Source organism: Gekko japonicus, unplaced genomic scaffold, assembly GCF_001447785.1.
Source record: "Gekko japonicus isolate JY-2015 unplaced genomic scaffold, Gekko_japonicus_V1.1 scaffold1303, whole genome shotgun sequence".
Lineage (NCBI taxonomy): Eukaryota > Metazoa > Chordata > Lepidosauria > Squamata > Gekkonidae > Gekko > Gekko japonicus.
Window position 1 is genome coordinate 52 of NW_015161436.1, and position 72,089 is coordinate 72,140.

Genomic DNA, 72,089 nt, shown 5'->3' on the forward strand with positions numbered 1-72,089 from the left:
TGTGCACTGAAAAGGAAGAGTACCTCAAAGCACACACTGTCCCTCTGGTGCAACTGTGCACTGAAAGGGAAGATGAACCGTGATGACAAACTGACATTTGGGGGTGTTTGCTATTACTGATCTTCAGAAATCACCTGTTAAGCTGTCAAGATCACAATATTCCCTACAACACAGTTTGAAAATGCCTGGCCTAGATCTAGGACATCAGATGAGAGATTAATAAAGAACTGAAGTAAATCAATTCCTTACCATCCACTGTGGTTAGAGGAGTCTTCAGATTGCTCTGAGCAGCACCAGGTACTACCAGTGCAAACCCAGGCCTTTGTTGGAATGATGGTCTCATCTCAAAATCTCCTGTTTTCTCCTTTGGCAATGTCCCATCAAGACGGTCCATTTGAGGAGGTTTGAGCATACTGTTATAGGAGGAAGCTCCTTTAGTCCTGCTAAGAGAAAAACTTCCATCTAGATTGTTAGCTGCCACCTTTTGAGCGATGTATGCATTTAATGCTGCCAAGAGAGTCTTTCTATCAAACTGTTCTTCTGACTTTACTGGAAATACATATTTCTGAGGTTGGTTGAAGGTTCTCATTGGAAGGTTTTCAGTATATTTCGAATGGGCTGCTGCTGAATGTGTCAAAGCAGATGCTCTTCCTTTAGAATTCTGTACCACATAGTTAATTATAGAGTCAGGAGGGATGGTATCAACCTAGAAAGAAAAAGGTAAGTTGAATTTTTCATATGCTAACCATTTCTAATTAGTCAACATGGGAACTCCATAAGAATACATATCACTGATGTTCCTGTTTTAACTACCAATTTAGGCAATGCCTAGTTACATCAATTTCAGTGCAAAATAAAGCTAGATCCTGCAACCTATCAATTATGCACATTTACGGAGTTTGTCTTAATTTGTGGTGGATCACAGATTTTTCCCCTGCTCTTCTTCTACAAAGGGAGGAGTAAGAGCTTATAAGGACATCTTCCCTACTCTCTAGTAAAGGTAAAGGTTCCCTTGCTCGAAAGCCAGTCGAATCCGACTCTAGGGTTGTGGTGCTCATCTCCGTTTCAAAGCCGAAGAGCCAGCGCTGTCCGAAGACATTTCCGTGGTCATGTGGCCGGCATGACTAAACACTAAGGTGCACGGAACGCTGTTACCTTCCCACCAAAGTGGTACCTATTTATCTACTTGCAATTTCTTGCTTTCGAACTGCTAGGTTGGCAGGAGCTGGAACTAGAGATGGGAGCTCACTCCGTCATGCGGCACCCAGGTCTCAAACTGCTGAACTACTGACCTTCCACAGCCTGCAGTTCAGCATCTTAACCACTTGAGCCACCGCTCTCTACTACTTTCTAGCCACTAAACATTTTATTCAGTCATTCCTTTGATATCTTGAGATACCATCAGTTTTTTTACATAAATTTCTAAGCCTCCCTTGGTATCCATCAGACTAATGAGTTGCTTTAGAAATAATGAAAGATAAGCTTTGCAATGGTCATGGCCACTTCCCTTAGCACTGAAAAACACAGCTGTAAAATGCAACCACAGGAGAAGAAGGAAAGCATCGCTATCCTGGCTGAGTCCCAGTGCTGAGGACATATAATCCCTGTGCACCAATAGTGCAAGGATCCTTACATTAAGCTCTACGATCACTGCTTTACTATTTTCAGGAATTTGCCAAGAAACCAGAAGTTCAAGCAAAACATCCCAATAGCTATTACTGTGATAAATAATACATGATTTATAATGATAAACAATTTCTCAGTGTTTTAAGAGTACAAAGCATTTTCTTATCTCTTTCATCTCTATTCTCAAATGTTGTTTTCATCTGTCAGTTGGGTAAGGCAAAGGAGAACTAGACTGAATGGGATATCCAGTATGCACTGTACATTATAAACTGTTGGGGGACTATGGCAATGAAAACACATCACTGTAACACTTTCAAGCTGAAGATCCAAAGATTATATGCATTGGAAAACAATTCTAGAAGTGTAAAAAGTAAAGATGTCTAATAGGGAACCAAGGGACTGCATGTAGAGTTCCACATGTACAACAAAGCATCTCTAATCCCCTTCCCATTGTTGCTCCACCCTTTCTAAATGTTCAGCATGAAGGTCAAGAGAACTTCCAGAAGGGCATTCAGTGACAACTGGAAAGGAAAACTGGCCAGTGCTTTTTACTCACCCACGAGCCTTTTTGGATCCTCTCAACATTCTGAATGCACAACAAACAGCTAGCACAAGATGTAGAGACAGTATCTTAGCAGAGACATTATGAAAGATATATACTAGTTCTCAAATGATGGATTTTAAGCAAGTCTTTTTTATATATAAAAAAAGTCTGAATGCTCTCAAAGATGGGGGGATTGGTGATTTCTCTGCCTCTCTAGTAAACAAACAAGTCCATCAAGAAGAAGAACAACACAGTCACACAAATTGGGTACATGTGTCAATCACAGCCCAGATCACTATCAAGAGAGAACCAGCAGTCTCAGCAGCTTGACAAGTGACAACTGATGTTCTTTTTAAAAATCCTAATTAAAAATATGGCAACCAGATCAGTAACCCTAGTTTGAAAGCATCACCGTTTTTAGTAGCCAATTAAAAGTCGCAGAGGTAGAAAGAGTCTACAGTCATATACAACTGGAACCTGCAGTATTAAATTTAAGTTGTCAGTAGCCATGATGCTCTGTGGATAGAGTCACATTGCTCTGTTCCTTCTGTGATAAAAGCTCTAAACATTCTGAATTGGAAAACAAAGTAGAAATCCAGTTCAGTTGAATTCAAATATGTCCCCAAATGCCTTAACTGGATCATACCACCTCATCTAAAGTTAGCCAACCCTGACTTATTAGGATTGCCAGCTTTGGGTTGGGAAATACCTGGAGATTTTGTGGGTAGAGCCTGGGGAGGGTTGGGTTTGGAGAGGGGAGGGAAACCCTCTAAAGCAGCCATTTTCTTCAGGGAAACTGATCTTGGTTGTCCAGAGATTACTTGCAATAGTGGGAGGTCTCCAGGTGATACCTGGAGGTTGGCAACCCTATGACTTATCTAAATCAGAACAGTCTTTGTTTCACAGCAAACCTCTTCAAAGAAATGCCTAGAATAAAAGGAGAAGATACCCATAGGATGTATAAAATAGAGGTATGAGCTGAAATCACAGTTGAAACACAGCACAGGTAATTGATGCAGTACTGGAGTACTGTGTCCTTAGAACTGTAAGAACAATTATGCAACATGTTACATTAACGAGCATTTATTACAACTTAGAATCACATTTCAGGCCAAGAGGATGGTGAGTGGGAACCACTTTATGGAACCCAGTGTCATCTTCCAAACACTGTTATTTGTGTTAGGGCCATTTCAGTGGTAGCTTTATGGTAGTTGAATACTTCTGGACATTATTATTCTCCCTTACTTCAAAGTTAAAGGGTTTTCACACGATAACCCTGCAGCAGCCTTTTTTTTTTTAGTTCTGAACTGCCATGGAGGACAGAGATTTTTAAATTCCTTTTGCTGGCAACTCTGGTTGCATGACAATGGCAATAGCTAACCCTACCAGATAAGGAAGCAAAGACAGGCTGGGGGGAGGGAGGGAGGGGGGAAGCAAAGATATACTCAGTGAGTAGGCATCAAAAGAGTTTTGATTTTTGAGCCAGAGAGCAAAGATAACTGACAACAGAGGGAAAAAAGTAAAATAGTTCCAGGCCTTCAAGTGACACTGAAGCTATTCCATAAGCGATTGCATCTGAACAGAAACAACATGCAGGCTCTTGTTAAAGGAAGATATTTTTTTGCAGGAAGAGCTGCTATTCAATCACATTTTGCCACCATCGTAATATTTTTAAACAATTTATTAGTTTCCAGTTCTTTGTTGTCTTTACCAAGGATAAATTTTACAACTTACATTCTAAAGAATGGTTCATTTGGCTCTTCTGCAGTTTGGTTAAGTAACTGACCTTCAGAATGATAATGTATTGAAGTGCACATTATTTTAACCCTTGCAGACTATTGGATATTAAAATAGCCACATCTAAGTAGGAAAAATGGATTTCCCCCCCAAACTCTGATAGGCCATTACCTATCAACTAAAATTACAGTTCACCAGACAAAAGCTGTTATTAACAACAGTTTAGCCATCTGAAGTCTCTACAGACCACAGAAGCCAATACACTTCCATTTTAAAATGGTATGAGTTAAAATCATAAGCATGCCTGAAATCAGTAGTAAGCAAATGAAATCAATGCAACTTCTGAAAAATCACAGTTAAGATAATCCTGTGGTCATGAACCAAAAGATTAATCCAGACCCACAAATGTGGACTTTCCATTAGTTCCTATGAAGATTCACTCAGAGTGCTTCACCACAGAAAAAGGAGTCCAGAAGAAGAGGAGGAGGAGGAGGAGGATATTGGATTTCTACCCCACCCTTCACTACCCAAAGGAGAGCGGCTTACAATCTCCTTTCCCTTCCCCTCCCCACAATAGACACCATGTGAGGTTGGTGGAACTGAGAGAGCTCTGATAGAAACTGCTCTTTTTTAAGAACAGCTGTGCCAGAACTATGGCTTGCCCAAGGTCATCCAGCCAGGTTCGTGGAGGAGTGGGGAATCAAACTTGGTTCTCCCAGATTAGAGTCCGCACACTTAACCACTACACCAAAGGCCATATTCAGATATCATGCACAAATCAGAGATTATTTGTTAGGCTTGCATGTGCCTTGTGCCTTCTCTTCTGTTTCTGCATGGCATAGCACAGTTGAAGACAGAACACATTTTTGTGAAGTCCAAATGGTTTACCTTAACAAAGTGAGGCTTTTTTTTCTTTCCCACTATATGGGATCCTGGTTAGGAATCTTGGTTACCAGTGGAAGAAAACAAGCCTCAATTTGTTAAGGCACCTACATTCAGATGTTATGACCAACTGGAGGCAGATTGAAGACTTCCACTTTCAGTCATGGTGCACTATGCAGGAGGAACAGGAATGGGAGTACACAAACCCCACAATAAATCAATGTGTGCTTGTCTCAAACTGTAACAGTTGACTTCAGGAAGACATCAGCCTCCGTCCCAAGTGACTAGCTCTGCCTATGCAATGGGAAATGCTGAGTAATTTCCCTGTTTCCTCAGTACACTACAAACTGCCTGGCCATTACCTTCAATGGGGGACAAGGATTGTGGATAAAAGGATTGTTCTGCTGGTTTTCAGATCTGAACCACAACTAGCATTTTGCAATTTCAAGAACTATGCATGGATTACTGTGTTCTGTAAATGAATAAATGCAGTTTTTACCACATGTGTGAACTTTTATGTTTCATATCCACATGTCCACACTGGCAATTACTGCAGCCTTGTAAATCTTATATAGCATACAATTATTGATGCCTCATTCAAAGTTTCCTTCTGAAGAACTAGACAAGAGAGTATAAATTGCATTCTTCCATATGTGATTCTGAGAATTGTACCTTACATGGTTCATAACTCTTATCTCAAATTCATGGGTACATACAAAATTGCTGATTGCATAAACTAGTCTCAACTAAATTTTAATTAAGAAGGTTTCTTACTATCTCTAATTGTTTCATGCAAACTTCAGGGAGTAGTATAATGTTAAACAATGAACAGTCATATTGAGCGATGGCAGCAGGGAGATCATTAATATACGAAGAAACCACTAGTGGCTTAGGAGAGAAGACAGATCATCATGCTAAGAATCTTGCATAACCTTTTCTGTCTAAGATGTACTGGAGCTTTGAAATATTTTAAAATCTACTTCAGAGAAGCCTGCATGATGAAGGTTGTTAATTAACACCCTCAAGTTAAAAGTGTCGCAAAGCATATAGATGATCAAGCAAAAAATGGGTCTAAAGACTCTCTTTTGATCAAAACTAGTAATGGTTTTGCTTCTGAAGCCTGATTGTGCCAATTGCTATATAATGGGATGGACTGGAGGCTGATTGCTCATCACTTGGTAATCCACTCTGCTATAAAATGCAGTTAATCTAAGATTCAACTGGGAACCACTTGTTCTATCAGGAAAGGAAAGCACACAAATACAGCCTGCTTCCTATGGCACACCCTCTACATTCTTGAACTGAAAAGCCAATATATCAAAATGGCTCTTCATACTATTCTTTCAGCATTCTGGAACATTTGATGCAATTAAATTCTTCTGGGTTGTCAGGTATTCACCTCTGGAAGTCTGGAATATTGCTACTGCCCACCCCCCACATGGCCACCATTTCCTACTGGGAAATAAGTTTACTGCATGGAGGATTCACTGCCCATATTCTTGACCCAGCACTAGACAGACAACTTATATAGGACTGCTCTAAACATCACTAGAGAACTGGGAGGTGGTTTTTGTCCTTTTCAGGTTAGTCTCTCACCAAGTTCTCCAAGTAACTTACCATATCTGCTAAGTTCACATTACTGCTAAGTTCACATCACTCATCTTTGCATGCAGTATCACCTCATCATATGTATGTCTTTAAAAAAATCATATGTATGTCTGATTAAGATTAAGCTCTTCAGATGAAGGGCAGGTAAAAATGCATGCGTACTGATAGATTGTATTTTACCATCAACCTTCCTTTCCATTAAAAGTAGACAAGAGCTGTTTGTCTTCCCTTACCTATTCAGCAACTGCAGATAATGCCCAGTTTATGGTTGTTGCTGGGAAAGAATTGGAGAGGAGCTGCTGGCTAATTGCACATTTCAGTTGTTTATCAACTCTTAGGACCCTACTCCTAATTGAGCTAGGTTTAGACACCTAGGTAGAGAATAAAGCAAGTCATTACAGATGAATATTATCCTGGGATATACTGATCATTAATTAGATGGCACTTTTAATCAGTGCCCTAAGCTACTACTTAGCACTTATCATACTTAAGACTGTGCATAACACTATGTCTTTAAAACACTTTACAAACTGCACTTCATGAATTCCCTGTGTGCCAAGGTATGTTATCACCCCTCCTTTATGTCTACATAAAGATTATCTTGTACTATGTGTATCATTAGTGCCAATTAACTCCCAGAAAATGAATTTTTGAAAAATGTATATTGAAAACAGAACCAGCGCTCAGTCTGGACAGAGCTCTTCTGATGGCAGGAGAAAAAATCTTGATGCTTGATAACTTGTACACAACCACCCCAGGAGATGTCAATCCTATATTAGGCTAAGACTTCTCTTCTGCATGCCTCTCAAAGGAGCTTTCCATGTCAAATGCTAGGATTTCAACAGTCCCTGTATGCATATGCAAGGCCTTGCATATATTTACCAGGACATCTCACTTTTTCAACTCACCGATAGCAGTTCCTTGTATTGAGTTAGAAGATGCTTATAAGACTGCCCCAAGTTCTGAGGGTGGCTTATTATTTATTATTTGAATCATTTCAGTTCCACCCTCTGCACCAAAGGTCCTAAAGTGGGCTTACAGACAATTTAAATAACACAAAAAAATTAAAACACCAGCATAAATTAGTCACATATTAAAATAACATTTAAAAAAATCATATTGGGATTCAATGTCAAGTGGAGGGGTCTTCAAAGTATATGCAGAACTGAGTGCAGTTCTTTGAATCTTAGCCAAAAGGTATATACCATAAAGACACTTCCTTGACACATTTTGCATCAGCTGTCCAAAAGTGGCAAGAGTCACAGGAGGTACTTGGATAAGGAAGGGGGAGGTATTGTGTTATGACATCATTGCTAGGTGCTGGGACAGTCATGGCTGCCTCCTTTACTAGATTCACATGGGAAGGGTAAATAGGAACTGGGCAGGAGGGGGTAGGAAGGGGGCAGGATAAAAGAAGAGGAAAAACCAGGAAACAGGAGAAAGAAACAGACAGACGATGTTAAGATGCATACAGGTTACCTTCTATTTCAATGTATCCAGGAGAGAAACCAAGCGTTCAGGAACAATTAAACAAACACAAGGAGAATGTCTGTACACTCTCCAGGCTTTACCGGTAGTCTGACACCAGGATCTCTCGTTAACCTGTCCCACGCCACAGCTCAGGAGCAGAGATCCCAAACTCCTTCTTGCTTTATTGGACTGGCCCACTTTACTAGCTCTGCACCAGGGCGGCAAACAATTAAGTACCACAGTGGTAGCCTCCTTAGGCAAATGCTTTAGACACAAGCTCCAGTCTTAGAGATCAGGTTGCAACAGAGGAAACAGGTCCAGATAATATTGAGTTTATATTATCTTTATTCAGTGCACAAGCATGCATATAACATGAGACTAGCAAAAGATAACAAAAGATATCTATAGCTTGTTCAGCTCTAGCTATACGATAGAGGTAGGTCATAGTTACCAGGCTGGTGTGCAAATAGTCCAATGTCTCACCAGGGAATCTTGAAGAGAAACCCCATGGTTTTGTGGGCAGCTAGTCCAGCTTGGCTGCCTAACAGTCTCACTCCATGTTAACAGCAAACAGTCAGTCCAAAAGAACTCTTTGCTTACAGAGAGGAATTCCTTTAACTCTCCTCTAACTCCCTGTTACCCATATGGATCATTCCTGATATACCCCTCCTCCGTCACCACCGGGTATGGCCATTTACCCAATAGTGAGAGAGTGGGAAGGCATTCCAATCTCTGGTTACCATGCGTTGTCAGGCAAGGTATGTTTTGATTGGCTAGGAGTTGTGCATCCCACTCCAGCCTCTTCTATTGACCATGTGTCATGTCAGGGAATGCTTTTGATGTGCTAATGTACTGGACATAGCTCGTCCCATGCTTGGGAAGGCGCCGGCAAGTCGCTCTCTCCTGGCAGAGGTGTCAAAGTGTCTTGTATATGGAGATGCGGCCTGGCCATCTGGCAAGCCATTTGCACAGGTGACAGGAATCATGCAGGAGTGTTACCAGCTAGGGCCATCTGGCCCAAGCAGGGAGGATTTTAGAAAAGCCTTTTTCTATACAGTTATGACATCATTGCTAGGTGCTGGGACAGTCATGGCTGCCTCCTTTACTAGATTCACATGGGAAGAGTAAATAGGAACTGGGCAGGAGGGGGTAGGAAGGGGGCAGGATAAAAGAAGAGGAAAAACCAGGAAACAGGAAAAAGAAACAGACAGACGATGTTAAGTTGCATACAGGTTACCTTCTATTTCAATGTATCCAGGGGTCATTTCCTGAGGGAGCGCACAGGAGCGGAGCTCCGGCAGTAAAGAGTCCAGGGGGCGGGCACATGCAACAAGCCCCACCTCCTGCTCCTAGAAGCCCTAAGTCAGAGCAAGAAGCAGCCAGGTAAGTTGCAGACCTCCCCCCGTCCCCCTAGTCCAAAACAGTCCAGTGGCACCTTTAAGACCAAGTTTTATTCAGGTACAAGCTCTCCCTCCTCTGCAAGGACAGATCTGCACCTTCCCCCCCCCCAATAGCTAGCAATCCAAAACAGTCCAGTGGAGCCTGAGCGGTGGGTGTTGCCTTCTGACACACTTCCGGTGATGTCAGGGTGTGTGGCATATGCACATAAGTTATGCTAATAAGTTATGCTAATGAGCTCCTGCACCTATTTTTCTACGAAATGACCCCTGAATGTATCTGAGGAAGTGTGTGTGTTCACACAAAATGTCATACCTTGAATAAAAATTTGTTGGTCTTAAAGGTGCCACTGAACTCAAACTTTGTTGTTCTGTCTGTGTTTGCTTATGCTAACCTTCCTTTTTTGTTCCTGCCACTATGGACCACAGTTGAAATTATAATCTCCATGTGAGAAAAACATGCACTCTATCACTTGTAAGTGCAAAGTAGGTATTTATTTTGCAGCCAGTCCACAGGTAAGGAAGCTTCAAGACAAGCAGCAAGAGGTAAAAGGTTTTCTGTTACAATTGGGAGGGGGGACCTCAGCTGTTGCTCCGGCTTGCCAGATCTGATGATTAACACAGAACGTTCCCATTACATCCAGGCAGCATGCCCAGCTTTATCTTTTTTGCAAAGCAAAAGCCAAAGTGGTAGATACGATATTTGTGTAGCCTTGGGGAAATTCTCCTCTGCAATTTGGGCCAATAATATTTCTCATTCCCATATTTATTTTATGCAGAGTTTTCATTCATTAGTACCCCTAAGCAACTGCAAGCAGAAATTGATATATTTGATAAATAAGAACCTCTGGTTTTGAAGATACCTGATGCAGGCATTTACCAGGGGACAATCAACCTCCAGCACTATCCAGATTTGGTACCAGTTCTGTTTCTGTGATCAGTATTAGATCAAGTAGAATAATGCTGCTTTACCTTGGCATTCTGGATTTTAAATTAGCAAGAGTTTCTATTCCCTGTTGTTCCTTTTATTAACATATCAGGATAAACATCACTTAGAAATAATACATTCAGAGTGCATTTCAAACTAGCATAAAAGCAAATTTGCTACAATAGAATAATAGCACCTAGTAGTGGTAGTCTACAGATACATCCAACAGCCATAGAAAACTGTCTCTGTAATGTTAGTAATTAAGGTCAGTACAGTAGTAAGTTTAAAAACAAACATTAAATAACGTTAAGGTTATTAGGCTATTAACGTTATTGTGATGGCTACCGGGGTCAAGGATAGACCAGCTTGTCATGTTTTTGCCATTTAAATTGTTATAACCTTAAGTCTTAACTCTGCATTAAGCCAAGTTCTGTGCACTAAAGATTCCAAGAAATGGTTCATTCTCTTATATTTTACAGTTTTAGTTTAACCACTACACCAAACAAGAGGTGTCAGTTATCAGAGACTGTTAAATAGACAAAATATTGCAAGAGTGCTAGTGTTTTAAGCTTGTTTTATTCAAAGTTTAATTGTGTTTGTGTCCTTTATAAAGTTTATATCTCTGCTACCTGGCATTACATTTTATGACACACATGGCCTGGCCCAACAAGGTCTCATTTATGTCAGATCTGACCCTCATAACAAATGAGTTTGACACCCCTGCATTACAGATTTGTAGTCGCTTCTCACAAAGTCTCCTGCTGGCCATGGAGAAAAATAAGACTTTCACTTCCCTGGCAGATGGTATGAAGAAGAAGAAGAAGAAACTGGATTTATACCCCGCCCTTCACTCGGAGTCTCAGAGCGGCTTGCAATCTCCATTCCCTTCCCCTCCACACAACAGACACCCTGTGAGGTAGGTGGGGCTGAGAGAGCTCTTTCAAGGACTGCCCTTTCAAGGACAGATCTTGTCAGAACTATGGCTTGCCCAAGGTCATCCAGCAGCTATAAATGGAGGAGTGGGTTCTTCCAGATTAGTCCACACACTTAACCACTACACCAAACTGGCATAGTCCATGAGATCAAGGATTAATAGCATCAATAAGGGGGAAGAGAAATCTCTGGGAGGGTTAAACAGATGCACAGGAACTTAGAATGATAATATGGCAAAGCTTTCCTGAGAAGAGATCTGAAAGTCAGCAATGTTTTGGTAAAATCTCAAACCCTGTGAGCTTTTTGTACCTCTAAATTAAGTTATGTGAAAAGAGAAAAATTAACACATGAAGGTTGGACAAGTAATAGAAACAGTCTGATTTTCTACTATACAGTGCTATTTTCAAAAGAGTCTTTATTTTTTTCTTCCAAGTGTTTGTGTCCCAGCTACAGCTTCCCAGTTATCCATGTTTGAGGGAATTTTGCCCAAAGGCTTTCCAAAAAAATTGCAGCAATGAGATTCATTAGCTGTGTCAGAATACCACAGTGACACATCAGGATGGCTGTTGTGTACAGCAAAACAACAGCATGAATTTTGTCCTTTAATATCAAAAATAGCTTTAACATCTAACCCAGCAAAATGAATATCCTGTCTATGATTCCAAAGGAAGCTCATTTCAAGACACGGGCAAAGCTTTCATACTGATTTTGAAAGTATGGCAGCATCTTCAATCTGACCTGAGATACCATCCAGTGCTTTCAAATGCTTCCCATAACTACACTATAATGGCCCCAGATAGCCTAGGCTTTAGGGTCAGCCAGAGGCAACAGAATAATATTTTCAATTCAGGTCCTGCTACAAATCCTCCAAGTCCTTCCTTTACATTTATAAATGTCAGTCTGCAGACAGATATGGGAAAAGAGGGAACCAACACCAATATAATGATCTGCAGTGTCCAAGGCCAAAACTCACCTAATCACAGTGTGGGCAACCAACAGGATGCAGAAGAGCAAGTCCTCCTCTGCCTGTGCATTCCTGTACTCCAGATGAGGCCACCCCAGCTTTGAGTCCTGAGTTGTCAAGTTGTAAACTGCCTAGGCTCCTCCTTGCCAAGCCATTACTGGTGCATAAGTACCATGTCCTTTCTCCAAAATCACAAGGTCTTTGGGTCAAGGATAATAGCACACCAGTTTCATGAAGGGAAGTTTCTGGTCTGAGGAATTACCCTTTCAATTGATGCCTCAGCATGCTCACACACTTACACATGCCACTTGACCCACTTTTCCCTAACTGATGTTGCCATAAGATAAAATCAATACCTAAGGCAACTACCCTAAGGCTCTGGTGGGTCCACTCTCATAACCATTAGAGTAGAATAGGTGAGAAAAAAACCCTGGCTAACAGCTAACTGGGCAAATGAGGCAAAAAAAAAAAATCCCCACTCAAAAAATTCCACACTCAAAATGTTGGGAGAGAGGGAGAGTACCTTATTTACTTTAATTCTCTGCTCTTATGACAACAGTCTTGAGCATTAACAATTCAGCATAACAACAATAGAACAGCGATAATAATAATTATAACGGTAAGCACACCTATAACAGGTAAAACATAAGATTACCCGGCTCTAACTATATTTTAGATTTAGTTACATAGAAAGAAAGAAAAAACCTTAGCAACGCACCCAGGGAAATGCTGATCGCCACATTGGGGTCAGGAAGCAATTTTTCTCCAGGTCAATTTGGCTGGAGATACTGGAATTTTTTTGTCGTCTTCTAGGCATGGAACAGTGGTCACTGCAGGTGTGGGGGGGAGGTATTTGTGAATTTCCTGCATGGTGCAGGGGGTTGGACTAGATGACCCTGGAGGTCCCTTCCAACTCTATAATTCTTTGAACAGCCAGAGTAGTATCATGGTCACTTCCAGTCAAGAGGGTCTCTAACTTGCACTGGTGAGGGTGGGTACCATGCTAGAGGTGGGTCAAAGAAGCAAAGAGCATGCAGGTGCTCTAAATAAGGCTTTGCCTACATGAACCTCATGTCAGACACTTGTCTGCACTGGTGTCCGTTAGTCCATAGGCTTGCAGCTAGAGGTGAGATGGAGGAATAAGCTGGTAAATGATCGTTTCTGAAGAAATGTGCACGCACACAAAAGCTTATACCGTGAATAAAACTTAGTTGGTCTTAAAGGTGCCACTCGACTCAAACTTTGTTCTGCTGCTTCAGACCAACACAGCTACCCACCTGAATCCAGTAAATAACAGTATACTTCAGACCTAGGGATGAGCAGATCCACAAGATGCTACTCTGAAAAATAACTGGTAGACCTAGGAATGGACCACCAAAACTCCGGAGAGATTATGAGGTCTGAAATAGATCAAGCAATCCACTCTGTATATCTCGACTGCATAGAGGACCGGTGTAGTTAGGAGGGTTTGCTTGTGTATATACACCAAAGACATGGGCAAAGCAAAGAATCAAAGAAATCCTCAATTATGCCTCACGGGAGATAATTATAAATGCAAAGTTTGGCATTTCCATAGGCAACCCCAGTTCTCTACCAAATACTATTTTTATAATTAATCCAGAGTTTGCTGGATTGTGGAATGTTCTGGTTCTATCCCAGAAGCAGTTCCATCGGTATCAGAGGACAGACTTCTATTACTTCCTCTGTTGAAGTCCAATTTTAATTCAACACATTTGGAACCTTAAGGGAGATGACAGATGTAACATGTACAGAAAGGCAGAATTGATCTGGAAAAGTGTCCATACTGACTTGAGTTCAAATGTTCGTATTCCTCTCAAAGGCCAAGCTCTGGAAAAATTAGTGCCACATTTTTGCAACAGAAGCTAGCTATGCAGAGCACTTATTGCTGATCCCCTCTTGAAATTTTCAAGAAAACTGTCCCTCCTCCCTCTCATTTTTTAAAGTTTTTAACTGTTAAAAATGTTAAAAGACAATAATATTTTAATTAGTAAGGTGATGAATATATGGGTAAATGTGTGAACCAGCTTAGCATAATAGTTAAGACTGTCAACTTGGGCCTTGAGAAATTCAGATTCAACTTGTTGCACACCTTGAAGCAGACCTGTCATTTTCTTTCAGTTTAACCTACCTCACAGTGGGCTTTTCTGCACTGGGTATTCATTCCAGCTTGGCTTCTTTAACAACATTGTTTTTCTTCTCTCTTACAAGCATATAAAGGGGGTGGGGCAGCCACCTTGAAACACAGGGAGGGGCAAGTGGCAGCTCAGCTTTAGGTCCAGTGATGTGTACATCTGTCATTTCAGTTGCACAGTCAAGTTCATCCTATGGCTAACAGTAGTGCTATAATGCTGCGAGCTCTCTCTCTCTCTCTCTCTCTCAACTTCACCCTAAATGTAGTGTCCAATTAATTAATGATTTCCTTGGCTTTCATTATCTCATTGAAAAGCCCCAGAGTTTGGTGAGAGCAAGAGTTTCACAGGAGCTTATCCTTTACACTGTTTTATGCTTTAATTCCACTCTTACCCATTTTGTTTTTAAAACTGTTTTCACATCCACATGATATAAATTAGAAAGCAAGAAACCAAAAATCAGCCTGAAAAAGAAAGATGATTTTTGCATTATGGGATTAAAATCTAGCAAATTCCTTATGAATCCACCATTTAGAACATTTTTTTTAAATCTTTCAAACTGTGGTGGGGGAAAATGCAGATGATCCAGTTCTCAGAGATTGCTTTATTCAAAGCATGATAAGTAGTATTAATTTCGAACATATTTTCTCTTTTGTTTTTATTTATGTTATTATTACTTTCACTAGTGTAAAAATTCTGGGCATCACATTGTCCATATATTTTAAAATGGTCATCCAACAGGGAAAAAAACACACATACATTTTGCTTCTATGTGTGTCGATTCCAGTTTTTTTGCTCTTTATTCTCAAGCCTTCATGCTTCTGGGAGCTTGTCTCCACGGCAACACACAATAATGCTGGTGAGTGGTGCCATCGCGGCACTCTTCCCCACCAAAGACCTCAGTTGTATAGATTATTTATGAATTCATATGACATCCCCAGCATCATTGAAATACCTTTTGGACAAATTCTCACTTTCCAATTGCTTCAAAAGAATGACATTCTTAGTCAGTGCCTCTCTACTGAAAACCTGCGTTTCCACACACACCAAAAAAAGCTAAGCAAAAAGCACTAGAGGCAAATGGCACCATTAATTAATTCCTTTAAAAAAAAAAAGACTCCAGTATTTCTCGTTTCTTTAAGTATGGTAAGCACACCTGTTGTCTTGTTCCAAAGCTGCCTTTGCAAGCTCCTAGAACCTTTATTTTACCTAGCAAAAACTGCTTGTTATGCCTAACCTGTTTGTAGGGACATTTGCACATAGTAATACCCTAACAAACAAAAAATATGAATATGCCCTCTCTCTATAAACCAGATCCAGACCCTCTGTGTTCCAGTTCATTCATTCATTCATTTGGCCTAGCCCTTTTCTCTCCCCACTGCGTACTGCATTCCTTTAGTTTATTTAGCACCCAACCAGTGTTCCCTTTAAGCTGAGTTAGTGTGAGCTAGCTCACAGGTTTTTAGCCTCTGGCTCACACATTTTTGTCTTAGCTCAGGAATGATGGCTCCAGAGCAAACTAATGTATGCAGTAGCCAAATTGCTCGCTCATAACTTTAATGCCACTAGCTCACAAAGTAGAATTGTTGCTCACAAGACTCCACAGCTTAGACGGAACACAGTACCCAACTATCACCTCTCCCCTCATCCCTGCTGTGATGCGAAAACAGCACAAACAACAGATTCTTCAGTATTTAACTGGGTATTACTTATTTATTAAAAGCTACCTGGAAGCTCTAGGTCAAAATTCAGAATGCGAAAGAAATTATAAAACACTCATTTATTTACAGATTTACCTTTGGGCCCCGCTCAGTCCTGAGACCTTAAAATGAAGCTAACAGCTAGCTACTGACAGGAAAGCAACGCTACCCTTACTGGCTTGCAATGCTGCAAAACTGCTGTAAAGTAGCCATAAAGAACTCTGTTGGATCATAGAGCATACTTCCGAATGGATCTTGGCAGAATGCAACAGCTCATGTAAGCTTCCCTCAAGCAGTAAAAGAAAATAGGGTTGCCAACCCTCCGGTGGCACCTGGAGATCTCCCCCTATTATAATTGATCTCCTGGTATGGTTGCCAGGTCTTATCTGGCGGCCAGTGGGGGGTCCCAGGCCTGAAGATCTTCAGTGCACATGCTTTGCGCACATGCCACAATGACGTCACCCGGAAGTGACGCCATCAAGCAGGGCACATTGTGGGTGGGGTCTCTGTCATTCGAGGAAAAACCACAGAGTTTTTCCTCAAACGATAGAGCGTCCTCCTGCAACATGCTCAGGTGATGTCATTGTGCTAGGCACGTTGGCCTGAACACGGCACTTCAGGGGCAGGTTTCCCTCCACCAGCTGGATTGGGGTCGGCAGATCAGGGGCCCTAAAAGTGGGCAAACTTCCACACACCCCAGGGGAATGGCAAACCTATCTCCTGGAGAAAATGGCTCCTTTGGAGGGTGGACTTTATGCTTTATACACCTGCTGAGGTCCCTCCCCTCCCCATGCCCCCCCAGGCTCCACCCCCAAAATCTTTAGGTATTTCCCAACCCAGAGTTGGCAAACCTAGAAAGAAAGAATGGCTTAAAGGTCAGTAATATGTAGCCATCAACTACTGAGGGCAGGGAAATAAATAATCCTGGGAAAGAGTAGTGAGAAACATAACTAAAATGGTGACACTAAAGTCCCATTTTCTTACTCCAGTATTTGCAATTTTATTAGACATCACTTACATGCTATCCAGCTTTTCTCTGTAGCCTTTATAACTACACATTATGCTCTTCACAAATGAATGAAAACTAAAATATGAAAGGTACCAAAATGTAACAGTATTTATAAAGCATTTTTCATGTGTGCTTAGAGCACTTTATCTACTTAATCTCCATAATTCTTCGAACAACTGTTTTTTCCTCTGCGCAGCTTATTCAAGTTTATTTTGATAATTGCAGAGCTATCTCTTGTGTTTTTGCTGAGCACAGATTTCACCCAAAGACTTTTATTTCAGAACTCATGCTCTTAACTACTGTGATATGCCAGCCTTATCGCCTTCTCCTTTTTCAGTAGCTATTGTTATTTTATTTTTATAGCTTTACATCAGTATCAAAATCTAACAGAGGAATGAAAGAAGAAAGGAAAAAAAATGGAAAGAGGGATGGGGGGAACATTCTGAAACCTTTAAAAGAACACTTTGAAGATTTCACCTTAACAGTGGCTTTGTTGCCCTTTATCCTTGAATATAAGTTTGGAGTTCCAGACTGAGACAGAATATCCAAGTAAGCAAGGTATTGCTGAGGAGATTTAGCAAAGTTCACATCTTTGTCCAGACCCAACTTCCTCCTGCTACTATCCACATTCTGCTTTGACGTCCTGCATATCAAAATGAAAGGGAAAAAATGTTACCTATGTAATAAAAATACAAAAGTGCATAAATTAAAATAATAACCAGTTTAAAATCTATAGGCTCTAGCTGTTTGTCACCAATATTTTTGTATTTCATCAATAGCTACTGTATCAATCAACTCTACATATTATTCAGCAGTAGGTAATTTACAGGAAAAAACCCTGAATGGGCATGTTTTAACACTGAACAGATATTGGATTTTCATAAATGCAAGAAAGACAACTTAGCAGACCCTCTGTGATGAGAGGTATTTGTACTTTAAAAGGATTGTGGTGATACTTGTAGTTTAGATGTGGGTTTGCAAAGGATCCCTGAAGGCTGAAAAGAGCTGAGGCAGTAAAGTTGGGAGCATCTGGGGAAGCAGGGGAATACAGTTTTGGCAATAAAACATTACATTTACTTTTTCTTTAGGGTGTCCCTTACATGATTGAACCCCTCATTTATCACAAGAATTTCTGCTGAGATTTAGTTCATACTATGATTTTTTTTTAACTTCCAATGGTAGCAGGAAATACCTACTAGAGATGTTATATCCTGAAGCTATACTCTCTTTTTTTCAATGAAGATGCAGAACAGAAAAGGATATACAAGTGTGCTGAAAAGAACTGTTGTGTTGCTTCTCTATGACAATATACAGACAGACAGATGGGGGGGGGGAGAGAGACTCTCTGTCTTTTATTAATCATGGATTTCCTACATACCCTCTGGTCTAGGAGGCGCATACTATGAAGAGCCCCTATGTCAAATTGTTGGCTCAATTAGAAGGATGGAGCAGGGCCAGGGGTCATTTCCTGCAGGAGCGCACAGGAGCAGAGCTCCGGCAGTAAGGAGCCCAGGGGGCGGGCACATGCAACAAGCCCCGCCCCCTGCTCCCAGCAGCCCTCAGTTGGGCCACGAGCAGCAAGAAGCAGCCAGGTAAGTTTCAGAGCCCCACCCCCAGCCCGCCTTCAGGTACAAGCTCTCCCTCCTCTGTGAGGGCAGATCTGCACGTTTCCCCCCCCCCAATACCTAGTAATCCAAAACAGTCCAGTGGAGCCTGAGTGGTGGGTGTTGCCTTCTGACACACTTCCGGTGATGTCAGGGTGTGTGGCATATGCAAATAAGTTATGCTAATGAGTGATGCTAATGAGCTCCTGCACCTCTTTTTCTACTAAATGACCCCTGAGCAGGGCTATCTCTGGACTGCCTTCCCCCATGCCACAAAAGAACTCTGCCAAATTCCTTCATGGCTAGTGTTGCCAACACCTAGTTGCAAAATTCCTGGAGATTCTGGGGGTGGAGCTTGGGAGGGCCGAATTTGGGGGGGAGGGGAGGGACCTCAGCAGGTTATAGTGCCAGAGTCCACCCTCCACAGAAGCCATTTTGTCCAGGGGAACTGATCTTTGTAGTCTGAAGGTCAGTCATAATTCTGAGAGATCTCCAGGTTCCACCAGGAAGTTAACAAACTTATTCACAGCCCATCTTTAGAAGAAAAAGTAAAGACTTTTTAAAAAAAATCCAACAGACATTTGCAGATCTTTTGAACAGGTGAGTTTTGAATCTCTACTGATGGTAGGGTTGCCAACTCTGTGTTAGGAAATTCCTGGAGATTTGGGGGGGGGGAGCCCTGGTAGGGCAGATTTGGGCAGGGGAGGGAGCTCAGCAGGGATGTGATACCACAGAATCCATATTCCAAAACGGCTATTTTCTCCAGGGGGGTTGATCTCTTTAGTCTGGAGATCATCTGTAGTTCCAAAAGGAACTCCAGGTTCCACTTAGAAGCTGAAAAAACCAAGAAGGGATCACAGGTATAGGAAACGCAACAAACAAACAGATACTGTGATATAGATGAAAACTCATGTTAAGTAAGAATCATATTATATTGTAAAACTTGGCAATATTACAGGTCCATCATTCTCAATGAATATCTGGATATAAACTCATCTAGAAGTTGGCAACCCTACCTGATGGAGATTTAACTATGTATTTAAATTTATTAGTGTAACGTTGCTTTAATTTTGGTATTGCATTTCTCAAAAAAGATATATAGTGCCTTCACTTTCATTTTGAAGGAAAGGTTGTTAAAACCTTTTTGAACAAATAAAATGAACTAATTCCAAGATGCCATGATATCCTGGGAAGGAATCACTGCAGGCCAGAAATAAAACATGTTGCACCTAAAAGGCACTTTTGAATTCCTAAACAAAAACATCCAAACTCAGTTTGTTGGTTATAGTCACGCTTGTCATTTTGGTTCTTCACCATGTTGGGAACGGTGTTTGGGTTTTGAAAGATTTCCATCCCCCATAATCATCATCATAGTACAAGTCAGAAGGGCTGGCATGGTGTAGTGGTTAGAATGTCAGACTAGGACCTGAGACAAGCAGGTTTGAATTCCCCACTTAGCTCAGGAAGCCTATTGGGTGACCTTGAGCTCGCCACCATCTCTTAACCTATCCTTCCGTCACATGGTTGTTGTTGTGAGGATGTGGGGAGGAATGTGAAAAGCTGCTTTGGGTCCTCATCCTGATCAGGGAGAAAAACAGGATAAAAAAAAAGCACAAAATGTAAATAATAATGGTACATAAAATCACTGAAAATTTACCTTGGTGCATCTGACTCCTCTGATGAGAATGTTTCAGAGTGCCAGTCATGGATCTTACGGAGGTTTGAGAGCTCACGGGCAATAATGTGTTGTGTGTAATCATCTTGCCAGTTAAAACCTGGAAAATAAAGCCACATAAAATACTGTTTTAGAAACGTGATATTTGGGCAAAATAAATAGAATGTTTAAAAAACCCAATCTTGTATTACATATGGAACTATATGGAATACAAGTTCTGATGGTTAGAATATTATTTTTTTACATTATACTTTTCCAAAGAAGAGCTACAGAGCTCCCTTCTGCTGCAAGCCATTGTGCTAATCAGACCTTTTAAGTACTGTGTTGAACTGACATACTGATTCTTTTAAAATGCTCTTCCAGGAAGACAGTGGGTATGTGATGAGGATTAAAAAGGAGATTATATTTAATGGAATGTTAGTGTTTCTTACTCACTGAGGACCTATAAACCACCATTACAGTTTTGTTTAGTTACAGAACCATTTCACATCTGAGCCAGAAAAAAAGACAAGGAGCTTCAAAACTGACTTGTGATAGCTAACAAAAACTTACTTTTCAAAAATGACTGATACTTTATCAGCCTCGTAATATAAATTTCAAATATTGTCACTCTTTTTGTGGCTTGCTCGGGAAAAGGTGGATACTTTTAATAATTGTGTATGGAAAGCATTGTTCTAGTGAAAACAATTATAATGGGCTGTAACATGTTGTATCTGGGGACCAATTTGAGTTTCCTTTACACTCAACTGTTATGACAAAAAGCTTTAAACAAGGGCAAGGTGTCGTTGTGAAAGCAAATTCCATGCAATTACGCATTAATTACATGCACTATTGCTCACATAGTAATTATACTTAAAATAACACTATAGCTCTAAGAATAATTGTTAGATTTGTAAATGTTATGATTAATATTTTTCATTTATATGGACTTACTGCCTTGGAATTATCTGTAATTATTTAGTATCTATCTATCTATATTATATCACATAATTGCAATTATTGACATTCTACTTTTTTGTACATGGTAAATTATTATTCACTGCTACAGCTATTTGAGGGTTAATTTGCTTTTGTCTATTGATCTGAAGAAAGCATTTTCACTTTATAAAGAATTACCACATCAGAAGTGCTACTATTCTAGTTTAATTGTTTTGAACAGGCACCCTAGATTACCTGGAAATCAATCCCATTGATTCCATTGGGATTTATTTCCAGGTGATCGAAAGAGTGTTCTATACATGGTGGCTCATATGTTGAACAATGTCAACAGCCATCTCAATGTGCCCCCCCTCTGTATAAAATATGAGCACTGGGCAATACATGGTAATATCACCAATATCCTTTCATTGTTTCAGTATACATGCAAGTACAAATAATCAGGCAGTAAATTCAAATTGTGGAATCCATAGGGATTACTTCTAAGAACACATGTTTCAGTTAATGTATTAATACATAAGTATACAATTACTTTTAAAATGTGACTTTCTTTAGATGAATTGTTGGAATCATATTTGGATGATGACATTTATGTCCTACTTTTCAATTAAAATCTTCACGGTGGTTTTAAAAAGTTCATGATGAATCAAAATAAAAATTAAATAATAGCAAACAACAAAAGAAAGCAGCATGGCCCAGTCAGAACAGAAAATTACATTGCTATTGATACTAAAATGCTGTCAGAATTAATATTGCTAAACAGACAGCTACCACTTCTTTATTCTTCTCATTTTTTTAAGTTTGGCCTTTCCTCTGAGAAGCTCGGGATTATGTACAAGTCATTCCATTTTACCATCGCAAGATCCTGTTAGGTTTGCTACTATGGCTGACCAGGAATTTCCACTGAAACTATCTTGGTCCCCATCTAGCCACTACCCCAATGGCTCGCCTGTTGCTATGGTCATCTCTTTCCACCAATGATACTACTATCCAGAAAAACTATTGACATAAAAATATTTCAAATGCAAATCTTTTTTTATTATTGTGGATTTTAATTACTATATACAAAACTATAAATCAGTGCAAAAGTAATCTTCTTTGGGATGATAAATATATTTCTGTAAGCATTATTTTTACAGTCCAGTCAACGAAATATAATTTGAAAGCTTAAGTTCCACTGAAAATATCACTAGGATTGCTGCAACGCCTAAAAGCTATTGTGAATGTCAGCTACATCCTTTCATTGTTTCAGTTAAGAAAAAAACAACCAAAAACTCACCCACGCAAAGCACTATAAAACAGCTCACACAAGGGCATTAATACCAAGTTGACAACTGCACTCAAAATTAGGGTTGAGAAACAGCAAATGATGCTGCTTGGCAATTTCCTGTCCCCTTTGTCTAAGCTACTACTCCTAGTGGCTTGCTCCTGGCCCAGAACTCAATTATAACAATTTAACTCCGATGGCTGAGCAAGATCACAGTAGTGCTGTTGTACACGTATTATTTCCATGTCACTTATGTGGAACTGTGCTGTGGGACACACAACTACCAATTAGCTATCCCTGCAGGAGTTCTGCCTGCACTGTACATTTCCCAACTGGGAATTCCCACAGATGAGCAGTGCAAAACCACATACTGTGGGATGTAGTTAAGACAGTAGTTCTGACAAGTTATTAATTGTAACAAAAAAGTATAAACCAAAATACTGTGTAGTTAAGTAGAGAACCTGAACAAGGGAAAGAAGAGAAGGACATTAACCTCTGCAAAGAACATAAGAACATAAGAGACGCCAATGTTGGATCAGGCCAAAGGCCCATCCAGTCCAACACTCTGTGTCACACAGTGGCCAGAAATACCAGTGCCATCAGGAGGTCCAGCAGTGGGGCCAGGACATTAGAAGCCCTCCCACTGTTGACCCCCCCCAAGCACCAAGAAGACAGAGCATCACTTGCACCAGAGCCCCTAGCTATACCTTGTGGCTAATAGCCACTGATGGACCTCTGCTCCATATGCTTATCTAATTCCCTTTTGAAGCCGTCCATGCTTGTAGCACCCACCACTTCCTGTGGCAGTGAATTCCATGTGTTAATCACTCTTTGGGTGAAGAAGTACTTCCTTTTATCCGTTCTAACCCGACCGCTCTGCAGTTTCATGGAGTGCCCACGAGTTCTTGTATTGTGAGAAAGGGAGAAAAGTACCTCTTTCTTTACCTGCTCTTTCCCATGCATAATCCTATAAACCTCGATCATGTCACCCCTCAGTCGTCTTTTCTCCAAGCTAAAGAGCCCTAAGCGCTTTAACCTTTCCTCATAGGGAAAGTGTTCCAACCCTTTTATCATTCGAGTTGCCCTTTTCTGCACTTTTTCCAAAGCTATAATATCCTTTTTAAGGTGTGGTGCCCAGAACTGCACACAGTATTCCAAATGAGGTCTTACCATTGATTTATATAGGGGCATTATTATATTGGCTGATCTGTTTTCAATACCCTTCCTAATAATCCCCAGCATAGCATTGGCCTTCTTTATTGCAGTCACACACTGTCTCGACATTTTCAGTGAGTTATCCACTACAACTCCAAGATCTCTCTCTTGCTCAGTCTCTGCCAGTTCAGACCCCATCAATGTGTATTTATATTTAGGATTTTTGGCTCCAATGTGCATCACCTTGCACTTGGCCACATTGAACCCCATTTGCCATGTTGACGCCCACTCGCCCATCCTTGACAGATCCCCTTGGAGTGCCTCACAATCCTCACTGGTTTTCACCACCCTGAACAACTTTGTATCATCCGCAAATTTAGCCACTTCACTGCTTACTCCCAGGAAACATGGGCCCCAATCACACACAGAATTTGCCATGGCATACACACAAATGCCAGCCGTATTTTACTGGCGCGATCATATGGACACATCTGGCCAGCGTCCTGCACCCGTCAGCAACCTGTAGCAGTTAGCCAAAGAAGCAGAGTTTAAAAGTACCTGGGAAAATCCACTATCAACTGGTTACGACAGCCTTCTACCATCTTCGGCTGATTAGGCAGTTGGTTCCCTTCCTCGAGCGCAAAGATCTGGCGTCAGTGATCCATGCTTTGGTCACCTCGAGGTTGGATTACTGCAATGCTCTCTACATGGGGATGCCCTTGGGGCAACTTCGGAAGCTGCAGCTGGTGCAAAACGCGGCGGCCAGGCTGTTGATGGGCCTCCCAATGCGGGAGCACATCCAGCCTGTGCTAAAGGCGTTGCACTGGCTGCCAATAGCTTTCTGAATCCACTTCAAGGTGCTGGTTTTGACCTTTAAAGCCCTATATGGTCAGGGACCTGCCTTTCCCTGTATGTTCCCCAGAGAGCACTGAGATCTGGATGCAACATTGCCTGATCCTTCCTGGCCCTAAAGAGGCCAGGTTGACAACAACTAGGTCTAGAGCATTTTCGCTAGCGCACCAGCATATTGGAATGAGCTCCCTAGTGAGATCCAGGCCCTGCGAGATCTCCAGCAATTTCACAGGGCCGTGAAGACGGAGCTTTTCTGCCGGGCATACCAGTGAGAGCAATGGTATGCCAGCCAAGCCTGCCGACCTCCTAAGACATGTATTTTGTATAAATAGTTAACAATGTGGTCGAGGTCCAGTCGTAATGATTTACCGAACCGCTTTTACTTATATTTATTGTATTTATGTAAGTTGTTTATGGATTAACGTTTTATCTATGTTGGTTTTATTAATGTTGTGAGCTGCCCTGAGCCGCTTCAGCGGAAGGGCGGTATAAAAGTTGAATAAAGAAATAAATAAAAGAAATATAAGTATTATGTCTTATGTGCCCTGGCTTGCTCTGTTGAAGAATATTGGTCTATATTACGGGGCAAACTCCATGCCCCCATTCATGTATCAAATTTCAGTTATGTAGCCAATGTAGAACAGCTTATCTGTAGGGAGAGGCTGTGATGAGTTGAGGCAGCAGGAGCGGGTATTAAAATGTTTTTGGTGGAGAAAACCCCTTTCAGCCCAGCAGGCTGTAAGCTATGGTGAGTCATCTCTGGGACACGCCCCATTAATTTATAGCCACACCCACAAGTTTCTCCACCAGAAAACATATTTTTAAAATAATTATTTGTGTATCAATCAATTCAGCTATGCCACACCGTGCTGTATGATTAGCCAGCTGCTGGCTCATCCTGTGCCACCTTCTCCAGTCCTCAGTCACTGCACCCTGCTCGTGATTAGCCTGCCAGGCTCCCTTCTCTCCACCAGCTGACTCAGAGGACCAGTTTGGCGGCTCCAGTGGAAAGATCCAGTGCTAAACTCAACTCATGCCACCTGCCTGGCTGGGGACTGTGCCAAAGACCCCCTGTACTTTTTTTTAGCACGAGCTCGCTGGCTGGGCTGGGGACAGTGAAGGCAGAGCCTCCCAGCCATGGTGGGTCTGCGGTGCAGGTGTGGCCCCCCGAAAGAGCCCCCCTCCTCTCTCTGACTGGTGCAAGGAGGTGCATGCGGGGGGTTATAAGTGGCAGGGTGGCAGCGCCCAGGTGCAGAGCTGCCTGTGGGGTGGAGGCAGACAAGTATGGACAGGCAGATAATGGTTGGACCATAAGAAAAAAAATATGCCCCACAAGCCAAAAAATCCTGGCTATAGGCCTGCAGCCCAGTGCCACTGTCCTTACAATGGTAGCTTGCGTTGATTCTGGAATTAATTGAAGACTGCTGCCTACATCACACTTTCCTGTCACACCACCAGCACAGCTGGTGAGACCAAAGAAACATTTATTTACTGGACACCCAGTGCTTGGCACTATTTATAACAAGCCACCCAGATGAGCATGATGGTGTTACTGGGGTCCTTTTTCCCCTGCCTTGATAAAACCCAGTTATAATCTTGTCTGACTTTAATACCAAGGAGAACAGAGACTGAACACAAGAGAAAGGTTTATTTTACAATGAGGGGAAAAGTAAACTCTGGGTGTTTAGGACCAACTTTATACAAGTGTAACATAGAGAAAAAATGGGATATATCTCCAGAGTATTGCCAGAGAGGCGAGAACACCAGTAACTACCAGACCACTTTGGATTCATTACTTTTTCCACAGCATTCCTAGCCTTTTAAATGCTTCAGTATAACCTTTTAAACTGCAGACCCCTGCCTGCCCCATTGCTTCCCAATAATCATGAAAGATTATGAGTAAGAACCATCAACCAGTGTGTGTCGCACCAGGTGGCCGCACTAGACAACCCACTTCAACCTGGAGTGACTGGGGGCAGAAAAAGATCCCTGATCTGCCTAAAAAAACCCTCTCAATCCCTCTCTAACTCAAACAGCAGTTAAACCGCTCTCCCCACCCCCCACTTCTCTTTGCCCCTTTCCCGCCAAATGTTCTGAGGGTTCTGATTGACTGATGCTAGTCAGACCACTAGGATACAAAGGGGACAGACTTGGCGGTGTCCATCACAGGAACTTTATGCATTTCCATCTTGAGAAAAACATGTAAAGGCCTCCTTTTCAGATTTTTGGCAGTTGAATCACTTTCTATTAGGCATGTATCATATTTCAGATCCCTAGAACATGGGGCAGGACTCTAATACTACCCCCGTCAGTGACCTAGGGAGGGCTGAATGTCTTATTTCAGTTTTTATTTTTATTTTCAAGGAAAAAAAGCTTGGCAGTGTGGCTAAATAAAGGATTTGATTGCTGAGGAAAGAAAGAACAGGAATCTGCTAAATTTGAAATGATACTTCTTGATCTTCTCACCATGGATAGGAGCATTTCTCCAGCTTGCTTCTCTCCTCAATCATCCTTTTCCATTTTGGACCTAACTATAGTCAGCATAGGTCTGTGATGGTGCTTTTGCTGCTAACTATTGTTAGCACAAAATCACAATTTGTGAACTTCTTAGAAGAGTGTTTGCATATTAGGGTGAGTGAAAATATTGGTACTCATGGAACACAAAATGATTACTTTCAAAACTGAAATTAAAGGAACACATCCATAAAGACATAAGGGAAAGGAGCATGAAGCAGGGAAGGGGGCTCCCACTTGCTTAGCTGTGAATTCGACTCTGCCAGACTGCAAGCTCTGATTAGGGACCTGCAGCTAAAGTGGGGGGGAAACAGGCAAATCCCTTTCCTTGAAGAATTTACTGCCTAAAGTCATAACCATAAAATTTAATTTCCACATTAAGTAACAAAACAATAATTTAGTTCTTCAAAATTTAAACCAATATAAAATATCCCAAGTATGATCTAAAATTCCTGGATGCAAAAGTTGAAATCTCATACATACAGCACTGTCAGTTTTTGTTTGTCATCATGGGGGGGGGGGGGGAGTTGACATGGTAAAAATCATCACAAATCTTTGTGCATCACCAAAACACAGCAGCAGCCTTTTGACTCAAAAATAGAATAGTTCATGTTCCCCACTTAATTTCTTTTTTGAAGTTGTGCCTTAAAATTAATTCTTTTTAAAAAGTTTTAAATTAATCATTTCAGCAAATACAACAATAATACAATAATAGTAGAACAAAGATAAACAACCAGCTTTCACTACATCACTGAGTTTTGTCAATATATAGTTCTCTTTTTTATTACAACAGGGCTATAACTTTACTATTTCTGTTATTTTCAAAAGAATTCGGGTTTTCTCAATCAAAACAACATTTTTCAAAACAAGGGTACCATTTCTCCAGGTAATCTGAAGTAGCCAAGGGGTTTTCTGATCTCCTAATGTCTTCTATTATTTTGTCCATAATGGCATAATCCCAGATTTTAGAATACCAGGCTTCTATTGAAGGGGTGTTTGGCATCTTCCAGTTTGTGGCTATAACGTTCTTTGAGGCCAGTATTAGTATCTAAATGAGCTCACATCATATCTTGGGAATGTTTAACTCTTGCCAAAGGTTTAGTAGGACTAGTTGGGGACTCTCTGGTAGTGTGTAGCCAGTTATGGTGTTTATTTGTGTTAATATTAATTTACAAAAACTCTGCATTTTTCTGCAGGTCCACTAACTATGAATATATGAGCCAGCTTCACCACAGGCCTTCCAGCACAGTGGTGAGTTGGCGGGAGTTATACAGTGAAGTTTTGTGGGGGCTGTATACCATCATGCCACTAACTTGACTGAAAAAGAAAATTCAACAAATCTTATCTGAGGTAATCGTAGGGAAGTGCCAGATGTTTTCCCATAGAGCTTCTGTCATTCGGTTTTGCAATCTGTTTGCAAGCTTTTGTGTATGAAGGAAGTTTCGCTGATGTATTAAGAAGCAATGTTTTATATATCCTGGATATTAATCCTTTTGGGGAGTCATTGTTATTCAAAAGTAGTTTTTTATAATCTGTGGGGGTCCTCGTTATGGATTGTTTAATTTTAGGGAGATCGCAAAATTGTTTTAGCTGAAAAAATTCATACCATGGAAATTGGTGGTTAGCTAGATTTTTTAATTCAGTTTTATTTTTATTTTGTCCTTTCTTTAATATGTCACAAAATCTGGTTACATTGTTTTCCCTCCAAATTAATTCTAACTTTTTAATATGGTTTTCCTTTTCATCCTGGCTATAGCATATCAGAACAGGATTTCTTCCCCCAGAGTTTTCCCCTTTCCCCTTTCTCCACCTGCTATTTTATTTCATACCGAAACCCTCAGTTGTGAAGCTCAGAGAGCCCCTATGCCGTGTGTGTTGCGAATTGTTAATGCTTCTGTTAGCTGTCAGAATGTCTGCAGAATTATATGTGATTGGCTTTCTTTTCTGTTTTCACAACAAACAGGTCAACATATAGATGTGACTTTCTGCAGGCTTCCTTCCCAGATTCCCTAGAGAAGCAATATCTATTCTAGTCTCCAGTCTCCATTTTTAGACTTTAAGAACAACAAACCCAATGGTGGTCACATACTTGTAGGGTAGGCTGCCTTTAAAAAATGCAGCTCTTTCCTACCTTAGTTATTTATCAGCTGCTGTGAAAAAATGGTGTTAAATTTTAACATAAGTCCAGGCCAAATTCTCTTTGTTTGTATTCTTTGAATATTTTCCAGGTCTGCCATCAAACCCTCAGCATAGGGCACAGGAATAATTATGGAGGCACTGCCCATTCTCCATTATAAAGGACAACAGTTCCAGTACATAGGAATATTATTTACATAGGAATATTATTTACATAGAGGATTAGCATGCAGGACACAATGTGAATTTGGATAACAAGATGTTTTGAATAACCAAGCTGCTAATAATAGGGAATTTCACTATAGGCTGCTAAGAGTTCCTTCCCATTTCTAGTCCAATGTGCAATCTTACTGAAACTCCCTTGTCACTTTGGCATAACGCCTGCTAGCTTTGCTCTATAGGTAATGCAGAAGATTTCTGCACAATTTGTCAGCATTCTTGAGTTACAGCTTAGCATAACATTATCCTAATTTGAAATACTGACCTTTACATAACACGTTTTTGCCTTCATTTGGGAAAGACAGAAAAAGTATGTGCCTTGCTTGAGCCTCTGTATTTAATGAGAAGCTAGCCCACACAATTATTGTGGGGGCATGGAGCTCTTGTTTCCAAATAAACCCACAGCTTGTGGTTAGTAGGTTCTGCCTGGCATCCTTAGATGCAAGGCTGTATTTTTTGGGTTTTTCTTTTTACAGAACATAAAAGTAAAAACAACCAGGAAATCAAAACACAGCTCTTCTAGATCAACTGTGACGATTCAAAAGGCCAAAAAAGAAAGTGTCCATATTTCCATAAAATTCAGTGAGCAGTGTAGCTGGGGTGAACTGGCACCTCTTTAATAAAGTGCAGTTGGGCATCCATAGAGTGATGGATTTCTCACCTGAAATGATACGGGGATGTGAAGAAAGCCTGAAAAAGATGCTGGTGAAGGGGAGTAGTATATCACTATTTCAGGTGACAAATCTAGCAGTCTACAAAAGTCTGCTAGCTTCTGCTTAATCTAAAAAGAGAGTTGTGCTAGAGGCTTGGAATGCAGCTCATGCATGCAACAGACAGGTAAAAGAAGCCATAGGAGACTACACACAAGTGCCTGCTTTATGCATACAGCCTAGGTAACTGTGATCATTGTTGCATTTAATAGTTGTCAGACTGCGGTAAATTTTTAGTGGTACATATAAGAAGATAAAATGAAATTTGCCACAAATAAGTTAGGATTAAATATTGGACACATCACTAATACTATAGTCCCTCCCCCTTCCCCTTTTTAGAATTAGTCTAAAAAGTGTTTACATTTCGACCACAGGAAGAACCTGAGCATCCAGCGTGTATGTGTTTTAACACACACACTGGTACTTTCCCATATCTATAGAAAGTACTTGGAGTTGTTCTGACCTCAAAATATGCACATTGATTCCTGCCTACATTTGCATTCATACAACCAGCAGCCCCATGTTGTAGCTACTTAATAGTAGCTTATATCAGGGCTATTTTGGGGCAGGAAAGCACAGGAACGGAGTTTCGGCTGGCTCCTGAGTTGGCCACTCCCAGCAGGAACTCATTAGCATAATAGGCCACACCCAACAGCAGAAACTTGTTAGGATTGGCTACATTAGGGGTGTGTGGCCTAACATGCAAAGGGTTCCTGCTACAAAAAAAGCCCTGGGTTTTGACAACAAACAAGGTAAACAGAATAAGAAGCCAAAGGTGGGTGTGGCTGAATGACCACACTTCTGGTAATGTGGGGGTGTGGCCTAATAGGCCAATGAGCTGCTCTGTCAGGGGCATGGCCTAATATGCTAATGCATTTCTGCTGTTGGGTGTGGCCTATTATGCTAATAAGTTCCTGCTGGGCTTTCTCTACAAAAAAAGCCCTGGCTTATATCATGGGCTCATTACTGCAGGGGAATGCAGCTTTCTGCAGACTCCAACCATGAGGTTTATAGCCAGTATTACATCCTTTCTGTAGCTGCTTGGAAATGGGGGTGGGGGAGAGAAGTTAGAACACTAGTATTACATGTACTAGGACAGGCTACCGACAATCATATGCATTTATGCAGCCTCGTGGTAAGTAGTTAGTGGCTGTTGTCTAAATCCACCTTAAAAATATGTTCAATGATTTTTTATTCCACTCTCTCATGCTCATAGCAAGATGCAGTATTTTTGAAAACATTACTGCAAATTCAATAGTAGAAGACAGCACAAAGCATACTGCTTTTTCCCCCTGAGGAATTCCTAATGTCTTATGCCAAACATCTAATGATTTGAGACCCTCTTTAATGCCAATTTTCTTTTCTTTAAATTGAGTACAACTGGTCACATGGTAAGTAAGGCACAATCTCTCCCTTCTGGCCCACTCTGAAGATGTTGATTTATTGAGTGGCACTAATACTTTGTCACGAGAGCACTCCATCTGGTCCCCAGGTAGCTGCCTCATTTCGAACTTCTATATTGGTTTTCAACTAGCTACTGTCTATTCCAACTGAGTATTAAAAATAAAATTGGACAGTTGCTTTACAGCTGTTTAAAGGGGTTCTTTGTTATCTTCATGCAACAGCAGCTCAGAGAATAATTTCCCACTATACTCTTTCAATCCTGGGTTAAGCTGACCTGAACTAGAGCATATTGGCTGCAGTCCTATAATCATTTCCATAGGTCTAAGGTCCCTTGAACTCAGTGGAGTTTACTGCCAAGTAACTATTCAGTGGACAGCAAGACGCATCACTTTGGACAATGTTTGGACTATGTTTTTTTCTAACACATTTTTGGACCAGATTAATTACAAAACACATAATTCTGTGTTGTTGTCCATCGGTCAAATTGTGCTTAACCTGAGTAGGCCATGACTTTTAGAAAACCCATATAATTATGGGCTCTAGACATCTGGCCACAGTTAAGAGACTGTTGAATGTACCTGTCTCATGAAATTAAAGGGATTTAAGAATACTTTGTGTCTTAATGGCACACAGGCTATTTAAGAAGCAAGCGGTTTGGATAATATATCCTAACCTGGTGACCAAACTGAACATTTTAAAAAGGGATGTGTGTTAAGTGCCACAGCAAATGATTCTTACAGAATGGGAGCCAGCAAAATGTGAATACTCCCCATGGAAACTACAGAAAAGAGAACATATTGTAGGCAAACTCATCAGATCAGATCATGATGCCAAAGGGCCCTCAAAGCCAGGCAAAGGCTCAAATTCATGGTTAATGATATGATAGCAGCAAAAAGACAGAAACATAGAGCTACAACAACTACGTACAACAGCCTCTTCCTACATCCTTAGTTATATATGGAAAACAAGCCAGAGGGGATGCCATTGGGCCTTATTTCCATTATGATCCCTCCAGCACAGATGAAACAGGTGATACGGAGCCCTGACAGTGGGATGACAGAGCTAGTACACTCAAGGCCTAGCATATATCAGCACCCTATTTATGCTAGTGGTGAAAAGGTTGCCTGTTTGGTATGAGCAAATTTACCAACATGCACCAGCTCTGTGAACTGCTCTCCTGCAAGGTTTGCTGAGCCTCATTCAAATTCAAGTAGCTCAACCTGTAATTCCAGAATAAAGAAACAAGTGTGTGCTACTATGAACTCATAAACTTCATGCTGAAGCTTGAGAATTGTGACTTACTGCAGCACTCATGATCAAAAAATACATAGAGAGTACAATCATCTCTATCAACAAGAAATTTAATACTGCTTATGTTTAAATATAGTTCTGCTTCTATGCTCTTCAGCTGTTTCCCATAAATTTGTCTTATCACGACCTAGAAACAATAACTATTTGAATAATGTACACAACAGATGCAGGTATAATTCAATCTTCATGCCCCTTCTGTGTGCTGAGATTGCCAGCAATGAAGCCAATTAGTACCAGTTGGTGTGGTGGCCTTTGAAATGGGCACCAGTCTTCTACAAAATTGACTTAGGCCACTGGCTAATTTCAAACTCTTTATGAATATAAAATGGAAATTTGGCAAAGACCTCAAACCTAACAGACAAGTTCTGAAATATATGGCTTGGAAGTAGATACCTTCAGAAATGGCAAGCATCACTGATTTAAAAAGTTTCAGCTAAGAATGTACAATGTGTATTTTTTCCTTTCTTTTAATTTTCATGCATGATTGGGAACACCAATTTTATCCCAAGTATTGACTTTGAAAAATTTATGTTTTCATTTGTTTCTTTCAAGGAGGTTATAGGGGTATTTTAATGCAATTTTAATGCCTTTTATATACATATTATTCCATTTATATATTGCATATCATTTATATGTCAAAATAACACAAAATTATGTGGGGAAATGTGCTAACTTTAACTGGAAACTACTAAGGGGAGAAAATGGCACCAAAATACTCAGGAATTCAATGTGACCATGGGAAAACCAGATTGAAACAAGAATGTGCTAATAGAGCAGTCAGACTGAAATTTTCAGTAACATCCGTAGCCATAATAGAAAAGAAAGAGCCATCATCTAATGTTATCATGTCATTCAATCTCTCATTCAGATCAGGACTTTAAAATCGCTATTTTGGCTAACAGGTTAGAAAAGTTTATTCTAGCAAAAATACATACAAATCAGCCAGGACTTAATTTACATGCAACTGTTGCAAAGTTTTAAAGGCAATATTTCTAACAAATGTTGTTAATATGGTTGGGAGGAAAGGACAAATGTAGTTTTGTCCCCAATGTGAAGAAACCATAAAAGACTCTATTTTCAAAGTGTATCAAAGATGTCTCAGAACTCATTAGATCATTAGAAGGCTGACCCTATAGAAGGCAGATGAAATCCCTCTGGGGCTTGCTCATGGGGGTTTAAACAGGGCTTCTAACAGGGGAGTTGCGCTTGGGAGTTTGAGGGGGAGCAGGAGAGAACCCCTCTAGTCTCAGTTTACTGAGAAGGGACACACAAGCTCCACATCAGCAAGGAGGGTGGTATGCTGCTGTATCCTTCTAGCTACAGAAATCCACACTACTTCAGGTAAACACCCTATTTCACTCTACGATACCTATAAAAGACTAACCAGTTATGAAGGTAGAAAGCCAATGGGGGAGCAGGGACTACCCAGTGTTTTGTAGAGGGTGCCATATGTATATATGGTTATGTACCCACTGGGCGGAAACCATGGGTGTGTGCTCGCTGCATGGGGCTGTTGGTTCTCAGGGACCAGGTTCATTCACTTGAGGCTAGGGTTGCCGACTTGAAGAAGCTGAGGCAGAGAGAGAGGTTTGGGGAAGAGGTGGGCTTCACTTGAAACAAAAGGGAACCAGGCTGCTGGCAATTAATATCAAAAAGGCGGCAGAGCGACTTAAACGTATCCTGGGGGAAAGATGACAGAAGCTGGAGAACAAACACTCAGGGTAATATTGATAGTGTTAGATTCACTGGCATAGTAAGCCAGCAGGTACACAAGGGCAACATGCAGCAGTGGCTTTTTTGTTCTGTATGTGCTAGCAAAGTTACAGAATCACATAAAGCCAACTGTCAGTTTCAAACCAATAAGAATCTTTTATTCAAAGAACTACATTTTAGATAGTATAGGTTGAGAGGAAGGAGTAGAATCTAATCTGACTAGCTGGATTTATGCAGATGCACCATCCATGGTGCCCAACATGCGCTCCTTCTTTGTGTGTGTGTGTGAGAGAGAGAGAAGGGGGAAATGGAAAGAAGGAAGCAATTTCATGAGAGTATCAGTTTACACATCAAAGGGACAGAGGCAGAAGAGTAAATAGGGTTAGGGTTAGAGTTAGGATGCTCACAGTTTGGACTATAAGGAAGGCTGAGCGCCGAAGAATAGATTCTTTTGAACTATTGTGCTGGAGAAGACTCTTGAGAGTCCCTTGAACTGCAAGAAGATCAAATCAGTCAATCCTAAAAGAAATCAACCCTGACTGTTCCCTGGAAGGCCAGATAATGAAACTGAAGCTCAAATACTTTGGCCACCAAATGAGAAGGGAGCACTCACTGGAGAAGACCCTGATGCTGGGAAAGACTGAAGGTCAAAGAAGGCGGGGACGGCAACGGATGAGATGGTTAGACAGTGTCATAGATGCAATGAACAAGAAATTGAGCAAACTTCAGAGGACGGCGGAAGACAGGAAGGCCTGGTGTGATCTGGTCCATGGGGTCACGAAGAGTCGGACTCGACTGTGCGACTGAACAACAACAACCTAAGGGTTACTTAAAAGTGGGGATGTACTAGCACCCACCTGATCAAACCTTTGAGGCTGATCCCAAGATGGAGAAGGAAATACAAGAGTTGACTAAAGCAGATAACTGCAACTACCCTCACATTGACTGGGTAAACATGTGTTTGTCATGCTGTAGAAATGAGATTCCTTGACATCATAAATGACTATCCACTGGAACAGTTGTTCACAAAGCCAAACAGAGGGGTAGTGATCTTGGTTCTAAGGGGGTCTCAAGACCTGTTGACAGAGAGGTCATTACCCCAATTGAGAACACTGACTACAATACTATTACATTCAGCATTCATGTCAATGGAAAGTTACCCGTAAAGTTCAAAACTGTTACGTAATTTTGATTTCAAAAGAGAGGAAACAGGAAATTAGATGTCAGTCAGACTAATATCTGTCACAGGCAAATTAGTAGAAACTGTAATCAAGGACAGAATTATTAGGGACATAGAGGAATGAAGCCTGCTGAGGGAAAATCAGCATGGTTTCTGCAAACAGAAGTCCCGTCTCACCAACCTTTTGGAGTTCTTTAAGAAGGTGAACAAGCATGTAGACAACGGTGACCTGGTAGACATTATATACTTGGACTTTCAAAAGGCTTTTGACAAGGTACATCATGGAAGACTCCCGAGTAAACTTAGCAGTCATGGGATAAGAGGATGGCTTCTCTTATGGATTAAAAATTGGTTAAATGACAGGAACCAGAGTAGGAATACAAGGACAGTTCTCACAATGGAGGGAAGTAAGCAGTGGGGTCCAACAAGGATCAGTATTGGGGGTGGTATTTTTTAATTTATTTGTAAATGGTCTGGAACTAAGGATGAGTAGTGTAGTGACCAAGTTTGCAGATGACACAAAATTATTCTGGATGGTGAAAACCAAGACTGACTGTGAAGAGCTCCAAGAGGATCTCCACAAACTGGGTTAGTGGGCAACAATGTGGCAAGTGAGGTTCAGTGTTGATAAGTGTAAGGTGATACAGATTAGGACAAAAATACCAGCTCCAAGGACAGGGTAATGGGGTCTGAACTTGCTGAGACTGAGAGGGGGAAAGATCTTGGGGTTGTAGAAGGTAGCTCAATGAAAATGTCAACCCAGTGTGCTGAAAAAGACAAATTCTATGTTAGGGATTATTAGGAAAGGCATTGAACATAGAACAGCTAATATTATAAAGCCCTGTATAGATCTATGTTGAGGACTCATTTGGAATACTGTGTACAGTTCTGGTCACCATATCTCAAAAAAGACATTGCAGAGCTGGAAAAAGTACAGAGGAGGGCAACCAAGATGATCAGGAGGAAAGGCTGAAGGGTCTGGGACTTTTCAGTTTAAAAAAGAGATGACTAAAGGGGGACATAAAATTATGCATGGAGTAGGGAGAGTTGACAAAGAGGAATTTTTCCCCCTCTTCCAAAATTTTTCTCCCTCTCCCAAATATCCACTCAAGGGCATCAAATGAAGTTGATAGATGGTAGATTCCAGACAAACCAAAGGAAATACTTCTTTACACAGAGAGGGATTAAAATGTGGAATTCACTGCCAGAGGATGTAGTGATGGCCACAGGGCTAGTCAGCTTTAAAAGGGGGCTAGCTAGATTCATGGAGGATAAGTCTATCAGTGGCTACTAGACATGGTGACTGAGGCTAATCTCCATGTTCAGAGGTAGTCAGCCTCTGAATCCCAATGCCAGGAGTCAACATTAGGGGAAGGCCACAGCCTCTACACCCTCTTGATGGCCCTCCAGAGCAACTGGTTGGCCATTGTGTAAGATTGCATGCAGAACTAGATGGACCACTGGTCTGATCCAGCAGGGTTCTTCTTATGTTCTTAACTTAGTAACATACCTAGTTTAGAGGGAGTCTTTGTCTACTGCACAATGGGAGTGTGATCCTTCAATAACAGCTTTGCATCTGTCTAATAACATTTAATGCCAACTCATGCAGCAGATTTCAGTGCTTCATAGTAGAAAGTGAATTCTCTATTGTGCATAAATCAGTTAGCATGCAAACAACTGGTAACTGACCGAATGAACAACCATGCCAACTAGGCTAGAAATATGCAACAGAAGGTAAAGGAGCTGATTCCAAGGCCTTCAACATGGCGATACCATCTGACAGGGGACTGCCCACCCCCCACACAAATGATTAAGCACATTGTTTACTTTCTCTGAAGCAAAGGGCTCTAATTCCCTCTCCTGTGCTGTGAACTGTAGAAGGGGTGTACACCTCATTATGTAACTCTGCTGCTCACACCTGTGTGCAAGCAAAGATAGCAATGGTAGTGGAGTTAATACTTTTGTGTACACTGGGGAAGGCAGGATTTAAAAAGCCCCTTGCCTGTGTCTTCAGTAATGTGGGCAGAGCCAACACTGCCAACTTTTAAATCCTGGCTCAATGGAAAATATGTCCTCTCTTAAAATTAGTTGCCAACCAGGGAGCAGGCAATTGCTAGTTGTTTGGACCCATTCCCATGAATTTAGCAGCCTGGGGAAAATACCCATTATTGATGAGAGACAATGTTGTTCTAGAATGCAGTGGGGGAAAGAAACCATCTGTTCCACTGCAAAGTTGCTTGTATTTATGCTACGTCAGAGCACTGGAAACCTGCAAATGAATGGGATGCAGCAAAAAGCTTCTTGCATTTATGCGTCTACAGACACAGCCAGGAAAAATAGAGTGGATTAACATATTTTCTAAATGCACATTTACCTGTCACAGGGTGAAGTAAATTTAGTGTTCTGCCAGGAGTGCTGGGTATTTTTTATTTAAAAGTCAGTTTGTTCGCGCACATTTAAATGCTATAATTAGGCCATTCATTCTGTATGACTTTTATTACAGTGGCTTAAGTTTTAATTTTAAGGGTGACGAAAAAGTGAAGAACTCTCATAAAGGTTTGTAGGATCCTGTACGGGGTCAAAACTGTTTGAAAACAAACCCTCTTCTTCCTGAAAAGAAACCCTCCATATTCACAGCAACTCATATAAATAATTAAGTAAACAAATAAATAAATAAAAGGTCAAACAAAGGTGCAGAAGTTTCCCACTGCCAAGTCACCATTCATTACTTTCTTGCAATACATAAGATCCGCCGCAAGAAAAAGGGTGCCTGGTAGGGTAGTCACCACCCCTATATATATGTCTGTGGCCCTAGGTTAGATTCTGTAAAAATGGGATTAGCACCTTCTGTAAGCCGCCCAGAGACCCCCCAGGGGTTAGGGCGGGATAGTAAATCGAAATTAATAAATAAATAATAACAAAACATAAAATGAGAGTTTTTGGCTAAACATTAGGAAGCACTTCCTGACAGAGCAGTCCTTCAGTGGAAAAGGCTTCCTCGGGAGGTGGTGGGCTCTCCTCCTTTCAAACAGAGGCTAGATGGCCATCAGACAGCAATGCTGACTCGGTGAACCTAGGCAGATCACGAGAAAGGAGGGCAGGAAGGGTTGCCACAGTGCTTACTTCTTGTGCCCCTTTCTTGCATGCCCAGGGAAATGCTGATCACCACTTTGGGGTGGATTCCCCCCCCCCCCCCCGTTCTGGGCATAGAGCAGGGGTCACTGAGGGTGGATGGGAGGTATTTGTGAATTTCCTGCATTGTGCAGGGGGTTGGACTAGATGACCCTGGAGATCCCTTCCAACTCTATGATTCTATGATTCTAATTCTAGCTGGGCAGAAAACTGCCCCCCCCCCAATTTCCAGAAACTTCCCAAGCTGCACCTGGCAACCCTACCTCCAATGGGGAAATGTTTTGCAAAACCACAGACTCCCACGTTGGAATGGTAAAAGCAGAAAATGTCCTCTTAAAGATTTACGTCACAAAGTGTAGATGCAGGAGGGCTGCTTTACCAGCAGTGTCACAGGCACTATCCGATACGAATCCATGATATTTACACAACACAGCATTCACTCTCCCAAGTGGCATGCTTAGCTGATCGAAAATTTGTTCCTAGAAACAGGATACAGGGATTTGAGTACTGTGGGGAAAAATAAACGTCCCTGCAGAAAAGACACTAGCATGTCCCTATAACAAAATGAGAACTGGGCAATTGTAGTGCTTTACATTAATAATCTGAAGAGAGGCTCCAGACTGCTGCACACTTGATTTACAGCAGCAGAAGGACACAGAGATTTTTTTGTCCTGGGCAAATGGAGCACAATGTACAGCTCAAGCCCACTTGAGTGGTATAGGATCTTACATTAGCCACTGTCTACAGTGGACAACTGAAACAGTACAAAAAACACATAGCTACTTTCATTCCTTGGAAGCTGGAGTGGTTGATTGCCATGTTCCAAGTCATGGCCCTCAATGAGAACGCTGGATACTAAAGTAATAATTATCCATTTCCAAAGACATGAACATTGCAGATAGAGCATCAAAAGTAGCTCTTACAATGCTCCTTTCCATCAGTGGAGATGAAGAGCCCTCTTAAGCAGGGACTGAATACCAAAGAAAGGTGATTTCTTTTTAGACAATAAAGTACTATGGTATTATCATACGTTTCATGTGTTAGAACAGCTGGAATCTAATTTATTGCGCCCATTCACAATGACACATATATAGACTGTTTTCTCCGATTTTTAGCAAAAGCATTACTGACCTGAATTTTAATGACATTATAAGACAGAACAAGAAAGAGGGGAAAAGTACAGTTGTGATTTAACCAGTTTAAACAGTTAATTCATTGGCCAAAAGTTACTCCAACACTTTACATGCTTGGACAACTGCTGGAAGGCAGTTATTTATGAATTTTAATTCACATATAAAAGCTGTGAAAAATGTATTGCATTAACAGCACAGTCAGGAGTGTGTGTAAAAGTACTCAGGGAACCAACTGCTATTGGATTTAAGAGATATTGGATTTATACCCCGTCCTTCACTCAGAGTCTCAGAGTGGTTTACAAACTCCTTTCCCTTCCCCTCCCCACAACAGACACCCTGTGAGGTAGGCAGGGCTGAGAGAGCTCTGAAACTGCTCTTTCAAGAACAGCTGTGCCAGAATTATGGCTTGCCCACGGTCATCCAGCCAGGTTCAAGTGGAGGAGTGCCCAGTCCGCGCACTTAACCACTACACCAAACTGGCTCTCTAGTCGGCTCCCTAAGCCTTTTCAGCCCAGAAATGCCCCCTGGAACTGGAAGAAAGTTATACTAGCAAAATCTGTGGTGTAGCCAGTAGGTGCCCATGGAGTCTAGAAAAAGCACACACACACACACATGCACACACAGCCTTCACATTCCTGGGGCCCTAACAACCACAGGAAGCCAACAAGCACCATGCTCAGCCCCTAGCCAAAGCCTATCCTCCCAACATGGCTAATGGCAGCCCTCATAGACCAATATAAGTCTCAGTCCATATACAGTCAGCCCCAAAACCATGGGACTTAGCTTCTTGAACCACAGTGGCGGCTCACACACACTTGAGCAATGGGTGCACCATGCAGGAACACGAATCACCAGTAGTACAGATGGGGAGAAGCAGACACAGAGGACCAGCAGAACCATGCAGTCCTATCAACCCCCCCCCTAGACACAAGTGGTGCTCCTTTTTCTACTACAAAGGTGCACCATGGTTCTCTCTCCCATGGAAGGAGAACACAGCCCAATAGCAGTGCTCCGGCTCTGTGGTCATGCCACGGATGTCCCACTATGAAGCAAGGTAAGTCCACCACCCCATGCCCGCAGATTCCCTTTCCACACCCCAGGGCCCCCTCCCAGCCAGGGGCCATAGCCGCACTGGGGAAGCCAGCCCGAGCAGATACTGGCATGGCACATGGCCAGCCAGGGCTGCTGCCAACCATGGCCCCCTGGGGTGCCACCTGAGACCCATCCACTACCAAGACCAGCCCAAAAGAACCCAGGCAATGATCAATGTATACAGCCATGTAGTCACACAGGTAATTACTGTGCTTCTCCCCTTCCTCCACCTGCCACATGAGTGGCCAGCCCCCAGGTCAGGCAGGCTGTCCCGAGAGTGCAGAAAGCAGAGACTACCTACCGCTTGAGAGCTGTCCAGTCCTTGTTCTTTATACTTCAATTAGAGAAAAGTTTTTATTGCCTTTTGAAATAATCTCTTGCTTGGCTTTGCCTTTTTGCTACATTTAAAATTAAGCATCTACTATCAAAATAAGTATTTTTTCAACATGCAGCACACAGTGATTGGGCCCATGAAAATTTAGTTCGACTAAGGACTGATTCACTGTAATAGAGTGTTGAAGCCTGTCCATAAGTCCTATCTTTCAATATATTCCTTTTGTGGGCCCAGGAGCATTGAGGGTCGTATGTGGGGAAATGAAACACACCACATGGGTTTGGAGAAATAAAGTGGCCACAGCTTTTATTGATTACACTACAGGAGCATTGGCACAGCATAAGGACAGATCCTGGATCGGGTGACCCCGCCTGCTGTCCAATGAACCCTGCATCCTCAGTCCACCTGCTGGGGTGCTACCAGGAAGTGGCAAACCCCAGGGAGCCCCATGGGCACCGGATGCTGCATGGTCCCTTGCCACCTGATGTTGAGAGCCCCATTGACAGCTCCCGAGCTGGGCATGCCGTTGAGTTGGCTTTTCCCAAGACTCTTTAAGGGAATCCTCCAAACTGCAGGATGCAAGCACACAGGTACTACCTCCCTAACCAAAAGGATCCATCTCATGCCCAAACTGCTCCTTTTGCTTTTGCTTTTTCAAATCCTTTGTCAAACAAAGATAATTTGTAGCCATTCTGATTTTACTGCTTGTATGAAAAAAAATCTTAATATTGTGCAGCAAAAAAATGCTAAAGGTTTTCATGGCACAGAAAGGTGTTTATGTCTGCTCATTTATTTTTTGTTATGGCATTAACTTTTGTCCTACATCTTACTAAACATTGACATTTATATTACCTATAGCTATTGTTGTCTATCACTACTTAACAGTTTACAAGGGCAATAAATAAAGCACACTTAATCTGGGATTGTTTTTACTGTGTACAAATAATGCAATGCTATATACAGTCACCAGATGTCACTACATGTAAAGCATCACTGCAGAATACTGCTGATGATGACATAAACATCTTCTGCACTGGACTTCAGTAGAACCAGAAATGAAATCAGAATGGCATACTGGTGATGATAAGTTGTTTAGGGACTCAGCAAAATGTCACCATGATTTAAGGAGAAAAAACAAGTGAACCCAAGGGAAAGTATTTCAAAAGCTTCACCATGTGAATTAACTAACAAAAAAAAAAGTGCTGCAAAGTGCTGCAAAGAGGTCACATGTAAGGTTTTGGGCTGGGAGAGGGAAGGATCGGGGGCGCAGCAAACGGGTGTGATCGCACCGCAACATCTGGGAAGCGGTGTGCACCCGTCCCCGATCCGGCCCTTCAGGCCGAAAACCCGCTGCAAAAAAGAACCACCCCTAGAAGTGGACTTACTAGAAAGGCCGCGACAAGCATGGCTATGGGATCGCCGGTGCGTCCTTTTGCCAGCGCATCCGAGGCTCCTGGCTGAACTGCGCATGCTCACACATGCGCAGTTTGGCAGCCTCCCTCTCTGCTTCGTCGCTTTCTCCCCGGTCTCCCCGGCATCTGATCGTGCCAGAGAGCAAGTGCGCGGCAGCTCACGGGATCTGTGTGATCCCGCCGCCGCGTGCCTATTTTGGTGTGGCTTTCAAAAGCCGCACTTTGCCCACGCATTGTGGCAGGGACCCATATTTCTCGAAAACAAAGTTTGAGTTCAGTGGCACCTTTAAGACCAACGAATAAAACTTTGTCAGTCTGTCTTAAAGGTGCCACTGAACGCAAACTTTGTTCTACTTCTTCAGACCAACATGGCTGTCCACCAGGATCCATGTTTCTTTAAAACCTTGAGATAGTACTCTACAGATCTTAAACTTGTCTTTCCATAAGTCACATCAAGACCATTTGAGAGGGGGATCACTTGTACAGTACATGCCTTGGGGCTATATCTTCCCATTAAAGATGATAGTGTCATCGCTCCCATATATAGCAGTAGATTTATTGTTCATGGCTGTTGACTTTCACAATTTAAACATATTTGAAACATTAAAACATCTGAAACATATTTACAAACAGACAAAGCTAAAATTCTAAAACCTCAACTCACATTCAGCTCAATACATCAAGTACAATTCAATTGGGGGCATTCTAAAAGACACTATTCACTCTGATCTTCCTGGCTGCCGGTGCAAAAAGAGCCAGTCTGTAAGAAACAGAAGAGTCCACATAAGAGAGCATAAAAGCTAGTTTTTCAGAATCTGATAAAATTGCAGATCAACCAGAATCTTAGCCAGGAATTTATTCTTAGGACCTGAATACAGAGGGCAGGACGAAACGTGGCAGATCTTCCACTGAGCTGCCGAACAGACAGATACATTGGTCAATTGTAATGTTGGTATTTTGACCTTTTAATAACTCATCTGGCTGCAGCCTATGATTCTATTGATAGAGACCAACTTTGGGGAAAGCTGGCAAAGACTAACCTTGATAAAAGACTGCTGTTCTTAATATGGGAGCTACACTCTGATACATATGCACAAATTAAGGTAGGTATTTTGGGTTCGGCAAGGGAGTAAAGCAGGGGTGCGTTTTAGTCCCTTCTGCTTTTCAGCCTGTATATAAATGACATCGTCCTGAGACTACCAGGTCTAGAATTTGTCCCACCCTCCACAGGTCATCAGAGGCTGAGTTCAGACTGGCAGTTTGCCCCAAAATAGGCACATGCCAGAAACGTTTCACAAACGGATTAAAGGGGCCGTTCACACAGGCACATCTGTCAGGTGTTCCCCAGCCACACTCAGCCCGTCTTGTAGCGCTTGCCTCCCGAGTTTAAAAAGTACCTGGTGAAAATGGTGGGAAACTCTGGAGAGCGCCGTCATCCCGCATTCATCCCGCACCAACAAAGTGTGAACGCAGAAAGCCACAATTGCTTGTGTGCTTATGCGCATAAGCACATATCTCCAGATTACCAAAAAGAAAGCCGCACTTTACAGCCGCGCCTCCGCCAGGGGCGGCCAACAGTGCGAACGCTCCCTTGCGCCTCCTCTCTGGTATGCTCCTGCATCAGTTGGCGCAGTGTGACCGGGAAAACCCAGAACAGTTAGTGCCAGATCTTTTTGCCATGACTCCCTCGCACTTCAAACTGCCAGTCTGACCTCAGCCAGAAAATCTCAATCCTGTTGTATGCCGATGACATGTCATTAATTTCTCTAACCAGAATAGGCTTAAAAAGTCTTTTAGATTGCCTAGGTGACTGTGGATATGAAGAGAAACTGTCAATCATCTATAACCAAGTAATGGTTTTCCAGAACAGACCACAAAAGTACCTTAGGAGCATATGTGGCATATCAATTGAGCAGTGTAAAACCTATAAATATCTGGGCATAACCTATAGTGAAACCTTGAATTGGAATGTCCATCTAGCTTCCATTAAATCCACAGCTCTTAAGATCACTGGAGCAATAAGGAGATTTTATTACACCAGAGGTGGTTTTCTTATAGACCTGGAGCTGAAGCTTTTTGTATGTAAAGTTATCTTCCACTTACTATATGGAATTGACGTTTGGGGCTGGATCTAATTCTTAATAGTCTAGAAACTGTTCAAAATTCCTTTCTAAGACATATTTTAGCATTGCCAAAAGGACGCCTGCTGCCTTGCTAAGGTCAGAGCTTGGCCTGCCCTCAGTTAAGGCCCGTGCCCATTTTACAATCTTAAAATTATGGAAGAAAAACCAACTGTCTAACACTGTCTCTTCTTAGTTCTTCTGATTTTCTGTTTAGACTCAGACTGCATAGAACATGGAGATTTTTATTTTATTTTCTTGGATTTTCAAAGAGAAAATCAGCCTGAACAGGATGCAAGTCAGGGTGGAAGCTGAATTGTCAAGGGAATGGTAATTTTCCAACCCAATATCACTCTGTCATTCTCAGTGGCTTCCTCAGACATAATGGAAATGATATACAATCTAGGGTTGCCAGTTCTGGGTTGGAAATACCTGGAGATTTTGGGGGTGGAGCCTGGGGAGGGGAGGGTTTGTGGAGGGAAGGGACCACAGCACTATACAATGCCATAGATTCCATGCTCCAAAGCAGCCATTTTCTCCAGGAGAACTGATCTCTATTAGCTGGAGATCAGCTGTAACAGCAATCTCCAAGTCCCACCTGGAGGTTGGCAACCATAATACAATCCCATAGCAGCTTCTGAAGTCTGGTTTTTAAACTAAGAAAATAACTAGGAAAGCATTCAGCAGCTTTTCCATGACCATCCTTCTTCCTCTCCATCTCAAAGCCTTCCTAGGCGGATTGTTGTTTTTAAAATTGCATAGAAATAAAATGGAGCTACTTCTAACGGGTACTTTGAGCCTTAGAGAAACATTCCAGGAATGTCTTCTCCTTGAGAAACTGCATGTCAAAGAGAAAACCTCTCATGCTGGAGATCTAAAATTGTTATTGCTTCTGATGAAAAGTAATATTTTACACTTGAAACATGTCAGCAGAGCAAACTTCCTGTGTGCTTCTTTAATTAAAGATAGTGTTCACATTGTGCTTTTCCCCCTCTGTTGAATTTATATATTGGACATTGTCCTCATTCTTCTCCTCTTTCAAAATATTTAGCATTCCACCCCAGTTACTTCATAAAGCCCGTCAGATCTGGTGAACTACATCAGCTCCATGGTGGTTTATTCAGATGCCCAATATATGGTCCATAAGGATGAATCAAAATTATTTAATTTCAATTTTGTTTTCATTTGCAATTGTGCTTTTGGGGTTGCTTTTATTTTTTGCACCCTTCTAAAAAAAATGCAAATATTTTAAATCTCTTCTTAAATGCACAGGCCCAGCACACTCATGGTCAGTGACAACCTCGCAGGTGGTGGTGCTATGTGATCTGTGCAGATGTGTTGAAACACACCATTTTTTATTTATGATGGTTCAATTATACCTAAGGGTGCAACCATAAGCTGTATACCTTAGGACACCCACTGAGACCTATGGTGGCTCAAAATGTGAAGGCCCTGTGGGAATTGGGTAAAAGCTTTCTCCCCAACTTTTTTCCAAATACCTTTTGGGACATTTGGGAGAATGCTGGGGAAAAAATTCCTATGATTTTTTCCCTTTTAGAATGAGTGAAATGAACTATATTACATCACAATAGCCTTTCATTGCTCTGTATGCCACAAGGTACACAGGAAGCCACTTGTGCTACCAATCCTACTATGCCAACTATCATGGCATGAGCAATCAAAGCCTGAGGTGGACTATAGGGCAAACGTTCATTCCACCCCACCATGGGAAAACTGATTTATGTCACATGATGGGAGTCTATTCCCTGTAGTACTCCAACTGACACCCATCATCTGTCATCGAGAGGTGCATTTTACTGAAATGACAGCGCAAACTGCAGACCACAAGCCCATGTAAGTTGCAGTTTATTATGTGTGATAGGATAGCCAACTGTTGGAGGGGCGTTATTCTCCTTTGACTTGAGCAAACAAGATGACCTGAATGCTACTAGAATTAAGTGTTAGGTGAGTCACAAGGCATTATTTTTACAGAGAACTGAAAGAACTAGGGATATATTCCAGATATAGCCAGCAATGTGTTATATTCAAGGTTAACAAAACATGAATAATTAAATACCATTCTGATTACCCTCTTAAACTCTGCCTGATACCAGAATTTATCAGATTCAACAGATATAGAGAATAAAAGGCTACCAACATGCAACTCAGCAAATAGTGTGTCATGGATTTACTCTGTCCACACAGCAGATGTCAGTGGAACTGAGGAGAAATGAAGGCACACCCCTAATAAAATGTTTAGTGAATGTCTGCTTTCCCTTAGATGACTAAGTGCTAGTGAATCTTTCTGTACTTAAACTCATGGTTATGTGTTAGAGCATAACATTTACTGAAGCAGCTATTCTTGGCAAGGATATATTGTGTTAATAAATCTTCCAAACAAGCCCTAGTAAATGTCACTTCTGCTTAAATGTTCAGCAAAAATTGGTGACAAGTGACGTTTTCTTTGCCCTTGCAGAGCTTGGGTGTTTGGATGTGAATTCTAATAGAGTTTTTGCCAGAATTGGCCCTAAACATTGCTCACCCTCCTGGCTCAAAACACACACAAAACAAAATAAGAGCAGCTCAAGAAATCTCCTGTAAAAATAGAACCAGAGTAGACCCTTTAAAAGGGCAGAATTTGCAGTAAACAGACAAAAGGAATTACCTTACTCAGTTCTTTACAGCCAGTAAGACAGAGCTGGGTGGCTGAACATTTTCAGTAAGTAATTTTTTTGGGTTTTTTGTTATGACCATTGTCTGTAACATTTATCTGAAGAGTCTGCAGGGCATCTAAAATATACTGGTCCCAAAGTTCAAACAAACAGGAGTACAAATTGCATGAAGTTGCACAGCTATTAAAGCCACATGGAGACACAGAGTGAATTCTGATAACAGAGCTTAAAATAATGAGGTTTCTACAGTTCTGCAAGACCTGTCCTTAGTGAGTATTATGTTAAAGATTTTATTGTAAACTTAATAAAGATAATATGATGGCTAGCACAGCCTAGTGTTAGAATTACAATCTATTTCAGTATAACAGAAGGAAATGAAAAACGGTAACAATTTAAACTGTCCAGGCATAATGACTTGTGATACGATTATTTTTTTATTTATGTAGAAAGGTGATGAACAATGAAAGTGTAAGGGGGAAAAAAGATAAGGTTCCATGAAAAAGGTTTTGGAACCTATCTCTTTTTGAAAAAAAAATCAAAATCAATCTATTGAAATACATTTCATAAAGCATTCTTAAAAGTACCATACAGTGCAAATGGAAGGGCCAATCTGAAATTAGGATTATCCATATGGAAAAAAAATAAAACACCACACTATCAAAGTAAATTGAAAAGATCACCAGGTAATCAGAGTAGTGCACTCTGTTTCTCTCTTTTTCATGACAAACACTAATGTTAGGACCAACTGACTGATTCCCATATTGTTTTTGAATCTTAGACTGCTTTCTATCTATCACAGTTTATCTCAGAGTGCTGTGGTTTAGGGAAGGGGACACTGCTGTGTGTTTGTATAAGACAGGGGGAGGAGATACACTTTGGACTTATTGACGCCATTTGTTGCAGTTTGGGGAATAGCTTGGAAAGAGTCACCAAGAAGGACCCACACTAGCTATGCTGCAATCTAGCACTGTCAGCAGCCAATTCTTGAGAGCACTTTCTTCTCTTGTGGAGCTTGGACTATTCCTTAGTTTACCCAGGAGTTTAGAGTGATGAAATGTCAGGGCAGACTGTTAGACTGCAAGTACAGGAAAACTAGGATGAATCTGACTGAGCACAAGTAATGGTACATTCTTGCATTGGTGATGGTGGCAACATGAGCATGAACCATGAGGAAAGGTGGGGTATAAGTGCTTTAATAAATGAACTTTAATAAATAAATAAATTCTCCTCCACCACTGTGTTTACAGGATGCTACTCAGCACAGCTTGTATTTCAGGTTCCTCGAGATGTAGACCCTGAAATGGCTCCCTGTAAGGCATTTTGCTTACAAAATCATTGGTGAGGCATTTTACATACAAAATCACTCACATTCAACTGCAGCATGGACTCCTCAGTTAATCCAGTTCAGTCTCAAAATGCTTTCTAAATATAGTTGTATGGATGATTTTCAACTGGTGAGGTCTGATGAAGTAGACAGCTGCTTGGGAGTATACAGCCCACTGTATCTAGCCTCATTCCTTGCCCTTCTCTTTGCTGCTAGTTGCACACTGGGCTTGGTTGGCAGAGTGGATCCAGGAGATTATAAATGCCTCCTTTGGGATGTTTACAGGGGTCTTTTCGGGTCGGAGCCCTCCGGAGCACCGCTCCGGCAGCCCGCGTAGTGGCAAGCCCCGCCCCCGGGTCCCCGAGCCCCACCCCCACAGGGCACCTGGGGAACCTGAGGGGGGGAGGCAGTTTAAACTGCCTTCCCTGCCAAGATCAGCTTGTCTTCCCCAGGTGCCCTGCGGCTTGTGAGGCACCTAGGGAACTTTTTAGTAGTGGTGCCTCACCTGTGGAATGCCTTCCCCCATCAAATCTTGCCTGGCATCTACATTACTGGTTTTTAGGCATCAGGCTGAAATGTCCAGGCTTTTAACTAACTTAAAAAAAAATCTTGCCCTTTCCCTGCTTTTATGTTGATTTTATAGTACTGGTTTTACTGCCTGGCATTCTAAAACATTGATTATTGGTTTTATTACTGCTATTTTAATTTGTTTAGTTATTGGGTTATTTTGTTCTGTTTTGGTTTTTTATTCCAAATTTTGTTTTTATTGTTTTATGTCATTAGACATTTCAAGCAGATTATGAAGTGTGTGTGGCACAAATCTTTTAAACAAATAACAGTGAGATTACTTACCATTTTGTAATTATATAGTTCAGAATATGAATTTATCCAGTTAATAATATTGGCTATAATCTGAATCAAGCTACATTTTCCTGAGAAGTTCCTGGATAGCTCAGAATGTACCGGACTCCTATCTAACCTGCAATTTATTTGGGTGGTTGCATTTTCCAGGGATAGTTGATCAAACAAGCTAATGTACTTGTTCCCAAGTACTGGGACCTTCCCTGAATGTGCATACAGTTCCCTGGATTCTTACACATCACTTTGTCGGCTTTTGCTCAGCTCTATTTCAGTTATGATTAGTGACTAAGAAAAAAAAGACAGACATAAAGAAATGTTTAGGGACAAACCAAAAAGGCAATACGATAAGGTGTTGCTTTCAGTTGCTTTAAACAGAAACACAAGGAGTGAGATCCCCTGTCCTTCCCTAGTGCATGTCATTGTGATTTATGCTTGCAAGCAGAAGAGGTGGCATAGTTCTCTGGCTGATTAAAAGGATCCAGAGCACTTCATGAAGTCCTCTTCCAGCCCTGGTGTTAACTCAGAAAAATCCCAACTGCAAATGACAGACAAACTCCTGCCAGCACTTTAATTGGCCAGAGAAATATACAACCTCTTCTATCTGCAAACATAAATCCTAATGACATGCACTGGAGAAAATGACAAGAAATAGTACTACCAGTGTTTTTGCTTATTGCTGTGAAACAGGAGACAGCTTAAAACAATTGAAGGTTCATATAATCAACCTCTGTTGCTCCATTTCCACACGCAGTGAAATCTGATGGACTTTAAGTTGCTATGCCTGTGTACAAAATATAACATTTTTGGTTTATAATATGTTTCATTGAATGAGTATGGCAAGCAACAGCAACATTTCAAAGATCTATTATTAATTTTCTACTTCTGTGCCTTAAAATTTTTTGCACTGTTTCGTCACTGGAGTATAATCTTGACATGCCAAAGATCCCTGTCAACTTAAAAGTTGTAGCTACAAAGAATTAAAAAGGATGTAATTGGCTGTATCGGTCCATGAAAAATACAACACTGCCCACACAAAAATCCTTGTATTACCTTTAAAACCAATCAAAATGATACAAAATACTGTGCAAGCTTTCAAGCTCAGTAGCTAGATGTTAGAAATTTTTTTTAAAATGGGGGTGGGCAGATTTTTCTGATCATGGCCTTTAGGCCTGGTCTTGCTCACTTTCTTTATGAATTGCTGAGCAGACATGTTGCTTTGAATGGCTGCTGGTGTCAGACTGCAGCACTTGCATCCTAGGAAGCAGTAAATAATGGAGAGCCATCTTGCTGGAAGAATAAAGTCTCTTAAAATCCAGGAGAGAAGCAAAATTCTCTGTGAAAGGTGGAGGTAGTCTTTATATGAACATTGTTTGAGATGAATTTAAGACGATTCACAAAGTACAATCAATTGAAGCCAAACTACGCAGTTGTATCTCATGTAAACAGCATTCTCTGGGGCTCGTTCCCATCCTGTTGACAAATTCCTCTATTTCTCAGCTAAAATCTAATACTGAATGCTTAGGCACATCAATTAATTTAAATTAAATAAGGAACCTGAATTATCATATAATGGCTTGGATCCACCACAAGATTTCTGCATGTGCTATGGTTCTTGTGCTAGCAGAAGTGTGTGGGGGGGTCACACTAGCCCCCTGCATCGATTTAAACATAGTGCATCCCAATCTGCTTTCCCATTTGTGCAAGATGTTGTGAAAACAAATTCTGGGCACTATAAGAAATAGGGAGGAAAACACTAGGAATTGCACAAAATCTTGCATAAGCAAGACTAGCCCAGTCTCATAAGATCTTGGGAGCTAAGCAGGGTTGGACGGGAGACCTCCAAGAAATACTGGGGTTGTGACTTGATGCAAAGCCAGGCAATGGCAAACCACCTCTGAATGTCACTTGCCTTGAAAACCATATGGGGTTGCCATAAGTCAACTGTGATTTGAAGGCAAAAACAAAACCAAGTCTATTTACAGTTCTGTTTGTGCATTACTGGATCCAAGCCAATGTTTCATATTTATCGCAACTCCCTACAAGACAGGCAAGGGTTGGATCTAGCCTGGTTTTTCATACAACCTTGCCTAATTCTACTCTTAAAGATTCCATCCTATTGGGAGTCTGGCCATGTACTCCCTATGATCTCCAGCATAACCTTTTTGGTGGTCAAAGGGGACCTCAACTTCATTTTCCACCAACTGAAAAGTTGGTTGGATCCAACTCAAGATGTACAATAACACACACACACACACACACACACACTTCCCCAGATGGGAAGCATTAGTTCTTTTGGGAAATCAGATCCTTGCTCATCTGCAGTAAAATGTTTGATTTAGGATTTGCCAGCTGGCTTGGTAGCAATCAAATATCAAAGATCCTTCTAATGTTATATCAGAGACACAGAAAGACAGCTAGGTTGTTAAAAAGTGTCTAATGACAACAGTGAGTTCATTCAAAGTTAGTTGATCCAAACTCTAGCTGGAACCTGATGAACTTTCCTCCTGATAAAGAAAAATAGAGCTCATTTTAAAATCAGAAATAAATTCTGTCTTTAACCACCCATTCGGCTGGATTTACACTTCCCTACAAATACATCAACAATTACGGGATTTCAATTTTTCAAAACTGACAACAATTAAAATATCCTAACATGTTTTGTATACTCTTTGATTTTTACATTCAGCCAAGGATAGTGAAGGAAGTTTAAGTGACTTCTCACACGTTCTTCATAAAATTTGGTTGGAATTCTAAAGCCATTGTGGAGACTGCTTAGGATGGCAACTAAGTCTCTAAACTGGTGTAATGCAGAGACGGGGCAGCATAGCAGAGCCAACCAAGCAATGGTGCAACTGCACAAGCACAGGGATCAGAAACAGGGAGTACCAGCAGTAGGGATGCCAGCCTCCAGGTGGGAGCTCATCTCCAGACTTCAGAGATCAATTCCGCTGGAGAAAATAAATGCTTTGGAGGGTGGACGCTATGGCACTGTACCCCTCTAAGGTCCCTGTCCTCCTTGGGCTCCATCCTCAAATCTCCAGAGTTTCCCAACCTGGATCTGGCAACCCTAACCAGCAGTGTTCTGGGGAAAGTCAGCCTACATTCCACCCTCGGCACCAGTATAATGTATGTATAAACAGTCCCACTGAACTCAACTGGAGTGAAAAACCACCCCTCACACACAAATGCCTCTCACTACACCCAAACAGCCAAGGAGCAGTTTAAGAAAGTGACTGAATCTGTGCAGCTAGTCACAGCTCTCCTAAGCACTATATGCAGTAAATCCCAGCCAGAAAACCTGCAGTGACCAATTATAAAGTGCGTTGCCACAACTCTCTGGCCTCAGACTGAACATACGCAGGAAGGACTTTGACTCTGAACTCCAGAGAAAGGGCACTTGTGCATTTTGCACAAACAGCCAAGGATGAGAACAAACACTGTTAATGGCATTTTATTAGAACTGGTTTACTCAGACCTTAACAGGAGGTACTCTTTTAGCAGCTTGCCTTGCCTCTTCCAATTCCTGGTGCAGGGAAGATACTCTACTTTGGGCAGCTGTTGAAGAGGCATTGGCCTGATTTCATTCTTCCTGTGCTTTTGTGAGGGCAGTGGACAAATTGCCTTTGTCTGTTACTAAATCATACCTCTCGTTATCATACCTCTCATTATCTGGTTTTTATGCAAACATGCTTCCAGTTTCATACTCACATCCTCAAACAGATTCATTTGCTCAGGCAATTTGGGTAACACGTCACCTCCACTTTTCCAACTGACCCTTTTCCTTTTTGCCTTGCAGGACAGCTGTATAGAGCAACCCAAATAGAAACTGCAAACAGAGCTCCTTACAAGGGACAAGTAAATATTGGCCCAGCATAGGTTTGCCACTATTGCCAGGTCCAGTTGTTCTGCCAACAGGGGGTGGGAGGGAACCTTCCATGAGTGGGGGCGGGGCAACATCACTGAACGCAACATCACCAGCGCGATAACATCACACAGAAGTGACATAATCGCGACGGCGACACACGATGTTTAACAGTTGTACCTCTGTGGTCTATAAACTCAGCTTTCAAAGGTACAGGGGCGTTGCTCAGTCAAGATAGTTGGCAACCCCATTCATCTAATTCGCATTCACAATACCATTCTTGAAGCTTGTCAATAAATGTTTGGATTATTTCTGTTTCTTCTATGTTTGATTGGGGTTTGCTAGGTACCTACCACATGCTTGTAATTAACCTCAGTAGTCTCCAGCATGGGATTCACTGGGAGAGAATTGAGAGAGTCTGTATACTTGTGCTCTAGTAACAGGGGGGGCACACTCCTTTAATTTACTGTGGTTTGTCATTCTTCATCAAACACTATCTAGACCCCGTTCACACGGAGGATTTGCCACGCTAAAGGCACAAATGGTAGGTGGATTTTCGGTGCACGATCCCACCGCAACATCTGGGAAGTGTAGCACACCTGTAGCCAATCTATGGCATCTCGCCGAAGACATGCAGTAAAAAAATACCTCAGAAAGTGCAGTAGTATCCGGAAAACGCACGGCAGGGGCGGGCCTCTGATCGCGGGAGCGCTAGTATCCCATGGCTTCCGGGGCCCATCTGAGTCCCGTTGCAAACCAGATGGTTTCCCTAAGCACATGTGCACAAACACTAAACTGGAAGCAGTGCTGCTCCGTGGAACTGCGCATGCGCACAAACACGGGACGCTTGCCGCGCGGCTTCTTTGCCAGCTCCAGCATCGCCGTGTGATCGCGAGCTTCCTGACACAGTGCGAATACTCGGGAGACCATGTGATTGAGCTAATGCACTTTATTTTGCCCCGGGGCAAAGAGCCACGCCTCACCCCCGCGTTATCTGGCCCATGTGACCGGGGCCCTAGTACACTTTTATACTGGCCTTTTCCCAAGGAGCTCAGAGCAGCGTAGGTAGATCTCCTTTCCTCGTTTTATCTTCACACAACTCTGAGAGGTAGGTTAGGCTCAGAGAAAATGGCTATCCCAAGGCCACCTAACAAGCTTTATGACACACTGGGGATTTGGAGACAGGTCTCATAGCTTCTAGCTAAACATGCTAAACACTGACTGCACCACACTGGTACTACATTTTCTTATCTTCTGGCAAATATTTTTAAATTGTAAAGTAGGTTGCCTTCCAACATTTGGTGGAAAGAAACCTCTTCTTGTACAACTGAATATGTTGAAGTTCTAACCTTATTCATCAGTATAAATAGAACTAAAATAATTATATCTTTTGAAACCTGATAAGTAGTAACACTAATTTGAATTAATTCTTTCCCCACCTAGGAATTAATTCTCCTATATCTCATTCAAGTAGCTCCATGGAAATTTCACTTCACAACACACATTATCACCCTTTGTTTTGCGTTGGCATGGAATCCAGTCTATCCTACTTTCTGAAGTCAGCAACGATCCTTCTTCCTCTAACCGATAAGCCTAGGGTTGTCAACTCCTGCTTAAGCAATCCCTGGAGATTTGGGTGTGGAGCCTGGGGAGGGACCTCAATGGGGTATAATACCATAATGTCTACCCTCCAAAGCAGCCATTTTCTCAAAGGGAGTGATCTCTATCATCTGGATATCAGTTATAATTCCCTAGGCTCCACCTGGAAGTTGGCAACCCTCATAAGCTACTGACCCATGAAATTGTTCATATATATGACTTTTATTTATTTCTGCCTCAAAACAGTTGTAAATTTTGAACACCTGTACTTTCATGCCCTCAATATTAATATGTTAGACTTAAACTCAAAAGTAGCTGGAAGCATTACACTTCTGGCTCCAACTACCTAGGTTTCATAAAACAAAGACCAATTTTTAGTTTTATAGTTTTGGTGCTCCTCCGCCCTACCTCTGCCTGCCACCTCTCAGCTGTCTTGCTGCATGCCATGAGTGAAATTCTGCATGTCAGTTGCAAGAGATACAGAATAGACAATAGAACAAAGTTTGAGTCCTGTGGCACCTTAATCTGTTTATATATTTTAAATGTATACTTTAAATTTAAATTTATACTTTCAATCTTTAAGACCAACAAACCGTTTAACCCATTCCTCCTGCCCAGTCAGTGTCACCTTAAGGCAAGGGTGTCAAACATACAGACCATGGGCCAAAACCAGCCCGTTCAGGGCTCTTGGCCCATGAGCAACTGGCACTGTTCTCAGCCTATGAGGGAAAAGGGGTCATAGGAGGACAAAAAGAAGAAGAGATTGGATTTATACCCCACCCTTCACTACCCGAGGGAGACTCAGAGAAGCTTACAATCTCCTTACCCTTACCCTCCCCATAACAGACAACCTGTGAGATAGGTGGTGCTGAGAGAGCTCTCTCAAGGACTGTTCTTGAGAGAACAGCTCAAAAAGAACCTGTGACTGACCCAAGGCCACACCAGCAGCTGCATGAGGAGGAGTGGGGAATCAAACCCGGTTCTCCCAGATTAGAGTCCGTGCTTCTAACCACTACACCAAACTGGCTCTCCTTAGAGGTTTTGTAAACAGACTCTCCTCAGGCCTTCCCCTCAGCTTCTCTGAGAAATGCAGGAGGGGATGAGAACTGGGGGTGGGTGGATCTGAGAGAGCCAGACTTTTGTGGGTTCCCCAATAAATCAATTGGTTTCATTGATAGGAATCAATTGCTTGTCATCGTATTTTGAGTAAAAAATACTATTGTAATGGGTTCCCCAATAAATCAATTGCTTTCATTTATAGGAATCAATTGCTTATCATCATATTTTGAGTAAAAAACACTATTGTTAATCGACTTTGCTTGTATTCTTTATAAAGTTTATATCTCCTGTACCTGGCATTACACTTTTACTGCGCACATGACCTGGCCTGAAAAACTGACATTTATGTCATATCCGGCCCTCGTAACAAATGAATTTGACACCTCTACCTTAAGGCTTCTGTCTGCCATCTGATGTGATTTAACCTATCCCTGAAAGATGTGTGCCCCATTAAGTAAAACTGAGCAAATCAGCTATATTTGTGGCCTGCCATACACTTGACAAGATCCCTGTTTTTGGACTCTCAGGCTGAGAGAGGTTAACAAGTCATTGATAGCCAACCATATATGGCTGGTGCCTGGGTTTGGTCTTGTGGGTCACAACTGCAGAAGCCTACATTAGCAGCTCCCCTTGTTATGCATATAGTTAATAATTAATTGCCCTTTCATTGTGTTTGAACAATAATTCTGTATAACTCTATCACTGGCATATTTTTTTCATTGCCACCAACTGGCCAATAAAGAAATTATCTTATTTTACAGTGCCTCTCATTCTTTGGGACCAAAACAGCAACCATTTTCTGAAAAGCAGACTATTCTGTTCAGCCAAGACAGCCTATGAAGACAAAGGTCTCTAATGGAGATACTGAGAAACTCATCAGCACAGCAACAGAAGGGATAGTTATTAAAGTAAATGCAATATTGTGCTTTCATCAGCCAAAGTGACAAAAGCTTTTGCTAATTCTGAAGACTGAATTCATATTCAATTCAGGAAAATAACTGGAAGTATCATTGCCCGACACCATTAGGAAATGGAGGTCAAACGTGCCAAGTTGGGAGAAAATGCATTCAGTGGCCACACAAAAGAGAAAATGGGATCAGATCATTACGAAGTACAGTGACATTATTTAAATATCTTTGTTAATCAGGTTCCTGACAGAAGATATGAGACTTGGGGAATGTGTTCCTCAGACTCTTCTCAGCATGGGCCAAATCTGCTTAATATTCTAAAGTTGCTGAATGCAGCTGAACTGTAGCACCCTTTCGCAAGTCCTCCCTCTCTCTTTTTCCCCATTTGCCTTTGAATTTGAGATGCACTGGTACTTCAAGCTTTCAGAGCTTATAAAGGGCAGGGAAGCTTCAGTATAAACACCAGGTTTCCTTTTAAGCCATGTTTATAATGATTTATACATTATACAAGGGCTATACCTGCAAAAGCTTTCACAGAAAAGTCAGGTTTTGCTTACTAATTTAAAAGAAGCTTGTTATCAGCATTCACTGCAGAGTTAGAGTGCAGAGCATTTGGTTTTTCCTCCATTTAAACACTCATAAAAAGAGTGTATAACACATGTAAATAAAAAGTGGATCAGGCTAGCCAGCCTCTAAACCCCCATGCCACTATCCAACAAAAACGTATATGCACTTGGAGTCCATTGAAACGTATTGGTTCAAACACACTTAAATCTGCATTGAATTGTGGGCTCTGTTTAGTGCTATGTTCCTAACCATGCTAACTCAGAATTAAGTCCTACTGAATTGACTAGAACTTGTCCTTTACTTATGAAGTATGCTAGATTATTTAATGCAGCCTGCAGTTTTGAAAAATATTAAATATATGCATGTTACATTTGCTGGCCCTGCACTGGCAAATGCCTATAGATTTTTTGAGTGGTGCCTGGGGATGGTGGTGTTTCAGGGGATGTGATGTCACATCCTCTGTGATGCTCTAGAAATTCCCCAGTCTCTATGGTAAAGGCCATAGAGACAGGCAATTCCTAGAGCATCACAGAGAATTTGACATCTCTTCTGGGTGGAGGTTTGAAGGCTGTGACATCACTTCCAGATGGCACTGTAGGAATCTGTTCAGTCTTGGTGGTTGAGGAAACTCTTAGAACATCACCATTGATGCTATTCCCCCACTATGTTTTCTCCCAATCCTCATGAAAGTGAGATGGGGGGGAGAGATATTGCCTGCTGCTAGCAGGCAAATGGCAAGCCTAATGCATGTCTATCACAGGGAGGAGCCAAAGTTCAGTGGTAGATAAGAAGGCTCACATGCAGAAAGTCTCATGTTCAACCCCTATCATTTCCAGTTAAAAAGGATATCAGGTAGCAGGGCAGAGCGTCTCTGGAGACCTGCTACCATTTAGAACGGAAATAAATGGACTAAGTGAACCAATGGTATGACTCAATATAAGAATGCTTCGGAATAAGAATGAATAATTAACTTACTTAATGAGTAGTCTAACAATGCCCCGCATGCAGAAGGAACCAAGTTCAATATTTGGCATCACTGATATTTCTGCTTGTGATAATGAAGAACTACTGCTTGTCTACATTGACATTACTGAGTTTTTCAGCTTCAAATGTTCCGTTGCTTCTCCCATTGCCAGAGAACTGACTTTATCACAGAAAAGTGTAGCTTATAGGAAAAACCAAGAAATAACTAGTACAGCACAAGTTTTCCATGTTAAAAAAAATCCACACTTGGATTCTGGAACTTCCAGTTAAAAGGGCCTCTAGTAGCAGGCCTAAGACATCCCCTGCTTAACTATAACATCTGAACTGTCAATTGTTATTGTTATTGTTGTTGTTATTATTATTATTATTATTATGAGACACCGCCAGTCATCCCCGACTAGGACCAGAAGTTGCAAGACAGCTTCGTTTCTTTGTATATATCATGTTGTGTGACTCATTCACATTATCACAAGTTTCTGTAGATTATAAAATTCAAACCAACATCCTTCAGAGTAACGGGTAAGATCACACTATCTTTTATTTTTACCCTTTCTACTTCATAAAGCAAGGTGGAAGGCAAACCTGATAAAGGCAATTTTCTGATTTTCAGGTCAGTAGATAATGCACATGTTCCATCATGGAAACATAAGCAAGAGGATTCCTTGCCTAAAATGTTGAGCCATTTTTATTTATTTTTAGACTTTCAGATTTTTGATTATTTTGGGAATTTTCAACTACAATTTCTAAACTACAACAAGATACAAAGAACCCCAGACATATCAGACAAGGAAAGCCAATAAAATTAAAAAATAATTAATTTACTACGGTTTCAAAATGTTCACCTATGCCATTCCAATATCAGTTTAATTTCATAACAGCATTCATTCAGCAGTCATTCTTCATGAAATGCAGTCACTAGCTGGTGTGTTTTATTTCATACTGTATCCTGTCAGGCTATATCGGAGTCCCCAACCTTTTAAAGCCTGCAGGCACCTTTTCAACTCTGATACAGCAAAGTGGATGGAGCCACAAAATAGCTGCTACAGGAAGCGGAGAAAGCCACAAAGTGCCTGCTGCAGCTTAACTTCAGTCACACAGCCTGATGGATATTTTCCACCCTTTAAATAAGTTGCAAGATATAATGTCTGGGTCTGCCTGTCAGAAGAGCCTTGTGATTAAAATTTATGAGATCTTAGTAGAGGCTGAAAGTAAAACTTAAGGATATAATAATAGATGGGAAATGAATTATTAAAATCCTGGAAGACACTTGGGCCAAGTTACAAACAAATATTCAGATGTCTTTACTAAATATTGGTAGTAGAGAAATGATCAAAGTAATGTACAAGTGGTACTGTGTGTATAAAGTGCCATCAGGTGTCAACCATCATGGTAATCCCAGCATGGGGCTTTCAAGGAAGAGGTGGTTTGCCCTTGCAGAATCTTCCTTGGTGGTCTCCCTTCCAAGTAACAGCCCTGCTTAGCTTCCAAGATCTGATGACTGGGTTGCAAGGTCTTGTAATCTTGCAAGATCCAAGATTGGGTTGCAGGCTGTGAAGGGCTTTTAAAGTTCGTACCAACAACCTGAATGATACTGGAAGCAAACAGGCAGCTACTGTAAAACTGGTGTTGTCCATGCAAATTGCTTTATCCCGGTCAAGAGGCATACCTCTGCATTCTTCACAAGATGAAGTTTCTGAGTTACTTGCAAAGGTAATCCTACACAAAGTGTGTTGTATCTGAAGAAGTGTGCGTGCACACAAAAGCTTATACCTTGAATAAAACTTTGTTGGTCTTAAAGGTGCCACTGAACTCAGACTTTATTCTGTGTTGTAGTAATACAAGCAGGAGGTTAGGGAAGCATGGCACCACAGGGTTGGCAGGATCATTAATTGAAGAGGACATTCAAATCAGATGAAAATGACAGAAAGCACTTCTGGCAACAACACCAACCTCCTTCTCAAAGGACAGGCTAGGTCCAGAAGCGTTCCCAGGCTCTTACTCTGGTTAACTTGATCTCACTGAGCCAGTTTGGTGTAGTGGTTAGGTGCGTGGACTCTAATCTGGGAGAACCGGGTTTGATTCCCCACTCCTCCACTTGCACCTGTCTGGATGACCTTGGGCAAGCCATAGTTCTGATAAGAGCTGTTCTTGAAAAAGAGCAGTTTCTGTCAAGAGCTCTCTCAGCCCCACCTACCTCACAGGGTGTCTGTTGTGGGGAGGGGAAGAGAAAGGAGTTTGTAAGCCGCTCTGAGACACCTTTGGGTAGTGAAGGGCGGGATATAAATCCAATCTCTTCTTCTTCTTCTATGTAGAGATCAATCTCCTCATGAACATCTGCCTTCCCACCTAACAACACTGCCATCATAACTGAATTCCATTTCAAATTGTTCACCTTCACTCTCACAGGAAAGGCACATTCAGAAATGGTATACAAGAGCCATTAGAAATGTAACATTTCCCAGCCCCAGACTGGAAAGAAGGAACTAATATTCTCAGATCAGTAATTCCCAAATTCATTAGGCATGTACACCTAAATTCAGAGATTCTGAATTTGTCTTTCCAAACAGAAAGAAAATAATTACAAAATTACAAATAATTACAAAACAGAAAAGTAATTATCTGAGAAACCATCGAGAGCTAGTTTGGTGTAGTGGTTAAGTGTGTGGACTTTAATCTGGGAGAACCGGGTTTGAGTCCCCACTCCTCCACTTGCTGCTGCTGGATGACTTTGGACAAGCCATATTTCTTTCAGAGCTGTTCTTTCCAGGACAATTCTGGAGAGAGCTCTCTCAGCCTCAACTACCTCACAGGGTGTCTGTTGTGGGAAGGGGAAGGGAAAGGAATTTGTAAACTGCTCTGAGACCAATTTCACACAAGAGCGGCGCCGGAGTCACGCCTCCCTTTGCCCCGCTTCTATTGGTCAATTTCCCACTCGAAGATGCGCAGCCACATTTTGACCCATGGCTTCGCCCGATTTCCCCCGCAGTTTAGTGATCCTGTTTTTTGAGACGCGACCACAGCACAGCTCTTGTGTGAAATCGGTCTGAGACTCTGAGTAAAGGGCGGAGTATAAATCTAATATCTTCTTCTTCTTTTTCTTTTTCTTCTTCTTCTAGTTTCCATGTAAGGAAAAACCAGTGGTGCATGGAATGGGAGAGATTATGTTGCAGAGAAGGAGGATTTAGAGCAGGACAATATGGAGAAAGGAAGCAAACGGAAAGAGAATTAATTATATTCTCCCCCTCCCTTTTCTTTCTTCCCTGCCTCTCACTGTTTTCATGTCATCCCCCCCCCATTGGCTGCTCTTAATGCAGAACTGAAGTAGCAGAGAATTAGAGTCAGTCCTCCTAGTCATAGTGGCCATTTCGCCTGGTGAAATGTTGACAGGTGCTGTACATTTACGACATGTATTTGGGAAGACACAATAAATACAAGCTGAAAAGGTCATGTCTCACACAGGTACCTTTGACGGTTCAGGCAGAACCTTCTTTAAAATATAGCTCAGAAATAGCTCTCTCCCCTCCAGCATACAGGGGAGTGGAGTTTCAAGAAACATTTTAATTCCTTGTTAAAGATCCTGACTGGAGAATATCTGCTGCTTCATTATACTGGCACCCAGAGAGGCAGTTTGTCATGCTGTGAGGAATATGCCACTGACTGATCAATATGAAAAAAATGGAATCAAGGAAATATGCAATTATTCTTGTTTTCATCAAAAGAATTAGAAGACCAGTTTTATGTGAAAAAAGGGAGCAACAACTTAGCCGTAGCTGCAAAACTGCACCTACCTCCCTTCATTTCCATCAGCATATTTCCTATTAGCATAATAACAGAGCATTCATACGCCCAATACAAAAAGGGGGTTGAAGGTTAAAACAATCCCAAGAGATTAGTACAATTGCATTCTATATTGTCTTGTTACATATATGTGGTATGAGATGATGCAGGGTACTAATTAAAACTCTCGCATATAGGTTCTGCTCTCATTAATTATCTTGGTATTTTCCTCTTTCAACAGTGAATATATCAGCAGTTAATGATGCTTCATCTTCTGTGTACTAATTCACTCATGCATATGACCACTTGATTACCTAGTATAGAATGTTTAATCTAATTACTGTTTAATCCAATGTTAAAATATAATAAAATAAAATAATTCAGCCTGTGCTGAAAGCGCTGCATTGGCTGCCAATAGCGTACTGGATTCGCTTCAAAGTGCTGGTTCTTACCTATAAAGCCCTATATGGCCAGGGTCCAACCTACCTGAGGGACCGCCTTTCCCCACATGTTCCCCCAAGAGCACTACAGTCGGGGACCCAAAATTTGTTGGTCATCCCGGGTCCTAAAGACGCTAAACTGGCTGCGACCAGGGCCAGGGCTTTTTCGGTGGCGGTTCCTACCTGGTGGAACAAGCTCCCGGGGGAGATCCGGGCCCTGTGGGACCTTATACAGTTCCACAGGGCCTGTAAGACGGAGCTCTTCCGCCAGGCCTTTGAGTAGGAGCCGCCGCCCCACTATTCCACCACCGTCATGGTTCCGTATTGGATTTACTGATGAGGCCCTGAGGAAGAACATGGACAACCTTAAGAAGATCTAACACGCCGTCTCCACTGGGTATAAACACCATGGGAGTACCACCTGGAACTGTGCTGTTCCATCCTGGACTCATGAGTTCAGTAATTGACTGAGCACCATTGTTTTAATGTGAATGTTTATATTATGTTTTATATGTTTTAATTATGGCACCGTAATTACCCCGCCCTTGTTAGCCGCCCTGAGCCCACTGGGAAGGGTGGGATACAAATGTGAAAAATAAATAAATAAATAAAATAGGCTTTGCTTTTTAGACCCACATGCTAGGGCCTTTGGTTTCATTGTGTCGCATGCTGGTGTGAAGTCTAGCCCCTCACACAGGTGACGATTGTAAAGCACAATGAACAGCCTACCTCAGACTCTTTTATAATAACTTATACTCTCTGAATAAGGGGCTCTTCCATTGCCAAATGATTCTTACACTTCACAAAACTGCACCTTCTCTAAATTTACTAGATCTTCATTCCTTCCTGACCCAGAATCCTCACAGGATATCAGGACTGAATTGGTAAAGCAAAACAGCCCTGGAGACCATGCCATCTGACTGGCCCATACCACATGATGTACCACTTTTAGCCCAGGCCACGCATGATAAGGTGAGGAAGAACTGAAACACTGGCTGCGGGGGCATGGAGGTGGTGATAACATAAGAGAAGCCAATGTTGGATCAGGCCAATGGCCCATGCAGTCTAACACTCTGTCACACAGTGGCCAAAAATACCAGGTGCCATCAGGAGGTCCACCAGTGGGGCCAGGACACTAGGAGCCACTCCTCCTGCAATCTCCTCACAAAGAGGGTCTCAAGGCTAGGGAGCAGCAGCCACTGCTGCACTCACCCTCTCAGGAGGAAGCAGCAGCAGCAGCAGCAGCCACTGCCTATTCCTCATTGTGAAGAAAGCTGTCTAGGTACAAACAACTCCCACCCTCCTCCTCTGACCCTGGCCTCCTTTTTCCTTGTCCTGAGCCAAGAGCAATGATGACAGGTGTAGGCTTGCATGTTGCCTTCTCCCAGGCCATTCTGCCAGTCAGGAGCAAATAAAATTCCAACAACAGTGGACTGGCCCTTTAACAAGCACTAACACTATAAAACATGTCTCTTTACTGAGTATACTGACAAATGCTTTTGGGAAGGTGATGCCATGGATTTCTTCAATGATTTCCCCCCAGAATGGGTTGGCTAATATAACTTTGACCTGCTAGAGCACAGAAAGAAATACATTCTCATTCAAGTTCTTTGTACCCACATTACCCTTTTATAACTTTCTACCTTGAGTAGCATGTGAGCATCACCTGTCTCCAGTTGCAAGTCATCTCAGCCTTCTTAGACGTGCTGACATCAAGTACCACATAGCGCTATTCCAAACTTTTTTAGCCTTATTTTTGATTTTGGTAAGATTCTCCTGCCACCTACTGGGAATTAGGCCTTATCCTGTTCAGAATGTCTTTTAGTCTGCCTTGACCTACTTGTATAAGATTCCTAATATCACATGAATGACTTTGGCAAGCACATGCTGATATCACAGGCTATTACAAATTAACCAGTTTGCTCCATCATCGTGCTGTTCCTCGTTTGACCATGCTCCCTGAAATATCATTACTGCCTATTTCTTGCTATGTTCAAACCAACTGTCTGAAGGGGGATTTCTCTGTGATTTAAGAGTACACACAAGATTCATTTAAAAGGAGTCATATTATGAAGCAAATTCTACTACTTTACATTGAGAGGATGCCTACATCAAGGTCCATTCTTGAGTGAGAGATTCCATTATTTGGATGGCTTCATACATGAACAGACAACTACACTAGCTTTGAAAAAAGCATTACCCTGCCCAGCAGGCGAACAATCAAGATACCTTGGTAGAGAGGTTAGGTCTCCTGCAAAAGCAGAAGATCTTCCATCCTGGGGCCCCCATTCCCCGCCACCACTTGACAGGCCAGTGGGGTAGAAATTGGGAGGCCCTCTGATGTTGCACCAATTCACAATGCCACTTCCAGTGTGAAATTAGAAGTGGTCATCATGTCAGGGTGATGCTCTAGGATTCATCTAAACTCAATGGTTAAACCACAGAGTTTTGGGTAAATCCTAGAGCACTGCCCCAACAAGATAACATCATTTCCAATTCACACCAAAGGTGATATTGTACATTGGTGCAATGCTGAAGAACTTATTTATTTATTTACTTATTTACTGGATTTATACCCTTACTCCTCAAATTCTCCCATCAGGGTGCCAGCTGTGGCTGGCAAACCTATACCTTACCCTTCTGCTTGACGTCTTCCAAAGAAAAGGTGAGCCCTAACCTTAGTGCCCAAATATTTTGGGAGATATACAAGACTACAGAGATAAAATTTGATTCCCAACTACCCCTCTGAGTATTATTTTTAAAAAAGCAAATGCTCTGTAGTACCTATGGAATTTAGTATTATTCCACTGTTTAGCTATTCTTAAATCGTGCTTATTCGTATATAAAACATCAGGTCTTTTCTCCCCTGTTTAACAGGAAATAACTTTTTATCACAGCACCTGCAAAAGGTGAAGACAGAGAAAGGTTTATATCTGAAAATGCATTTCTGTCCACTGTATCATTCCCTGGCTGTTGTATAAACTATTTCTTAACAGGAAATAAATATGTAAAAAGGTGACATCAATTATTAAAAGTTTCAATTACAACAGAAAAAAGGCAGGAGAAGCCATGCACAGCGGAAATGACTAATTTGAAAAGGGAATAAAGTGTATCTGTTCAGATAAACTGAATGCCATTTCATTTCTGGAGAATTTAGGCAGGATATTTATTCACACCTCAACAAAAGAGAAGCCGGAATTTGTATATGATAAAATCTTCTCGCTTTTTCTTTCCAGACAAAGGTTTAGTGACAGGGATTCTTTTCATATTCAGATCCCTCTGTTATGAGCTTTACTAACCCCTTCTGTGTTTGACATTGCATCAGCTCTCAGATATTGCTCTCTACAGAACAGATCCACTTTCCCCCAGCATTTTGGCCTATTTAAGAGTAGAGGACAAACAACAATTTATAATCTCCATAACTCTAAAAAATAAAGGGAACTCTACCATACTTTGCCACTGATATTTTGGTTGTTAACAGAAAGATACAACAAATCTCATAGGTACATATATGGTAAGAGATTCTGAACTACACCAGTAATAGTCTCTCCTGTAACACCCAGTAAATTACTTATATATCTATATTTCTATGCTGCCTCTTCAAAGTCCTGCTCAAGGCAGCTTACAATTAAAAACCACAGTATAAAACACTAACACAGTCATCTGGATATATATATATATATATATTGGTTCCACCTAGCATATATGGGAGTCACCCTATACAATAATTGCTCCTCCCCCCCACCCTTTGGAGCTGATACAATGTCCAAAGAGCCAACAATCCTGGGCATTAAAAATACTCTCTTTACTCGTGTATGCATTTCCATCCCTTTGGCATACTTCCTAACCCTTGGACTCAAGTGGTTAACAAGTTTTCAGTCCTAGCCATATGAGAGTCAAAACAGCATATAGGCTGAGCCGGCTAAAATGGAGTCCGACGAAGACGGAGGTCCTGTGCCTGAGCCAAGGCAGTCCAAGGACAGGGATCTCACTCCCAACCTTCGATGGGGCTCCAATGGTGCCAGCACCGGAGGTTAGGAGCCTGGGAGTGCTCCTAGATGCTTCCTTAACAATGGAGGCCCAGGTAGCAGCCACTGCCAAATTAGCCTTTTATCACCTTCGGCTGATCAGGCAGCTGGTTCCCTTCCTCAAACGCAACAATTTGGCAACAGTGATCCATGCTATGGTCACCTCGAGACTGGACTACTGTAATGCCCTCTACATGGGGCTGCCCTTGTCTCAAATCCGGAAGCTGCAGCTGATGCGAAATGCCACAGCCAGGCTTTTGACAGGACTTCCAATCTGGGAGCACATCCAGCCTGTGCGAAAAGCATTGCACTGGCTGTCGATAGCATGCCGGATCTGTTTCAAGGTGCAGATTCTTACCTTTAAAGCCCTTTATGGCCAGGGACTTACATACCTGAAGGACCACCTTTCCCCACATGTACCCCAGACAGCACTGCGATCAGGAACCCAGAACCAGCTGGCCCTCCCAAGTCTCAAGGAGGCCAGGCTGGTAACAAGTAGGGCCAGGGCTTTCTCAGTGACAGCACCATTCTGGTGGAATGAGCTCCCAGAAGAGACCAGGGCCCTGCGGGACCTTTTGCATTTCCACAGGGCCTGTAAAACGGAGCTCTTCCACCAGGCCTTTGGAGCCACCACCATTGCCAACAACTGACAGCCTAAGGCCCTGTTCCTCCCTGGGACCCTGTTGATAGCCTGAGCTAGCTGCCTGAGATGGTCTACGGAGATCAAGAAGCCGACTGCAAGAAGTAGGGTTGCCAAATAGTTTTCACTCACCGGCGGGGGAGGCTCCGTCCCGTCCGGGAGCAGTCCGTGTGTGCGCGTGCGCCGCCGTGACGTCACCGGAAGTTATGTCAGACGCTGCCGACGTTGGGGGCGTGGCCGAGCTCGTCGGGGGGAAAACATATGGTTTCCCCCCCGACGAGCTCAGCCACGCCCCCAACGTCGGCAACGTGGCTGCGTCACCTCTGGTGACGCAGCTTCGGGGGCGGGGTTCCCCCGGGCCCCGATTCCGCCAGGGCGGGAATCGGGGGCTCCGAAGCGGGGGGTTACCCACCCCCCGGGCACATTTGGCAAGCCTAGCAAGAAGAGAGAACAACCACTGTGTAATTAGTAATACTAGCACTTCATTATGTTTTTAGGATTAATTGTTTTTAAGATTGTTAAATGTTTTAACTAATGTTGTCTAAGTTATATTTTATGTATTTTGTAAATGTTATGTTGTTTTTGCAAGGCGCCTTGAGCCGGCCCTGGCTGGGGGTGGGGTAGAAATTTAATAAATCAAATCAAATAATAAATGTATGCATATATTGCAGGAAAACACTGTGCTTCCAAACCTACCGACTGCTAACAAAAACCAGACTACATTTCAAGAGACTGGTGTGGTTTCGTTTTGACTACATACACCTTCCAGTCCATCTGTTCATCAAAAACTGGTCCCATAACTGACATGAGAGCATACTAGGACAGAGCAGATATATCTGGGAACAGTCTCACACCCATTTTCTCTTCAAACACAAAAGACTCCAGACTTACTAATTCCTAGTAATGTGGCTTTAAGGAAACATAGGTAGTTAATCCTTTTCTTCCCTATAAACCTTTAGTTATTAAGACAGTAATCAAAAGAATTAACTTCAAAACTAATTTTCTCCTGGACTGCCACCAAACATGCAAATGACACTGAAGTCAAACCCCAGAGGTATGAATGACCAAAAATCCCATAGAAAAACTGTACCTAAATCAAGAAGTGTGCATGCACATGAAAGCTTATACCCAGAATTAAAATTTGCTGGTCTTAAAGGTGCCACTGGACTCAACTTTGTTCTGCTGCTTCAGACCAACATGGCTACCCACCTGAATCTATCTACCTAAATGTTGGATTTTTTTTGTAAAACAGACTCCCCCCGTGTGTAAGAAAGACGGAGAGGGACAAGAAGAGATTACCATTGTGAAAGAGATACTTTCCATTATGGTTCATTACTACATGCCTATCCACTTTATAATATCAATGATTAAAAGTTGAGTAGGTATTGGGTGCTTTTGTAAACTATCTACCATTGGGGTAGGGTAATACCCTGTTTCCCCAAAAATAAGACCTACCCCCAAAATAAGCCCTAGCAGGATTTCTATGCATTTGTGGTATAAGCCCTAGTGTGTCTTCTTGAGAAAAAATAAATATAAGACAGTGTCTTATTTTCGGGAAAACACAGTAGTTAGACATGTCCAAGGGGGGGAAATGGCATTTTTTGAATTCAGGTATATCAGAGCCGAAAAATATCAGTAAATACCAATTTCCCCAGTACGATACCGGTATAGTATTCAGATTGGGGAAATATTCTGTATTTCCAAATATCTTCATGTCTATTATAGTCATGGGGCGGGAAGGGAGAGCAATACGGCACATTTAAATGCCTTCCCTTCCCTCTCTGAACCACCGGCCACTTCCACTATTCAGTTTCACTCCCCACTGGTCAGCTGTTTAGGCCATTTAAACCTAACAGATGACCAATGAATGGGAGTGAAATTGACCAGTGGAAGCGGCCGGCAACTGGGGGAGAGAAGGAAGACAGAGAAGGCAGGTTTAAGGTGCCTTCCCTTCAGGCCTGTAGCTAATGTGGGGCCCACGGGGCCCGGCCCCCTAGCATTTCTTCCAGGCCCCCTCCCTTCTGGGCTGGCCCCAAATTGACTTAATGTTATTAGCTTTGATTTAATTATCTGTGCCCCCCGAGGCCCCCTCCCCCCAAAATCCCTAGCTACAGGGCTGCTTCCCTTTCCCAGCCACCCTGAAGGGAAGGCAGAGAGTGAAGGCATGTTTAAATGCCTTTCTTTCCCTCCCTGAGCTGGTATTTAAACATGCCTTTGCTCTCTGCCTTGCCTTTCCCAGCCGCCCCACCATGGCGGGGCAGCTGGGGAAGGGAAGGCATGTAAATGGAGTGCTGAAATGGCTACCAGACCTGAGTCAGATTGAGGTGATGAGAGAGGAGGTCCTATGACTGATAGACAACTTAAGAAGTGATAAATCACCAGGTCCGGATGGCATACGTCCAAGAGTTCTGAAAGAACTCAGATGTGAACTTGTGGATCTCCTGACAAAAATATGTAATCTTTCATTAAAATATGCCTCCAATGTCACTCCCATCTTTAAAAAGGAGATCTGGGAAATTACAGGCCAGTCAGTCTGACGTCAATACCGGGTAAGTTGGTGGAAACTGTTATTAAGGAAAGAATTAGTAGACATACTGATGAACAAAAACTATTGAGGCAGATTCAGCATGGATTCTGCAAGGGAAAATCTTGTCTCACTAACCTTTTAGTCTTCTCTGAGGGAGTGAACAAACATATGGACAAGGGGGGGCCCAACAGATGTTGTTTACCTTGACTTCCAGAAAGCTTTTGATAAAGTTCCTCATCAAAGGCTTCTAAGTAAGCTCAATAGTCATGGGATAAAAGGACAAGTCCTCTTGTGGATCAAAAACTGGCTAATGAATAGGAAACAGAGAGTGAGTATAAATGGGCAATTTTCTCAGTGGAGGGTGGTAAACAATGGGGTACTGAAGGGATCAGTACTGGGTCCGATGCTTTTTAACTTGTTCATTAATGATTTGGAGTTGGGAGTAAGCAGTGAAGTGGCTAAATTTGTAGATGACAGGAAATTGTTCAGGGTAGTGAAAACCAGTAAGGATTGTGAGGCACTCCAAAAGGATCTGTCGAGGATGGGCTAGTGGGGTTCACTGTGGCCAAGTTCAAAGTTATGCACATTGGCGCCAAAAATCCTAACTATGAATACACGTTGATGGGGTCCGAACTGGCAGAGATTGACCAAGAGAGAGATCTTGGAGTCATAGTAGATAACTAACTGAAAATGTCAAGACAGTGTGTGACTGCAATAAAAAAGACCAACACTATGCTGGGGATTATTAGGAAGGGAATTTAAAACAAATCAGCCAGTATCATAATGAATGCCCCTGTATAAATCAACGGTGCAACCTCGTTTGGAGTACTGTGTACAGTTCTGGTCACCACACTTCAAAAAGGATATTATAGCATTGGGGAAAGTGCAGAAAAGGGCAACTAGAATGATAAAAGGGTTGGAACACTTTCCCTATGAAGAAAGGTTAAAACGCTTGGGGCTCTTTAGCCTGGAGAAATGACGACTGAGGGGTGACATGATGGAGGCTTACAAGATTATGCAAGGGATAGAGCAGGTAGAGAAAGTACTTTCCTCCCTTTCTCACAATACAAGAATTCGTGGGCACTCAATGAAATTGCTGAGCAGTCAGGTTAGAATGGATAAAAGGAAGTACTTCTTCACCCAGAGAGTGATTAACACATGGAATTCATTGCCACAGGAGGTAGTGGCAGCTACAAGCATGAATGGCTTCAAGAGGGAATTGGATAAACATATGGAGCAGAGGTCCATCAGTGGCTATTAGCCACAAGGTATAGGTAGGAGCTCTCAGTCTGGGGCAAGTGATGCTTGGGGAGGCAACAGTGGGAGAGCTTCTAGTGTCCTGTCCTCACTGATGGACCTCGTGATGGCACCTGGTACTTTTGACCACTGTGTGACAGAGTGTTGGACTGGGTGGGGCATTGGCCTGTTCCAGCATTGGCTTCTCTTATGTTCTTATATTCTTATTTAAATCCAACAGCTGACTGGTGGCTCCCCCTGTCAGCTGTTAGGTTTAAATGGTTGGCAGCAGGGTTTTTGTGTAGCTGAATTAACCTGAATAAAATTGGGGTTTTTTTCGGGCTCAGCTATATCAATAGCCAAATACTGATATCAATAGCTATATCAATAGTCAAATACTATTTGCCAATGCAATGGGAAATACCCTTAAAGTTTATACCTGTTTTCTCTATGGATCTTAAGTTGCAAGTTATTCAGCAAAAAATTATGTTTACAATATATGGGACACCACAGCTTCTATGGGAAACAGAGGAGGGATGAGAACTGGGGGTGGGTGGATCTGTGAGAGCCAGGCTTTTGTGGGTTGTAAATCAGTTGCTATCAATCAGTCGTTTAATTGGGTTTCCCTGTGTCCTTTATAAAGTTCATATCTCCTGTACCTGATGTTACATTTTACGGCACACATGGCCCAGCCCGATAAACTGATATTTCTGTCAGATCTGGCCCTCATGACAAAATGAATTTGACACCCCTGCTTT

At 41.9% G+C, this 72,089-nt stretch overlaps 1 long non-coding RNA gene across 1 annotated transcript; it reads right to left on the bottom strand.

Annotated features, from left to right (window-relative positions):
- Positions 1 to 687: 687 nt before the first annotated feature.
- On the bottom strand, positions 688 to 20,285 carry LOC107125564. Its single transcript, XR_001483041.1, has 3 exons — positions 20,210 to 20,285; positions 17,426 to 17,591; positions 688 to 706 (listed from the first exon to the last, which is right to left on the bottom strand). It is a non-coding gene; the product is annotated as an uncharacterized LOC107125564 (long non-coding RNA).
- Between the last annotated feature and the right edge of the window lie 51,804 nt (positions 20,286 to 72,089).